Below are 72,089 nucleotides of genomic sequence, written 5' to 3' on the forward strand. Positions count from 1 at the left end.
ACTTGTATAGCACTTATACTAAGATACTCATAATTATTTCCTTTAAGCCATTATGTACATGATATTTCCAGAAATTACAATGCTGGAGTTCAGTCAATTGCTAAAGAAAAAAAACAAAACAAAACAACTCTCAGGACAGAACACAATTATTTTTACAGTAAGTAGAAATTTTCCTTGTGCAATCATTCTGGAAGTCAGGAAATATCAGCTGTTGTGTGATATGATATCTTTATTGTAAGCATAATACTCAACCAATGTTTTTCGTTACCAATACAGAGTCAGGTTACAGGCAACTATGTAAGGGTTTCCATAAAGAACATACAGAAAATGGACTCTGATAATAAATACAAATATGCAAATGTATTCTTATGCAAGTACATATTTCTTACATGAGCTCATGTGTACTCAGTGGACTCTTGGTTTAGCATATATTGATGTATCTATAGGAGATTCACGATTGTCGGTCCCTTCCTCTGTCCTCTCTGTGTCCTGCTGAAATATTAATGAATTTCACAATTTCCTGATATCTACAGTCATTTGATACCCTGCCACTTAAAAAAAAATCCATAAGCAGTCACAAATACACTTTGAACTATCAACTTGCTGTTGTTGAAAGAAATACGGTGTTGGCATTTTAAGAGTGTTGTAAGCCTTGTTTTTAGAAGATGGCACTGACAACTTTTCTTCCCTAGTACTGGTTTCCTCCACCAGCAAGCTCAGAGTTGGCATGTAACTTTGGTTACTGTTGTCATGGGTAGAACATCGCCTGCGGGCAATCAGAGGCACGATCTCAACTGCTGCTCCTCCAAGCCTTTGCTTATCTCTAGAAAAGATCCACTGGAGAAGGCTTTCTCATTTTTCTAGCTCTGCTGCAGGTATTCTTGATCTATGACACATTTAATAGTAACCATCTGGACTACATGGCTAGCTTCAGCACTTTTAATAGAAAGATTTTTTTCTAACCCATTCCCACTAGACTTGGGGAAAATCATGAATATAAGATGGGATACTGGCAGTTGTGGTGCCCTTCTACTAGCTACAGCTGGAATGTTTAATTGTGGTATGAGGATACTTGGAATAAGTTGTTAAAGTAAAAACAGTGCTTGTCCCTACTGCAGTTGGTGAGTCTCCTAATAGTAGCAAACAGAATTCATGTTTATGACTAGGAGCTACTTCTTTCAACAGGGTTCAGCAACAGGTTACACAGGTGAGCAGCAGCTACCTACTCCCAGCTACAGTTTTCTCTCTCAACTGGCAATCCACAAAAATATTCCTCAGACATTGGCTACAGCCATTTGTGCAACAGTTACAGAACTTCGGAGCAAGTTCTAAACAACATTTGGGTGCCCAAGTCACGCTCTGAAAAAGATAAAAATAATGTAGATAGAACTTGCTGTTAGACACTGAAGAATTCTTCTTTGTCTACAATATTTGCTGAATGTGAAGGGGATAGTTTGCTGTCTGTCATGCTTCCTAAAAAGAGTTGCCAAGTCTGTCTTCAGATTTGCTCCTACTTAAAAAAATTCCCACATAATTTACTTTCTCTTAAATAATGAAGAAGGAAATAAAGCCGCCAAGACGTTTCATTGTTTGAAGACAGTTGGTCCAATTTGGGACCTGCACTTACTTTGGGGTAATAATGACAATAACATTCCATGGAAATGTATAGATTTAATTAACTAGCTAATTGATTCATAGAGTGTCTGTGCAGGACGGATGACGATGAAATAGCATGTAGCTTTTCTCCTTACTGATTGAAATAATCAATATAATTTCTCTGTCTTGCAATAACTTTAAAGGAGAGCTTTATCCTGTTCATTTTTTACCTCCTAACAAAACCAGCTGTCACGTTAGGAAAACAAAAAGGTGGTGTTTTTCCACAGAAAGTCACAGAAGGAGTGAACTGCACACAGATTGTTTCGGAGCACCTGAGAGCGGAGAGGTGCTGCAGCTGCTGCTGAAGTGTGTGGAAGGGCTCTCTCCGCTCTGTGCATCGGGAACAGGACACTTTGCTGCCCTTTTACTGAAGGGTGATGATTATTCTGGGTCTGCTCGCAGCACCATGGACCCATCATAACATGGACCATCCAGGATAGCAGCCAAATGTTATCGGCAGGAAAACAGGCTGTAGGGGAGAGTAGAACCTCCTAGAAGGTCTCACGGTGTAAGCACTAAAAAATAAAAAGCGCCAGATAGCGTTTCTTATATAGCACATCTTAACAAGGCAGACATAAGTGGAGAGCCGAATGTTGCCTGCTGGTGTCCTTTCCCCCGGCACCCTGGGAAGAGGTGCTCTCTGGTGGACAGAGGGAAAAGCTGGTCTGCGAAACATGCTGCTGTGCCCTCGGTGAGCTAGACCCAGCTCAGAAGCGGGCTGGAGGCTGAGGAGAAGAAAAGAGCGCCTTTCCTCTGTGACAGCCCGCCGGGAGAGTGGGGCTGAGGGAGGAAGGCTGACCCAAAAGCATCCAAAGCGCCAGAACGGGGACCTGTGGATGTCCCTTGCAGCCGGCTCCCGGGCGGGCGCGGACACCGGGCTCCCCTAGGACATGTCCGCGGGAGCGCCCGGGGCCGAGCGGGGCTGAGCGGGGCCGAGAGGGGCAGAGCGGGGCAGAGCGGGGCCGAGAGGGGCTGCCGCCGACCCCCGGGCGCTCTGTCACTCAGGGCATCGCCGTCCCCGCACGGCAGCCTCTGCGGGAGCGGCGGGAAGCTCCGCCTCCGCCCGATCGGCAACAGCCTGATAAAGGCAGGTGCGGGAGAGCAGCGGGACCCCAGCTCGAAGCATCTGCTTGTGCACGGAGCCCCTGACCCGGCCTTTGCCGCCCCGGCAAGGCGGCTCTCGGTCCGGGACAGGAGGGGACCCCGCCGGCCGCAGCCGTCGGGCGCGTCCCTGCCAAGGGACAAGGACCTCGCCCCCAGGGACCTCCGAAGAGGCGGGATCTCTCCGGGAAGGGGAAGCAGGATTTTGTTGTGTGGCTTGAAGATGAGGCAGGTATCTGGAGTGGCGCTCCTCCTGGGGCTGATGGCTCTCCCAGCGGCGCTGGGACAGAGAAGTTCGGAAAGCCCTAAATATAGCAACCAAAGCTTTGCCATCGTCTCTTTCAAATGGGATCACGTCAAGGAGCCGTATATCATTGCACTCTGGATACTTGTGGCCAGCTTGGCCAAAATCGGTGAGTCTGGAGTTACATATTAATATGTGTCCTCTCCCTTTCCCTTCCCCCTTGCCCTTCTCCCACCCAACAGGGTGTCTTCAGTAAATGAAGAAAGCTTATCATAGGTCCGCTGACCCGTTTTCAGGGGGTTTATTGTACTCTGTCCTGATTTCATAATACTGCCCTACACGGCGCTTTGCAGGGTGATTTTCACCAGCCTCGAGGGGTTACCTAGTTCATTTTCACCGCCCACGACTGTGGCTTCTGCATCTGACTCCTTGTAAACTCTTGCAATTCCTTGAGACCTTGCATTCCTCTTGCTCCCATGAAAAACTTTTTTGCGAAAGTGAAACAGAAATCTGCCCTTATTGCTTACACAATATCTATTAGGGTTTATGATATGCTTTTCTCCTGATTATGATTGTTAGCTCTATCAGCTGGTAACATCAAATATAAGCACTGCAAATCGCACATATGAATTTAGCATTCTCTCCTTTGAAGTGCATTGCTGAATGAGTGAAAGAACATAGTTTAGAGAGAAATCTGACATGTATTATCAGACCATCTGATGTAACTGAAATAAAGATAAGCTTTAGAGCACCCAGAATTTTCTTCAAGAAATTGGAAAAAGTGAAAAGCCAGTATTTAGCCTAACTTCAGTGTTGTTTAAATGAATTTATATGAATGCTCCAACTCTTGTGTTCTGAACTTTGTGACTTTTCCAAAAGCAATCTTGTATCAATAAAAGTCACGGTTTAATTGGAATGTATTTTACTTGATTGATGCTATTACTTTCAGACCTTTTTGCCTTTGGATCTAAAAGCAAACATCCAGTTTGGCTGACACTGTAAATGACAGTTTCATTTAAAATAAATATTTTCTATTATCAGTCCCATCTCAGAAGGTTAGCTGAAAATCCTACTGAAGACTTTCATGAACTTGCACTGTTAACACTAATTTAGTATACCAGAATCACATTCCATGGATTTTTCATGCTACAGAGAATGAAAGATGCAAAAAGGTATATTTAGGTGTATTCTGTCTAACACATAAGACAAGCATGGTAAGACCTGGATGGAAAATGCTGCCTCTAAACCCAGAAAAAAAGCACTTTAAGAAGGAGTAGTATGTTATAAGTTGGGGTGATATTGGACATCATTTTCCAGGAATAGGAAATGGCTATTGGAATAGCCATCATGGCTTTTACTTGATTAACCACAGCTATATAACTAAATACCTTTATCTGTACCTGTTTGACTACGCTATGCCAATAGTTTGTCTGTAGACAGTTGCTGCATCGTCTAGATTACATAAAAGACAATTATGTTTTAATTGACTTTTATTGATGAGTTATAGCAATTAGAAAGCTGGGAAAACCATATACAGGAAACAACTGTCAACACTGAGTACCTATAAAATTCTGCTGAAGTAATAAACAGGCTGCTTGTTTTGAACCTTCTTTTTGAAATACTGTTCTAAGTAAGTATAGTTAGTAAGGCCTTGTGCTATTTAGGCTTTGCTGTTCTGTACATGTGGCACAGTTGTATGGTGTAATATTAGTGGTGCCCAGCCATATCAGTTTTTGTCCAAAGTCACTGAACCCAAGAACAGGACAGTTAGATTGTACTATATTAAAATTGCAATGGCCTGGATTCAGATTAGTTGAGATTAATATGAGCCATTTTACCATGAAGTCCTTGATATAAACTCTTGATAAAGCACTTAGTGTCAAGAGCTGAGTGATGCTGATTCTGTTTTTAAATTCTTTGTACTTCTTTCACAGCTGCACAGAGCACATCACTTATTAGTAGATCCTACCTATCATCAGCCCCATCACTTTTCTTCCCCAAAGCTCTCAATCTTTGTTTTTTTCTCCCTTCACATATAATGTATTTTTGATTCTATACTACTCTGGACATGGTTTCTGAAGATGCAATGGATAACTGCTGTATTCCCCTGAGAGCACATGAATGTGTCTGCTCTCCCCACCAGTCACAAATATCACACAAAAACTCACTGTTCAACAGCTTCTTAATGAAGAAATCATGAAGGTGTTCATGTAAGTCTGTGAGAAAGGGAATTGAAAAAAATTGCTTTTCAGCCTTCTGTCTGCCTTGGTGTGTCAAGGGTTCTGGAAAGTAGGACAGAAATCTATGAGAAGATTTTGAATTGCAAAAGTCCTATGCTGGATCAGAGAAGGTTTGCATATTCAAAAAGTAGACAGAAAAGAACCAAGAAAGAAAATATAGAACATCTGTCCTTGGGTTTCTTTACTACCTGAAGCAGGTCAATTGTAGTGGAGTGAAAGTGCTGGTTTTGCTGTGAGTTTTTCAGCAGGGGAGGAGCTGTTCTTACACATGCAAGCTCACTTCTCCATGGCTACAGGGATTGGGAGAGTTATTTTACTGATGGATGATAGACAACTGGGTCAGCAGAAAGTGTTCTAGGAATTGCAGTTGATACCTGGGGATAAAGGTGTATGAGAATACTTTGCTTTCTTTTGAATTAGAATAGTGTTAGTGGTTTTGTGTTCATTTGGGTTTTTGTTGTTTTGGGTTTTTTTAGATTTGTTTTGTTTCAATTGTGTGGAAGTTTGGTTTTTTTTTTGTGAAAAACAAGTTTCAGTTAATGATATTATATGACTGGGGGAAACATTTTTGTATTTTTGCAGATTATCTGGGGCTTGATGTTCATGGTGTGTACAAGGTGTCCTGCAACGTAAACTATTTTATGTTAAATCTCATAAGTATCCCAAATACAAGTAGATGTGCCTAGTGTTTTGGACTTTTGGAGAAGGGAACTGCTCTTTTAGTTTTAGTTTAGTCTAGTTATTGGTTAACTCTAAATATTGCTACAAATGAGACTGGAAAACAGCCTTCATACTATTGGCTTTCATGCATTATAGAAAATAAAAAATTTGTGCCTTCCATTAAACTTCTGATGCATCTTGGTCTACTGTTTTACATAATCTAATTGATTTGATTTGATTTGACCGTCTTCATTTTAAATATTCCCACTCTTCATTCTTCCACTTCAAGTGGAACATTCTTAAGGTTCACAATGTTCTACTTTGGCTAATGATCTTTATTTCCTCTTTTGATAGGCTGTCCTATCACTGCAGAGGAGTATCCTTGTGGGATAGGGCCAATAAACTAGTTTCATTTATAAATCTAAGCCAGAAAATCCTCTTATCTACATGAAGAAGGTACACGAGGTACAACTGAGAGCCCTCCTAGTGGACTTCACGTGTCCACTTCCTGGTATCTCAGTGCTCCAGATGAAATAAGCAGTACCACTGAAAAAGAATAACCTCTAAATGCATACACGTGTGTATTTATAGCTACAGACAGTACAGACATTTCCTTGCTGTAGCCCTGCAGGTAAAGGATGTACCATTTTTAAACAACATTCTTACACAATATACTTCTGGTTTTAGATGAAAGACGCTTGTATGCTGACCAGACTCTCATGTTCTTTCTAAGTTCACTTGGCCATGTGTTCTTCTTCTTCACATGTCTGTCACAGATAACATCTTGAAAATAAACTTTGAATAAATAGATGCATAGAAGACACAATATTTTGGCAGGAAAGTCTCTACAGAAAGAGGTAGGCACAGGTGGAAAATCAGAAAACTTTGGAAACGAGAGTAGGAGTAATGAGCTCACAAGCTAAAAATGGCTAAGAAAAGAAATTTTTTAGCACTGAACATTGTGCACAGTTTTTTCTTGAGGGTATTTCTCAGGCCATGTCACTGAAAAAAAAAAAAAAAAGAAAGTATGCTTTCTACTTGGGGGATGCCTAGTACATGATGCTATACTTGTTCAAAGTTCTAGGAAAGAGAGATTGAATTTATATCTTTATTGGAGGCCATGCTGGGGAAATTGTGAAATTCCTTCTTGCAGTTAAAATCCTTTTCTGTACTGTAACATTTTTATAACATTTTTTCAACATTTTTACAGAAGAATAGGTATGTGTCTCAAAGTGGAAAAAAAAAAAAAAAAGCCCTACAAAGCAGCCTTTCTGCCTGTCTGGCCCCCTGGATTTTCTCAGGGTGTGCAGATAAGCAACTGGAAGAAATGGTGGGAGAGTAACTATGAACAGGAATGAGGAAGGGTGCACAGCCTTTTCATTATCTGAGTCAAACCTCTTGCCAACTCTTTTTGTTGGTATAGGTTATGCTGAGAATGTCACAAAAGCTTTTTTTAATTTATTTTTTTTTAAATTTCTGTGTACTTGTACACAAATTCTAAAGGCTTTTATATATGAAATTAAAAAGTGGGAGTGAAATCTGAATCCAGGGCAGCTGGTAAATCTGTCTTCAGGAATGCCACAATGCTCTGGAGGAGGGGGGAGAAATGACTCAAACAAACACTTAGGAGAAGGCTGGTGAAGTGTCAGATGGACTTGTTGAGTCCATCAGCTCTTGAGACTCCAGGAGGACACGAGCTGCAGAGCACAACACATCTCTAAGCTTAGAGATATGGGTCTCCACAAACGCTCTGGTTTCTGCACGCCTGAGCTCCTTCACATTGTCTCAAACTACCCTGAGAAAGGAGCTCTTTAGACTATTTTGTTAACACAAACAATTGCTGTGGAGAATTTTAAGCATGTTAGGGATGGGCTAGGGAAGGAACTGTGAAATGCAGGTCTAACCGCCCATCTAATTTAGACTCCTGCGGCAATATTTTCTTTGAAGAAATCAATAACCCTCCCTCCAAAGCAAACTGTCAAAACAAAAGCCCATTTGACTCCCAAAGTTTCTCCTCCTGGCACTCTAGCTACTGGAAAGTGTCAGTTACATAGAGAAAGTGATTTAGGGTATTGTTTTAATAAAATAAAAAATGTGAGACTAGCTCTTCTGTTGGCAATTCTTCAGTAAATGACATGGTTGGAAGAAAGGTTGAAGGATGATTTGCAGGACTTTACTGGGCATATTTAACTGAAAATGGAGTCAAAGATTGAAAGGTGACGATATCACCAGATCCTGCAAAATTTAAGCTACTAGCCTCCTCATGATTGTAGATCTTGTTCAAAGCTACTTTCATTAGCAAGTGATAATATGGAAAAAGTCTTTACATTGTGACTTAAGAAGTCTGGACTTGGCTATCTTCCCCCATATCTTGACAAAGATAAGAAGGGGAAAATGCTTCTTTTACCTTTATACTGAAGTCAGTAGAAGCTGAAACTGGTTAGCACACTTATAACAGAAGCACATGCATTTCCTCCCCAGATATGCATATAAACTATAAAATTGTGCTGGCAACTGTTACATACTTATGGTGTCTTCATTTCTGTAAGACGCTGTATTTCCTTTTTGCAAAGTGCTGCTTAGAATACCTTCAAGCTAGGAATGTTAATTACCGTAAAATCTGTCTTTTAAAGAATTACCTTTTGTATCCAATGTTTTATAAGTTTTTATAATATTTCCAAAACAGACTACTAGCTTTGCATTTCCAATGGTAGGAACAACTGTGTGAGCCATATTTCTATTAAATTTATAATCTGAAAGTGACTGTCTATTCCCGCATTTTATTTCCGTGTTACTCTTGTGCCTTACTCATCCTTTTCCTGTGCATCCTGTCTCCCTGTAACACACAGCTGTCTTCTTCCCCCTCCCCCTCCAAGTCTTGCAAGTCTCAAGTCTTAATTATTTAGAGCAGGGAAGAAGATATCAGGATAGTATAATTTGACAAGATTCAGATTACATCCCCTGGCGAATAGCAAATGTACAATGGCAACTTGTGTGAATTACGTAAGAAAACAATGGCATTTTGAGAATGGCCCTGAATTGAATACAGTTCAGGCATGCATACCTAAGGAAGGATCTCTGCCATCAATTACTTCCAGGCACCTGTGTGCAAAGTGCTCGGCGTTCTCTGCAGAACAATGGAATCCTTTTAATACTGTAGTCTTAGGATTGTTGAAAACATTGATTTACTGTCTTCAGAGCTCAAGCCACTTATTACTAAGAATGATCTAAACCCTCGAAGTGACTGTAAACATGTGGTATTGCAGCAGACCACAGCCCCACAAGAAACAAGAGCAAGCAGCAAACCCTTCCAGGTGCATAGAGGTTCTTCAAGTGAAAGGCTCTCAGGTTTATTTTTGTGGACCTTTGCTGTGTGAGAGATGTGTTGAGGCAGGGAAGCTGGTACTGGAAATCCTGAGTTATTACTTTGTTTGACACGTACAACCAGAAGCCTGTCAAAAACCAGTACTTTTACTGCAAGTTTGCTTTAAGAAATACTTGGACTCCAACTAAAAGAGTTCTTCCCCCACTATTTACCAGAGTTTTAACTGCTCTGAATTAAAGGGGTGGTGGATTACTTAGTTCTTCTGTATCTTTCATATGGCTTGCTCTATCCCAAGATGAAATGTTGAATCCAGAGTTATAGAAGAATATTTTTTATCTGAGTATTTTTTCTTTCAGGAAAATGTCTTTGATTTTTCTCTTCTCTGCAGCAGTGCAGTTAAACTAATGGCCTGAAGAACTAGAGTCTTTAATTGTTATTTAGTTTGTTGACAAGTGGCAACCATTTAAAACTGGAGACCATTGAAACAGCCTTGGTAAACCACAGAACATGGTGGATTGGTTGTGTTGCAATATTTTGTTTCCATTTGTAAAGCAATTTGCAGAGTGTTTACCCCTGTGGAAGGAGTGACTTGATACCAATTGGCTGCTATGTAAAGCACTGTAAAGTCATAAATACTGAAACTACAAGCTGACTAGGAAGAGCTGACCAAGATGGAATGCAAGACACCAAGTGGAAACACTTTTAATTAAGGCACGAATATTTAATGTTCATTCATGGAAGAAGAAAACTGGAAGGAAGGTATTATGAAAGGCCTGCACAATAAGAGGGGTTTTAAGTAGTTGGATTGAGAGAGTTTTCTCCTTCCATTAACTGAAAATAGAAGCAGTAACTCTGGATTCACTAAAATGTACTGAGGAGAGTTGTTCTGTTTTATCTAATGAAAGAAAAAATGGCTTGCTTTTTGTCAAAGCCAAATGTTGAAATAGCAGTAGTCACACACCAGGAAAGAAAATTTCAGTGTAGATAGTAGACTAATTTTCAAAAATATGTTGGTTATGATCCTTTCTGCTTCAATTGCAGTTTTTTAAAAATGGGGAAGAAATGTTTAAACTAGAAGCTTTGTGGATTCAGCCGTTCATTCAGTTTCATAAGTTGAGCTTTGAGGAAAATATTAAATATTAAGAAACCAGTAAATGTCTTTAGACAGTGAGACTTCACGCTTAAAATGTCCCAGGTGCAAACAGATTGTAAACTGATAGAGAGACTTGCTAGCTCCTTTATTAAAATTAATATTATTACATTGGCTTGGTAATGTAATAATATTCCAGGGACTAGGTTATACCAGTTAGTATAAGATGGCTTTATGTTAATATTATGTTAATGTTAGTATTAATACTCTAACAGTTGTACTGGAGGTAGAGTTGTTATGTGATCATACATAAAATTAATATAGGTCTAGTATGGAGATAATTGCAATTCTACTCCAGTGAAATACCAAAACAGGTGAATATCTACATGTAGATTTTCAGACTTTGGCAGCTTGGACATATGCTTAGGAAATTCACTTAATAAATGCTACTTTGTGGTTTAAGTGATCAAAATATTCATTCCAGATTGACTGAAGCAGTCTGTGAATGCTTGCTCTTCTGTCTATGCAGTCTAGAGTTTAAAGTGCTCTAAGATCTGGTTTGAATTAAATATCCAAATTTTCTGCTGAAATATTTCTAGCCCTAAGCTATTCCATCCTATATTTCATTCTGGGAATGAATTCAGGGCAGTAGTGAGCAGTGAACTGGGGAAAACCGTTGGATACTCGGTGTCCTGTAGTGTTCACATAATCATGAAATAACAGTATCACAGGCTTGTTGAGGTTGGAAGGTGCAACATCTGGTCCTGTGCTCCAGCTCACCCAGGGTGACCTACAGCTCATTGCCCATGATCATGTCCAGGCAACTTTTGGTTGTTTTCAAGGATGAAGACTCCACAACCCTTCTGGGCAACCTGTGCCAGTGTTTGGCCACCCTCACGCCTCTGCCAAACTGCTCTCCAGCTTGGTGCCCCCTGCATATGCTGGTGTGGGGGTTATTCCTCATCAGCTGCAGGACTCTGCACTTCTCTTTGTCAAACTTTACAAGGTTTCTGTCAGCTCATTTCTCCAGCCTGTCAAGGTCCCTCTAGATAGCAGCTCTACCCTCTGGCCTATCAGTCACTCCTCCCAAATTTGTGCCAAATTGTTGAGGGTTCTCTCTGCCCCATCATTCAGATGATTAATGAAGATGTTAAACAGGACTGGGCTCAGCACTGACCCCCGGGGTTCACCTCTAGTTACCAGCCCCCAGCTATACTTTGCACCACTGATCACCGCCCTCAAGGTCTGCCCATTCATCCAGCTTTCAATCCACCCAATTGTCTGCCAATGTCCCCTACAGCAGCAGCCTGAGGCTGTTCTGGGAGGCAGTGTCAAAAGCCTTATTGATGGCTCATTAGAAACTCGTCAGACACTGCTCTCCCCTCATCTTCCAAGTGCATCACTTCATTGTTATCAGGTTAGTCAAGCACTTTCATGTCGTGACTCCTCCTGAGAAATTTCTTGTCCTTCATGTGTCTTTTTACAGAGTTAGTTGCTTTTATCAATTATATCTGCAGAGCCCTGGATTAGCAGTGGTCATACATGAATGGACCTTTATCTACATTCTACCTGGTCAAAGAAAGCAACATTTCTGTATGCAATTGGTACACTTTGGTTAGCTGGTACAAAATTGCACACTACAGAGGAGAGAACAATACAAGGTGGCCATATAGTGGGCAAAATGGTTGTGCCATGATGAATTAAATAAAGTAATGACCAGGTACCTGCATAAAGTTTTTCTCTGAGCTAGGTACTCTCTTATCAGAGTGACTTCAATTTTCTGTCATGAATGGCTTTCACTCGTATGTCACTTACCCTTCTGCCTTCTCTTACCTGATACAGTGGGAATTTCATCTCTTATTTTAGCCAAAGTTTCCTCCAGGATGAACTGATATTCTAATGAATAGTATCACTTGATAGGAACATGCAGTAAGACCTGTTAACTGGTAGTACCAAGCTCAAGCAGAAGCAAATGAGTCAGCAGGAACATGTGTAAACTTGGAGATGGTGTTTGTAGTGGACCCTATTTCTTACAAATCCCTCTCCTGTGCACAAGCTCTACACCAGAAAAGCACACCTCTGTGGTTCTCCTCCGTACCAAGCAGCTATTACTTCTGCCTCTTCCACTTACAACACTGGCAATTTGCAACCTTGTCGCAGTTTGTCCATTTTTAATGGGCTTTTCTCAAGAAGACTGCCTTTGCCCTGCTAAAAAAAGAACCCTGAAGTTACTGCCATGATGATTTTCTATTCCTTCCCAATATGATACTCATTTGGCTAACTTAATTTCACAAAAGACTGAAAACTGACTCTGGATAGGAGGTTATTTCAATTATTGAACTAGTATTTTGTCAAGAAACATTATTGAATTGTAGCTAAAGTTATTTTGAACTCAGTTACTTGCTCAGATCAGCTGTTGTGAATGATCATTAGTGGAGAACGGTGTATTTTTTTTTTTTCTAAGTAGAATTACTGATTAAATGCTGTATTTGTTCTCATGTTTCTCCCTTGTTTCACTTGCTACCATAGAAGCCATGCAGAAAAGTGATCGCAAATAACTTTATAGGCAAAAAACTAACTGAAGTTGCATGCACAGTCTTTCTGGTGTAATGAGCTGAGAAAGATAGTCTACATCTAAAAAAATGAGCACTTTTGAACTGAGCAGTGCCCTGAACAACAATGAAAAAAGTATCAACAATGATAAAAGGTATGAGAAGAAGGGCAGGATGGAAGTCACAGATGAGGGTGCTGTTACAGAAGCATAAAAACACTGGAATTAGATTGTGAAAGAACAAGAAAAGAGCAGAAAGAATCTCCATATTTACATTCAAAGCCTAACAAGCACATAAATGTATTAATTATTTTCTCAATTTCTGTTGCTTTGTTATTGTAAAGATAAGCATTTGACTGCCATTAAAGGTTTCCTGTTAAAATATCTTCTAATCACTAAAAAGATTTTGCCATAAACTACTGCCTGACAGATTCTATCAAGATGTCTGTTAATCACAATATCAGGAGTTAGCAATGTAAGATTTGTGGCACTTTGCTCTATAGAGCTTCAAGAAGATTGTATTGGCTCTTGGGCAATCTGTCCTTAGGAGGACTCATCCAGTAGCTCTCCATGTTATCCTGTGAAGAACAGTGTATCTGCCATACAGGCAGCATTTCTTAGACAAGAGAAATAGGCAACATCAATATTTTCAGCTCAGGGTCATGCTAAGTATTCCTTCAAATGAGGGAGCCACCCTTCTACCTGTTCCCAGAGATTCTGTAAATCTTCTGGGCTATTTGAAGTTGGGCTTGCCAATTGCTGCATGGAGCAAAGTCTTATGATTGAAGGCAAGAATAAAAGATAGTAGTTCACTCTGGCCAGATATCTAAGTGGTTGTGTAGCATCTATAACAGAGACTGAAACATGTACCAGTGAAAACTTACATTGCTTATGCAGTAGAAGTGTCTGGAAAAGGAAGGCTGGTTTTGTTATTTTCTCCTTGACAAAATTTAGGAAAAAAGTCAACACTCCTCCAAAATTTTAGTTAGAAATAAAGTACATAGCAAGTTCAGAAACTTCAAAAAAAATTTTTTTTCACTATGATAAATAAAGCACTGAAGTCAGTGAAAAATAAAATTTTGTAATTCACCTTCCCTGCCCCCTGTTCAAGTTAATTCAATTTTCAGGCATTCTCTGATCTGAGGGTGAGGTTATTACAATTTACATGAACTTAAAAAAAAAGGACTGTCACATTTACCATGGGCTTAGGGAGAGAAGTAATTCCTTAGTACATAATACATTAATCTTATTTGAACCTTATGTTCCCTAGCGTTTCAGTAAACAGAAGAACATCTTCTTTTCATGTCTTGAATACTTGTACTGAAGAAAACAGTAATTAAGGGAAAAGCAAATTTTTTTTAAACCAAAATTATTACTTTTGTGCACTTAATAAAGCATCTTAATTCTTCAGCCTTTCTTAAGGAATACAGCACAGCTGACCTTACCAAAAACCATAATTTCTAAGGCATGTTCACTTGAATAGTGCTGTTTGGTGTTTGAAAGTATGAGGATGTAAAAACAGCAGGAGGAAGTATGAAGTTTCCTTCTGTTTGTTGTGATTTATGAGTAAAGATTAAAAGCATTCCAAGATAAACCTGCCACTGCAAGTGGAAATTCAGCTTGTGTGTGGCTACTGAAGTGCTTGTGTCAGGAAAGACCTATGCAAATGTAAAGGAGAATGCTTACATTTTCCTTTTGCTGCCTGGTGTAGCACATGTTGTCTGTTGCATTTTGGAGGACCCCAGTGTGTTGAAAGTCAGTAGAATCTTGTCGATATGCCCTCATGTGATAAATACTTTCTGATTACAGGGAGGCTAAGAAGTACTACTGCCAATGGTAAGGTTTCTGCTGTAGTGCCTAAAACACAGAATCTAGGATGTGCTTCTATACCCCTCAAGGAATTTTCTGGGGATGGTGGGAGGATTCCCACTCTGGGTTGGGTTGTGAGGTAGAGGGGGATCAGGGTATTGTATTTCCAGGGGTTTTCTGTGAGGGGTGAACAATAATGTGTGAATCAGTCACCTTTTTTCTTGTACTGCTCTGGCATTGGTATTGCTCCTTGTTTTATTTTATTGTTGCCTCCTGGACTGCATGAAAAGCAACATGGCCAGCAGGTCAAAGTGGGGTGATTCTCCCTCTGCCCCTCTGTTGGAACAGGTCCAGAGGAGGCCACCCAGATGATCAGTGGGTTGGAGCACCTCTCCTATTAAGACAAGCTGAGAGCATTCAGGTTGTTCAGTTGGAGAAGGCTCTGGGGAGACCACGTTGTTGTCTTTCAGTACTTAAAGGGTGCCTATAACAAAGACAAGGATGGACTTTTTGGCATAGGGCTAATGGTTGTGAACTAAAAGATTCAGGCTATAGAGAAGGAAGAAATTTTTTTTTGTGATGGAAGTGGTGAAACACTGGAGCAGGTTGCCCAGAGGCAATAAATGTCCACTCTCTGGAAATACTCAAAGCCAGGTTGGATGGATCTTTCATCGACCTGGTCTAGTTGAAGATGTCCCTGCTCATTGCAGGGGTATTGGAGTAGATGATCTTCAAAGGTTTCTTCAAACCCTAACTACTTTAGGATTCAACTGAACTTTAATTCACCTTCTACTACCAGCTATATGTGTTAATAAAAGTAAAAAAGAGGCACTACTGTGGGTAGTTTAGTAATATTTGATTAATACTGAATTCTTATTGCTCCCAAAGTTTTTGCACAGATATTTTTAAGAATATATGCAAAATATTTTTCCCATGTTGGAAGGGATCTGACTATATAATACACATTCTTGAACAAAGAAAAGAATCTTATGTTGATACGACTATATACTTTATATCTTACAATGGAACCATGCTTAGTCTATGTATGTGGCATTCTGGGGTGTTTTTTACTTAGGAAGGGATTTGTGTCTGGTTTCTACCTTTCTTTTTTCTTGAAATAAACAGTCATCTTAAGTACCCAAAATGTTTGAGTTGTGAGTTGGACTTCAAATACAGCTTTAACCAGTTGTTTTGTTCCCTTCCTTTTTGTTTCTCCATTGTGGAAAATAATGTTAAACTCCTTGTGAACTTCTTTTCACACATTATCCTTTCTCATTTTGCCTGTGCATGCATTACAAAACACAAATGCAAACTGGAAAAAACAGCAGTCTTATCACCTTGCTGCTGAAGGCATTTCAAAACATCACAGCTATTTTCCATGAGCTACATTTTGCAGTATAAGGACACTAATTAAACTACAATTCTTCCTGCTGCTACCATCGTGTACATCACCTCTCAAATGAGATAATGAAGGTATGAGAGTTAATGTGTTACTTAACTGGAGAAGCTGTAGGGACAAAAATCAAAAGTCATGCTAAAGCACATTGAATGATAGCAGTATCTCAGAGCCATTTGCAGGAAAAAATTAGAGTGATATAAACTAAAATGCACCTTGCTCTTAAGACTAAGAAAAAATAAATCACATATCTGGATTTCTGAGCAAATTTACTTTCTTATGGGCAGAAATGAGTGCATTCAGTAAAAAAGCATGTCACATCTTCTGTTTTCTGTTGCCTAACCCAGAAACTTACAGGCTTGATTGGTGAAAATGCTATTTTCTTAACAGATAGAATACTCTGTAACTATTGTAACATGAGAATTGTTGCCTCTTTCTTTCCCACATACCACCTTGCTCAGTTCTTTACCATATTCTTTCTGACTAGAACTAGTAATGTTAAAAGAGCTATTGTGTAATGAAGTAAATTCCATAATGTATTCTCCATAATAGTATATGGAGAAACAGGTAAGTGACAAGTAATGTCTAGAGCATTCTTAAAGACAAAAGTTTTTACTTGCTTCTCCATTTTCTGACAAAACTCTGGGATCATAAACCACTCACTGAGATGCTTCCACAGCTCTATAAAATTAGAGAATCATGGAATCATAGGATGGTTTTGAAGGAACCTTAAAGATCATCTTCTCCCAATTCTCCTGCATGGGCAAGAACATCCTCCCTAGGCCAGGTTACCCACAGCCTCATCCAACCTGGTCTTGAACACCTCTAGGGATCAGAAGTCCACAACCTTTCTGGAAACTTGTTCCAGTGCCTCACCACCCTTACAACAAGGAATTTCCTTCTAGTCCCCACCCTCCTTCAGCTTCAGCCTCAGCCTCATTTTCCCCTTGTCTTTTTACCATGTGTCCATGGGAAAAGTTCCTCTCCAGCCTTCTCGCAGTCCCCCTTTAGGTACTGGATGGTGCTATAAGGTCTCCCTGGAGCCTTCTCTTCTCCAGGCTGAACAATTCCAACTCTCACATTCTGTCTTCATAGCAGAGGTTCTCCAGCCCTATGATCAACTTAGTTGCCTCTGCTGGACCTGTTCCAACAGGTCCATGCCTTTGCTTTGCTGGGGACCTCAGAGCTGGATGCAAAACTCCAGGTGGAGTCTCACCACAGCAGTGAAGGGGCAGAATGTTCTCCCTTGCCCTGTTGCTCACACTGATTTGGATGCAGCCTGGGATACAAGTGGATTTCCAAGATGAGCACATACTGCTGAATTGTGTTGGGCTTGGGAAGAGACTTCATCTGTTATCATTCTGGACACTTTATGTCAATACGGAGTGTTTCTCTTAAAAGTATTTCTAACTTTTTGGTTAAAAATCTCACCTCAAAAATCTGAGATGACCAAATTTCTAGCACATATAAACAATATATTTAAGTTTCTGAAATTATGCATAAGAGCTGTAGTCCACCATGAAACTCTTCTCTTATCAAGCTGGGGACTGTCTCCTCCAACATATGACTGGCAAAACTTGGAAGCTTTTCAGGGGGTGCATTTACTTTCAATGGAAACTAGCCTGACATTCTTTGTTAATTCTCTCAAATTGAATTTATTTTCAGTTTTAGAGCAAGAGCTACTTGACATATCTGTGTTTGTTTGGGCTTATTTATTTGTCTGTGGGCGTTGCTAATGAATTTGAACACCCTAAATGCTTATTTAATTTACTGCTGTAATCAGGAATTCTTCCACTATAATTCCATGGTATTCCACTTGCATTAATTGAAGTCTTACCGGGGTGGAATGTAAGGGGCAGGAATCAAGTCAGTCTGACAGTGCCTGAAAAAAAGTGCTTTCCTACCCCATGACTTGGAGCACCCTTCATAGCTATTTGCCCTAGCCCTTAGGGTTTAATTATGTCCCTCATGCCTTTCCTAGCAGCAACAATCCTTACTTGCTGAAAGCAGTACAGGGGGAACTACCATATAAGGATGTTTTCAAAGTTTCAGGTTACTATTTGTATTCATTAAATTATTTCTTCCTCATCTTTTTCTTCATGTACAGTAGACCTCCACCAGGGAGAACTAGTTCTGGTTTTTTTTTAAGGCTTTGGTAATTCCTTACACAATTTATCATACAACAGAACAACTGCTTCTATATATTACTAGTAACCCATTTCCATGCAGTTTTTTTATCTGTTTGAGCAGATGCCAAAACATTCCCATGAGGATGTCTTTGTTTCAATTAATTTATCATATTAAAATGGAGGTTAAAAGGAAAAAAAAATTTCTAAAATTCATAGTGTGAAACTCAGTTCTTGGCATTTCTTTATTTAACCCATGTTACTGGAAAATAGTTTGGTATTTTAAAAATAAAAAAATGCTTTCACTATCCATTGATAACTTTCAGTGAATCTTTGAAGACAATTTTAAAGCTGGAGCAGTTGCAATATATTGCAACTTAATTTTAATACCTTTACATAGCAAGTGAAGCAGTTTTATGATTCTTTTACTGTCCTGTTTTATATCCTCTACTATACTTCAAGGTGTTTCTAATGTGTACTTTGCTCTCATTTTGAAATATTATTTTTGACTGTTCCCATTTTTCTTTCAGTGCCGTTCAGTTCCATAAGGGCCAATGCTACCACACTTGCACTGCAGTGGGACTGCTCCTTCAAAAAAGAACTATTTGGCATAATTATGATAAACTGTGCCTGACTGTTTAAACTTCATTATGTTCTAAGTGCTTATAGAGGTAATAGTTGCTTACTCACACACTTCTTTGAATTTGACTTGAGGCTATCTTATTATGTTATGACCTATCAGCCAGGAACCTTGACCTGTATGTTGGTTACATTTTTAATTGCTAACATATTTTGTTAATTGTTCACCTACAGAGAACAGCTACCTCAAATCTCCTCCTTAATGAGCTCATTACAATGCTGTATGCTTTGTAAATGGTGACCATTACTTGTGTGACAAATAAAGAAAGCTTTCTTGAGCTGGATTAAACCAAACTCAAACCAGTCCTTCCATATGAAGGACTTTTATGCCTTGATTAGAAAAATATGTCCAAGATTAAGTATAAATAATATTAATAGGCATGCTCATCTAGTGTATTTTAAGGCAGTATCAAGATCCAATACCAAAAGTGGCTTTTACTACCTCTTGAACAATATATGTATATTACATTTCTGAGTTTCTTCAGATATAAAATAACTCCAAGTTTTTTTCAATAAATCTCATTTTTTTTCCTAGATTGGGAAAAAACATAAGGTACTGATTAATAAAATAATTTCATGTTTGTCTAAGGATTATTGATAGAACAAATTCTTAAAATCAGTTAAGAGATTTTTGCCTGTTTTATATAAAAAATTCAAAATGGCAACATTGATACTCAACACTTGTTTTGTCGTAGCAAGGTCCACAGAACAGAATCCAAAGGACTATAAAATATGCTGTCAGTCCAGCGAGCAGGAAAGAAAGAACTGAGCACACTTTGCTGATAAAGATTAGAAAGGCAAATATAGATAATAATGATCAGCTTCAGTTCTGATGAGTCTGCCCAAACACTTCCTGGACAGACTAGAAATGCAGTTCCCTAATGCCTGGAATCCTTGCTTCAACCGAACCACTCTTAGAACACAATGGAAGATTTTTTTTTTCCTTTGATTTAAGCCTAAATTAATCTGCAAATAAGACAGGGTAAAATAGTTTCTGTGTGGATAAAGAAGAGATGAGATAAAAGTATGAAACTATAAGAGGATTATTTTTCAGTCACAGGAAACTAGAGTTTAGTTTTTGGACTGGTATTATGCAGGGCTTTGGTTTTACTCTTTTTTGTTATTTACCACTGCACAGGGCTGGGCCTTCCTACTGAAGGTTTCTGATGACACATTTCTGCAGGCATTATCAGCATTCATGTAGATTTGGCTATTGTACAAGGAAAAACATATAATCCTGAGTACTAGGAGAAGAGATGTAATACAGTAATACCAAGGGCAGTTTCACTCACAGGAATTGACATGAGAATGGGAAGGGGAAGAGAGGTACATCTGAACAAAGTGAATACAGGGTGACTGTGAGTCACCAGTGTGATGAAGAATCCAGCATGTAGCTGAACTATAGACTGTGATAGGAAATTATTAATGCTGTTGGACCCACTTCTACTATGACTCATGCAGAATGCAGTCTGTATTTCTGATGCTTCTGAATCCACAAAGGTGAACTGAGTGAAATAGAGCTGAAGACTGAAAAGAAATAGTTTACTTTAATAAACCAGAGACAAGCAACAAAAAGACGGTATATTTTTCTCTCTGCTTATACACTAGGAAATGAAAGAATTAATATTAGGGCAAACCAGCTGTCCCCTAAACTAAGACAACAGCCATTTAAGAAAATCAATATCACTCCCACAAAGGAAAATGGACATTAAACATCTATGAACAAGTTCAGGCCAGAAATCAGAATGAAGTCTCTAATTGTGATGAGGGCTAGTGGTGTACCTTCACATAGACTTAGCTGGAGCAATAATCCTCTGAAATGAAAATAATTAACTATGGTTGTGTGATTATGAAGGCCTGGATAAATAGCCAAATAGCCCTTCTAGTGCTTATAGTCCTTGATAAGAATTCCCAGTTATTCTAACACAGGCTACATAAGCAGCTGTAATTTGTTGAAAGGTGTGCCTGTGGCTATACAGGCAAGAAGTGCTGTCAGCTAAAGTAGGAAACTCAGGAAATGAAGTCATGAAAGACAAAGAGATCCAGTACAACTGAGGCCAATGAAGGATGCAAAACTGCTGCATCTGTGAAAATAATAAAAATTACAAGGAGAGAGCAGAAAGTATAAAGAAATCAAGTATAGCATGTGCAGGAGGTTTATTGGGGAACTAGTAAGTGGGCATGACTGCTGAGAAGTAAAGGGAGCCATAATGAAAGGTAAGAGAATTATAAACAAGTAAAACTTCATTAAACAGGAAATCATATCAAAAGCCCTCTCTTAGTAAAGAGTGAAGTAAGTAGAGATTAGATTTACCAGCAAAACTTCTGGAGAAATTTGAGATTAAAGTGGTAGATGTATAAATAAATTTTTCCAATAAACAGAAGACAACAGTAGTATTGAAGAGAACTACTTATAGAAACCCCCCACATGATTAAAAAGGGAAACACAGTCATTATTTATTGTTAAGCAATTGTATAAACCATTGCAATGGGGAAGTTTGCTAAGGATTTTGTGCTGTCCATTTTATAAGAAAAATTCACTGTTAGACTGGACTGGGTGATGTGCAGACTGGGACGGACATATACTGCCCTCAGTATCATGAGAGGACCACAGCACACACCACAGGAAACCAATTAAGATCAGTGATTATATGAGGCTCTTGGTAAATCAAGAGTGAGAAGTAATTATTAAACAGTGACTGCTCAGCTTCTTTTTAGATGTCAGGGCTCCTACTTACACATCTTAATGGGAAACAATCCTAATCTAATCTAATCTAATCTAATCTAATCTAATCTAATCTAATCTAATCTAATCTAATCTAATCTAATCTAATCTAATCTAATCTAATCTAATCTACATTAGTCTTTTAAAGGATTTCATAGATTGAAAAAACACAAACAGGGGAAAAATAATAGAAAATATACAATTGTCTTTGTTCCAGCATCTACACACAGTTCCTACACCATGAATGCTGCAGTCTCTTGCAGGGGTTTATATGTATAGGCCGTACATATTTCTACAGCTCTGCTGCTTCTTTCTTGGTATGGAAGATGCAGCTGGTTAATCTGAGCTGTAACCCTGCAACTGAAGTGTGGGGCTATGGAGGAAGAGAGTGCCCAGGGATCCATGCCTTTTTGGCATGGGAAAGCAAAATGATCCTTTTTTGAAAATGCATGCTCTGAATTATATTTTAGAGGGTTTGGACATATCTTAGGTAGACCAACATAATAGCAATGGATCAGGGCTTTCCAGAGTCTTTTGAACTACATTACTGACCACCTACAGCTGGTACAATTTAGGTCACAAACTGGTATTTGACTATACTTTGAGCTATTATACAGGCAAGATAAAGCAGATTTTTTTCCCAGGTATGCTATAGGAATGGTTTTTTTTTGTTTTTTTTTTTTTGTTTTTTTTTTTTTTGTATTAAATAATAACATGTATCTGCAGAGGGCACCACTGAAAAAATTGCAAAAAAGGTAGGACTAAGCAGTTTTTTAATTGAATTCCATTATAATGCTAAGGAGAACGTGGACAGGTAGATAAGGTAAGATACAAAAATTTCATGCTTGCCAGTCATCAGCTACTGGAAGATGTTTAGTAGAGAGAGTCCCCTTTGGGCAGAATATTCTTCTGTGTAATTTATTATGCCTTCTCTTTAGAAGTTTCTTTGTTGTGCTATTAAAAAAATCTGATTGTGTGCAGCCTTGGAGATACTGTTATTTGCATCTCTGAAAAGTAAAAAAGCACAGAAGAGCTCGCAGTGTTTTGCTCTCACTTTGGTCAATGGCAAGGGTTTCCACCAGCTACAGAGATTCAAGTCTTGGAGCTCCAATTAGAAGCACCCATGGCTTGATGAAGCATGATAACTTCAACTTTATAAGCAAAAATTAAAAAGTCAGAACTGGAAAAGAGACTGAAAAGGTAGTGTCAGTGCATATTTGAACCACTAGTGAAAATGCACATGGGAGACCTCACGCCTGCCACTAACCCTGATAGGAGGAGCTTAGAAATGTTTGTAGATTCGTATCTATGTTTTCACGGAAACTATGGAAATTATAAGGCTGATCATATTTTAATTTTCTAAATTATTTTATGAGTCTTTGGATTTTATCCAAAAATACATGGAAAAAAATCAGCAGAGAATTACCATCATTATTATAGGTCAATTCTTGATTTCTCTGGATGACACGTGGACTGTGCACGTGCAGTAGGTTTTGTGCTTGACTGGAACAGTAATACTAGCTGCAAAAATAATATCACTGTTTTCAGAGACTTGATTTTACACTATCACAGTTAATGGAAATTTAGTGATTAATTTGAAATAGTGTTGAAATGACTGCATAAATCCTGAAATTTAGAAGTATTTTAAATAGGTAGTTTAAGATTTTTGATTTTACAGTGCTGTATTTTCAAAATATTGTAAATCTATCTTGAATTGTTAGTTTCATCTGGAAATCCTGCAAAAAATCTAGATCTAAGGTATTAAAATATTTCCTTTGATAAGGAAAAACCAGTATTGATTAAAAATAGGTTTTGTTAGAGATAATTTAAAAAAAAAGAAAGCCCTACTTCAGAAATTTTTTTTAGTTGTCTACAAATATTACAACTTGAAAATTAATTGTAAAATATCTCTATTTTATTATTTTTAAATTCTTTTTTCTTTCTTTGAACCAGTCTTTCTGTCTTCATTTCTATGAGTGACAAAAAGGTTATTCTGTTGAATCACATCTTCCAAAGCAGTCACAGATGGCCTTAGAAAGCAAGAGATAATTCACTGAATGCTGTAAATTCCACCAAAGGATTTAATCTAAGTTACTGTATTTATAAAAGGCCATAAATCCCAACTTACTTCTTAAAGTATGTTTAATTCTTTGAGTCAAAAGAAAGTGGTTCCAGCCACCACATCATAGATTGCTAATTTGTTTTGTCTTTCTCATCAGATAGCTTAAATACCACAGTCCCTTTTCCTGGATCTCAAAGGAAACATCTGAAAAAAATCACAGGATGTTTATACTGTGCAACTGTTTCTTAATTCTGTAGAAAGCTTTTAATTTGGTGATGCTCAGCTTGAATTTAACACAGTTTAGCCAGCAGCCAGTCCAACCTGCTCTCAAACCAGGTTGATGGCTCTGATGATTGTTTCCATGTTTAGCATGTAATGGAAGAGAGGCATATGTTTAACTTTTTCTTTAATATTGTATCTAGACTTGGGTAGAAGAATTCCAAATGCTAAATGTTAAAATGTTGAATGTTAAAATTTATAGATCACAAAATTGCCCTGTGCACAGTTATTTCTTTTATGCTGTGAATTGTCTATAGGTGTTCTTCCTTTACCCTTCCCCTCTCCTCATTAAAATGTATTAATGTACTTTTCCTTATTAACAGCAGTGAAAGTAGACAATTTAATTTCTGGGTCCATCACAGAGTAATTTATCTGAGCAGCATGCTATCCTCCTTCCTCATAGCTGAAATTTCTTTCACATCAGAATCAAACTGAACTCCTCATCCATTGAGAGTTTACAAACCTTGCTGGATTGCATTTTGCTCCTCAGTCAGGTGAAACACCTCGTCATGCTAAACATTTAGGTGTAATTAAAGCTTCCAGTTCGACTTTGTCATGGGGATACAATTCATTTTGTGGGATAGTGTTTGGATCTCTTTTAGACAAGTAAAGGCAAACTTTATGAAATGGAAGTGTTATCATTATGTGAGCTAGTAATACTCCCAGAATATATTGGAGACATTGCTTCAGAATAATGAATTACAAAAATAAACATTAAGGGGTGAATTTGGAATTAAACTATCTCTATCAAATTCCACAAATGTAATAACTACTCATAATGTACGATCTTGATCAAATAAGTTTTATACACATAGCCAGAAAAAAAGAAATCTCTGTAGGTGCAAATATGAGTTCAAACATTAATCTAAGTTCCAATTGCATCTCAGTCCAAAGCTATTTTACTGAATTTCGTCAGTTGTGGTATTTTCCTTTTACACATTTCTGTGCTTGTAGACATATTTCTGTTAATCATATAGCATACTATCTACCTGAAGAGTTAGCCAGGAAGTTCTCTTAAAGCAAATACAGTCAGGTTTTCAGATTGTGCTTGGGTTGGGCCAAATACAAAAATTAAGAGGTTTTCCAAAAGAAGCTCCATTCATGCAATAACTTTCCTGTCCATGGCCTGCATCCTTAAACTAACAGAGTAGAAGAATTTATTGCTGATAATATTAAAATCTGGTACAGATAACCAGTGGGTTGGAGTTAAAGAGGACAGAGATAGACAGATAAGACAGAGCTGATTCACTGGGAAAATGTGACTTTTAGGAGGAGACAATGTTATAACGAAAATCAGATTGACTTCCCAGCATTCAAAGCTGGTTTTGGTTGCAAAGGGGGGAATTCTACAGAATATGAAATTTTAGCTGGGCATTGTTTTTTTTTTTCTAAATACCTGGTTTTGAAATGTCTTCACAGGTTCATTTAAAATTTTTAACTTTAACTTCTTGTTGTCATGCCTTATCTGCTAATGTAAGAGTAGGAAAAACAGACTTTGGTTAGTAAGACTAGCTCAGCAACATTCATTTTCAGGGATAAGGAGATAATCCCCTTTTCTGTGATAAATTAGTTGATAATTCACTGGCTGGAAATTCAAGGAATCAAGAATGACTAGTAGGAAAGACTTTTGAGAAGCTAAATGCCACAATTTGTACACATGGAGTAGTAGCTAGTTTATTTTTCTTCATTTAATTTCCTCTCTCTTCTTCTTTTTTTAATGCAAGCCCAAGGGATTTTATAACAAAGAGAGGAAACTAACAGAAAAAACAGAGTGTTTGTTTCTGTGAAGTGTTATTAATTTCTTGATTACATGACACTGATGACATAGAAAGCTGGCATGGTATAGTCAGCTTCACTGAATTCAGTTCGCTTTCATGTCCGATTGCTTTTGTATTAATCCTACTTTTTAGCTGTGTTCTAAAATGTTTTCAAGTCTTTTCTGCAAACAGTCAGGAACTTCTACAGTCACGCTCGTTATTAGCATAGGGAGGCTGTGGTCACTTTTCCTTTCATGTTTTCTGTTCTGATGAGACCATGAAGGTTCTATAGCTTAAGGAACCGCATTATTGTGGGGCTGCTGTAATGATGGATGGTGCCTGTGCAGATGCAGCCAAGGCAAAAGCCGACAGTTCAGGAGTGGGGACCTTAAAACACTCTAAAAGGTAACTAGTAAATGTTTGACAAGGACAAATACTTGGATGGGAAGAAAAACAATAGTCTTTCAGTAAAGTAACCTGGTCTAAGATCTCTGCATGGTCACAGGATTCTTCCACTGTGACTTAAGAGTCTGGAATAATGATGTGCTCTTTCTTGTCCAAGCTAGTTCTGAGCTAAATTGCGTTAGCATTGTAACAGCTTCAACACAGATGATGTTCAAAACCAGGAGAAGCTTGGTGGTTTTTATGGAAATTTTCTTCCTGAACTGTAACTCACATTTTCAACACAAAGCTATATAAGTAAAACCACATTTAATGGGTCAGTTTCACAAAGTACCAGGGTTCAGGCCATCTGGGACCTATCATTACTTAAGATAAACTGAAGGACAAGCTTACAGAAATCCCAAGAATGTCAATTAAACCACCTGTCCTTACTTACTATCAAACACTTCAGCCTCTATTTCCTATTTTATGTTCCATCCCTCTTTGTAGACTTGACTTCTCTCTGTTCTTCTCTCTGCTTTTTTATTTTCTTTTATCTGACCCCTAACAAATGCACTATAAATATATGTTGCCATATGTATTTGCAGTCCTAGTTATGTTTCTGTCATCTTGAACAGTCTGTTTTCTCTGTTTGGTTGTGCCATCTCTCTGTCTCTTTAGATTTCCTCATGGCACTCAGTAATTTTCCCTCCTTTTAATTACTGGCTAGTTTAACAGTTTGACCACACCATATCATTACATGTTTTACTGTGATAGATACCATATACTGTTTGTCTTGATTAACAGATTTTACAGACTATTGTAACATACAAATTTTATGACACCTTTAAAAAAGAAAGCAGCCTGTTGCATAACCATTTTCCACAAATACGTATTTGAAGGAACTGCCAAAGTCACCATTCCTTCAGAAAGGCTCTGAGTTATGAGAAATCCATATTAGGGACATCTTGAAGAAAAGGATCAAAAGGGATCTCCCATTCTTCATTCTGCAGGCTACATTATCAGAATATTCTTTATAAATTTAAATAAGTAAATATGAAATTTGAAGGAGTTGCCTTGAAACTAGTTCCTCTTTCAGCATCCCTATCACATCATCCAATGAGCCTGTTAATAAACTGATAATTTTTTAAGACAATCATTAGAAGGCTGGATGTGTATTTTACATATAGTAATAAACCATAATGTAATACATTTCCAGGACTTTCCCACTGCTTTTCAGCCTTGCATTTACTGCTTTGCACAGAACATCAGCTTTCCCTAAACAGATCTTGTTGTAAGAGAAGATAATCCAATGAAGGATATAAATGTCATGGAATATTGGCTTCATATAAGTTAAAATAAGCTGGATAAAATCTGAAGATCAGCTGGTTTTTTTTATTCTATGTCTGTATCCCAAGCATTCCATGCACACTTTTGGGTCTAATCGCAATGAAAGCAAAATGCTTGTGTGGAATCAAAATTGCCACCTAGCAACAGTTGTTGCTCAAATTATTTCTCCATTTAATTTCTGACTCACTGTTTTCATATTTCCTTGCAGTTTTCCACTTGTCCCACAAAGTCACTCGGGTGGTTCCAGAAAGTGCTCTGCTGATTGTCCTTGGTCTTTTCCTCGGTGGCATTGTATGGGCAGCAGATCACATTGCCTCCTTCTCCCTGACACCAACTGTATTTTTCTTCTATTTGCTGCCCCCCATTGTTTTGGACGCTGGATATTTTATGCCAAATAGATTGTTCTTCGGAAATCTTGGCTCCATCCTTTTGTATGCTGTCATTGGGACAGTCTGGAATGCTGCCACAACTGGTTTATCTCTCTATGGTGTCTATCTGACAGGAATAATGGGTAAGTTTGATCTGCGAAGACACAATTATGAATGTCACTATATATACTGTTAGATGGGTGATAAGTTACAATTTAACAACTCTTTCCAGAAGAAAAATTCAATTTTAATGGGAGCAGTTTGTAATATCTTTATCAAATTTAAGAATGACCTGAAAAATCTTCCCTAAGGAAAGTATAAAAGCTACTTGAATCCGTGTCTCTTCTATTCTCCTGTTCTAAATGTGTGCATACACTCTCAGGATAAAGCTCAGGATTCTTTCTGCTAATGGACATCTGGAGAAAAAAACACACTAAAGGGCTTGTTTCTTTCTGCTGTAATAAAAACTTTAAAAAGTTACTCTGAAATGGAAGTGTCTTCCTGAAGTTAGCTTTAGTATTACATATTATATTTAGTGTTATTTCATAATAAATGTTATTACTATATTTAATGTTATGAATGCAATTAAGTGTCATTTATAATAAGTGTTATCCAATATTATGTGGCTACTGAGTGGGTATATATGCATGACCCATCCACATATCACTTTTGCATTTTCTGAGTCTGGAAATTGTAACTGGAGATCTAGAAGTTTTACAGAATGAAGTAGCAGATGTCTTACAAAAAAAAAAAAAACCAACAAAAAACTGAGACATTTTAAAGGGAGCAGTCCAAAGAGGCTTGAAAGGGTGGCTGACATACAATTTCCTAGACTAGAAATCGAAAAAGTAAGGGTTTCCTATTGATTGTGCTGTTCCCAGAGAAACTGTGGGTGTCCCATCCCTGGCAGTGTTCAAGGCTGGGCTGGACAGGGCTCTGAGCAACCTGGCCTAGTGGAAGGTGTCCCAGGTGGTGGAACTGGAGGGTGTAAAAAGTCCCTTCCAGCACGAAGCATTCTATGATTCTAAGACACACTTTGTCTTAGTTACACTGCAATGTAAGGACACAGGGCTGTTGGGAGAGGCACAGAACAACAGTACTTGATCTCTACAGACTTCCATGTAAGACTCATGTGATTGCAGATGTTTGTAATATAGACAGCCATGATAGATACATTTTAGATATTTACCTTGTTATAGCTCCTATTTTAGAAGCAACAATATTTTCTTTAGAATATACAAAGGTGACAGCTCAGATGCAAAAATCTTTGACTTTTTAGGTAGATAAGAGGTTTATTTTGCTTTAAGCAAAATATTTCATCCACAATACCGCATTTATAATTAAAATCAGGTTTTCAGGAAGAAAATATATGACAGGAATATTGCTACTGCAGACTGGAAAAGGATTTATTCATTTAAATATCCAAGATGCTAGGAACAATTTAAAAAATATGACAAAAATGCTTTCTTAAAATCCTGTTCTGGGAAATGTAATATATGATAATTACTTAAAAAATATGTTGCTATAAGTCATTAAAGGGAAAGGATTGATTTTCTTACAACATGTGAAATGGAAAAGTTGACTGTTTTCCAAAAGAATTTCATTTTAGATGAAAAATTCATCTAAATTATTCTTCTCCTTCCCATCTGTAAACAACTCTTAACTAACTGCAAAATCTGGATTTGATGATTACATGTTCTGCTTCATCAGTATGCAAATCTTTTAGTGACAGTGTATGCTAGAACTCTGAGTTTACAGCTACACGGGAGAATGAGCCCCTACCACAGGTCACAGCCAAAGCTCTACAAGAGAAATATAGGGATGTTAATAAAGGTGAACAATAAACTGACATGTCTAGTGAACCTTAATGTTTAGAAAGAGCATTATTGGTGTACTATGGGGACCTGTCTTTGCCATGAAGACCTACTAGAGTTCTAATTTCAGCTATGAAAAAGGCCAGACAAGGCTGTCCCTGATTCAAACTATGTCATTCTCCAGCAAAGCTGAGTAGGAGTCTAAAATATCTACATGACACAGACTTAACTAATCCACTAAATCTATTGTGTTGACCTCCAAGAGGTCAGCAAGATCTAACCACGACACTTTGTGAAAAACCTTGCTGTTGTTACTTGCTGAAGATAGGAGAATGCTGAGTTACTAAACTTTTAGAAGAGTTCATAGTACCTTCTGGTTGAAATTCTACGGCATATTTTTGTTTCTATCCCACTTGTTCTGAGATTTAAGTCAATAATACTAAAAGTAGTATCATTAAAATGTAGAAATGTAAATCCACTACAGACTAAGATGAACTAAAACCAACTGACTTCTAGCTTTGCCATTCAATGGGCCTGTAGTACTGTCCATCAATACTGGAGTGCATAATCCAAACTGGATTGCATGGATTTCCAACATAAATAAACATAAAACCATCTCTTCATTGGCATTCAATACCCTTGCAGATATTACAATTTGCAGAAGGAAGATGGAGAAGGTGATAAAGAAATCCTTCTTAAGAACTGAAATAAAAAGATTACCACATTAAAACTGTTAACCATCAGTCATATCAGTCTACTTCTACAGAATAGGAAGAATTATGTAATACTAGATCTTCCAGGCTGATTGCAGTGAACTGCTCACCGTCTGCTGGAGAACTAACACTTTCAGTATTGTGATGGTGACTAATGCTTGGAACAGTTCTTCCTGTACAATCTAGGTCATAGCTGCAAATGCTGAGTGTGCCTAAAAGTCTTAAATTGGGCCCAGTGAGCTTATCTTGGTCATGTGTCATCGATGAGCTGGAGGAATCCATGGTCGTGTACGAATTGAAAATAACTGCTGTTGTTACTCTAAATGAAAGTCTGATTTAGAAACTCTAGGCCTCTTGACAGTGCTTTGTAGAAACTATAGATGTGTCCTAATCTCCCCATAAATATTTGCTTACTAGATTTGCAAGTCTTCAAAGAATGTACCAATGATTATAATTGGTAACACATAAAAAAGATAAGCAATCTCAGTGAGCCAATTTATTTTCAAACCTTACGTTCTATTATACCCTGGTATTTGATGGTAATTGTCATTGGGCTTGTTCCTTCCTTAGCCTGCCTGAGAAGGACAGCCTTTGGTGGAACCATTGCTCAGATTTAGGTTCAAGGCTGTTCTCAGAATTTTTAGCACAGACTTAAGGTCACTGCCTCAATTCCACTTGCACATTAAAACTGCTCAGTCCTTGTTCACAGCCCAATTATGTCCAAGTGTGAACAAGACTATTTATCTTCTTGAAAAAATAAGGGAGTTATACATCTGTGCAAGCTATGAATTTCAAGGCCATTCCAAGATCCCTACAAACTGTATGAAACCTTGTAGATATTCTGACTAGCAGATAGCAGCTAAGAGAATCTATACATCTGCGGCTCCCCCAGAGTATTGTGCATTGTCACATATAACAGGGTATTGTCTACTCATTTCTCTGACTAAAGTAAATCTTGAGTAAATAAGCCTATGCTATTTTGTACCAAAACTATTTAGGGTCTGGTTTATGTATCAATTACATGCTAAGCACAAACCATTTTTAATTTGAAAAATTACCTTTCAGAGTTCTTTCTAGAGGGATGGCCATGTTGTTCTGGAGGTGCCTTACAGGCACTACTGGTCTTGTGGCTACACCTACTGACTGTGATTGTCTGACTCATGCTTCAAAACCACTTCATTAGATGAATTTCATATTTACTTGTAGAAATCATGCCTGATATTTTTGGGCATGGGTCTCTGCATTGTGTTTTAATGAATGAATTCTCAACCTGTTCTTTCTTTGCTCTTCTTCATATAATTTTTGGCACCATCACTTCTTATAGAACCTTGCTTCCTCTTCCATCCATTAATGAACACAAAGGGAATGTTACTGTTCGGAAATCTTTTCCCCAGAAAAAATGACTGGGTTACCACTCTTGATTTCATGAAGAGGGTAGATTTTGCAAGGTATTTAGGAAGCTGAATGATTTTTGTGGCTCTGCCTTTTCTGCTACTTTTAAAATGACAGTGAATTCTTGTCTTGTTCTGTTTGCAGAACTGAACAAAATAACCTTAATAACTAAGAGAAAGTTAAAAAAAATATACTGGGTTACACTGTCAACAGAGTTTTGTAGTTTCAAAACTTTTGAAATCATTGCCAAAATTCCTAAGGGGCTACAACACAAACATGTTGAGGTACATTTTGGTCCTTCATCTATTTTTATGGTCCATTTGCAGACAATTTAACAGCCTCATGAATTCTAATTTGGGAACAAGTGGCTTAACCACAACTATCAGTGGGTAAGGAGGCCACAGTTGGTGTTCAACTGTACTGAGTGCTGTTACACATCACTGTAGCAGTTCTTAGAGACCAAAAGTCAAATTTGACCTGTGACATGAAATATTTTGAGAACATTTACTTCAGAAGTGCTGGTATGGTCCTCTTAACATCTTGTGAGTCTCAGTTATCCTGGGATAATTTAGTTAAGTTAGACAAACCATGCCACACAGAAATAGAAAGCCAGTTTAGATCTGAAACTGACTTGCCACAAGGACAGGTCAGTACTGGTCCTGCTCCCAGAAACAACTTTGATCCACGTGGGTCAATGCTGAATCCAACAAAATTGTAGGATACAACATGACTCAGAGCAGAACTTTTAAAGTAGTCACTGTAACATGCTTTCCAGTTGGATACCTTGACATCTCTATTTTCCTGTACTTGGCATGATCTATAATATCCCAGTTTGTCATTACTATTGATTATACAGAGATGATTCTGCTTATAATTTGTTTGCTTTGTTTTTGAAGGTCAGCTACACTCTGGGCTGCTGGACTTCCTCCTCTTTGGCAGTTTAATTGCTGCTGTGGATCCTGTAGCTGTTCTGGCGGTGTTTGAAGAAGTCCACGTCAATGAAGTTCTATTCATCATTGTTTTTGGAGAATCACTTCTGAACGATGCTGTAACTGTGGTAAGTAAATTACATATCCCAAAGTCAACCCAACTCAAAGGGATTTCTTCTGAAGTGTGTTTTCCCCTTTTAAGAAATACTGTATTTTCTGTGTGTATCTACTCATGGGCTATTGTAGTGCAGCTCATAGTGTTTTCTGTCTTGCTTACAAACACCAGATGTTTGAGCATGAAAGCTATTTGGAGCTGGTAAGTGACATAAAATTCACAGTCCTGGGAAGGACACTTCAAATTAAGCTTCAGAGGTGCATATTCTATTTGCCTTTTCTGTTTAGGCAGGGCTTTCATGACGTAATGAAATTAGTTCCATGGATTTTAATCCTTCCTTTGCTGTTATTTTTAATGCACATACATTTTTTTTTCTCCATATTTGTGTTATGCCCATAATTTATATGGATACCTCAGCCAGTGAGAGAGAATACTCTTCAAAGTGTTTATGCCTGCTCCCTCAGTTTTACTTCGATTGGATGTTTATCAAGCAGAAATATAACAAAGAGCCAATTTTGAAAAGAAATTGTGTGACATTTTAGAAAGTTTCTGGTTTGTTTTTTTTTTTTGCAAACATTTTATAAATTTAGAAAGTCTCTAATAGACTTAAAAGTATCTCAGATTTCTACTGATATTTTTATTTTGATTTAAACACCTTTACTTTTCACACAATTTTTTTCTCCCAGAATAAAGCTGTCAATAGTTTTGTACTACAGAGCTAGTGTTCAGGGACCAGAAAGTCCTAAGGCAGAAAGATGCTATGAACCAAGTTGCTCAGCAGCTTCAGTTCACTTTTGGATCATTTCCTATTCCTGCCCTTGCCTATCTGCAAGGAAGGGTAAAACATGTTCACGAGGCTCAGAGCCTTAATGTTTTGCAGCCAAGGGAGCAAAGCACTCCAAGGTCATTGGCAGCAGCCTCATTGTTCACATGAGTTTGAAAACAACAGTATGGCTTCCAGAAAAACCTAATTGCCCTTGGATATCAGTACCATTAAAACTTCTGGGGTAGTGCCAGAAACAAATATTAAAATAAACCTCTGATGAACTCAATATCAACATCACTGGCTTTCTGAAGGAAAGCAGTTTTTATTACTGTGAAATGAACAAAACCAGTCTACAAATAAAAGAAAGTTTGATTGTTCACTGATGAAAAAACAGAAGAGCAAGTATGATCCAGAGCTAGAAAGCACAGCCTATGAAGAAATTTGAAACAGTGGAGTTACTACCTTGAAAAAGGAAAGACTAGAAGATAGAAGAAATTGGATGGTATAGCATTTTTTAAACATAAATATGTAAAAGACTACTGTTTAAAAACAAAAAAAGTAACCTGCATACTGTGAATATGATCAGAATTATCAAGTTTAGCTGTAACAAGGAAAGCTGAGAAAGCCATAGTAAAGTCTTCCCTCATCACTGGAAGAACCAAGAGCAGATTAAATCGGCATGTCTCAAAAATTATGCTCATATTAACCTCCTTAGATTATGGTATGGATAAGGTGAATTCTTTATTTTCAGCTCAATCACTGTTAGTCAATTGTTTTAAAAGTTTTAGCACAATTATTAAATTCTCTTGCATGTTCAACTTATATATGTTCAACATTCAGTATGTTATTATTAGCATCTTATTATTGTCTTATTTAGTATCTTATTTTTCTTATACACGTGAGTAAATCAATCTTTCAAATACCTGGATTTTACAGAGAGAAATGTTTTAGAAAACACATATATATGTAACAATGATTCTTATACACAGGGGACTTATTGAAGTGAGAAATGTAATGATATGAGGTGCTTATATTTGCTGTTGGTGTTGTTTTTTGGTTTTTTTTTTTGAGTGGGTTTTTTTGTTTGTTTGGGGTTTTTTTGTTTTTTTTGTTTCTTCTTGTCCCACTGCATTTCTTTTATTTTGAGAAAATATAAAATTCTCCCTCCAGACAGAATTTCCCTTAGTCAAACACAATTTCAGACTTCATAACATTGAAGCCCCATAGGAGATTACTTTAATAGGCTCAATTCAGGGGCAATTATTAAATTAGTCTACTTTTCTTTCCAGGTGCTGTACAACGTGTTTGACTCTTTTGTTGCAATAGGTGCAGCGAATGTGACGGGGATTGAATGTCTCAAAGGCATAGGTGCGTAGAAGTGAATTCTGTATCACACAATTGATGTATATCTACAGTATTTTAAACAAAATATTACTATTATCCTATTGGCAACTGTTATTTTTCAGTCCTTTCCACTGTTACTCATATTCACACACTTGTATGGCATAGGCAAATGTCTTAAGAAAATAAATAAATAAATATTCCTGGATATTCAGGAAACTTAATCAGATCTGTTTTCTTTTGAGAAGACTCAACAGATGTGGAGTTCATTTCTTGAGACCACCAAATCTGACAGCTATATATTTTTTTAAATTTAATAGCATTTCCTTAATTTTAGCCTATGCTTTCCCGCATTCCAGGAAAGTCAAGATTGCATACAGGTGCTGCCACTCCTTATCACTGATCACCGTTGAGTAATGTTTGCCAGTAACTACGAAGAAATTTTGCCTGAAAATTTAGTCACTATTTCCCATTCCAAGAATTGCATGAAACTAAATTATCTTATGAATGAATGTTTTAATAATAACTTTGTCATATTCTATAATATGCTCTGGTAGCAGCCTTTGTTTACAGAACATGGGGAAAAAACAGTACAAAGAAATGCAGTGGTTTGAATAAAAGTAAAATGGTGAGGCTTAACAGAAGTAGCCTTGTATTTCTACAGAGTGCTACATTCATGTACCATGTGCTCAAAAGCCTTGAGCCAATAAATGAATTTGACACGTCCTCCAAATTTTTCTGTGATTACTGGCCATTTGCCATCCTCTCTCTGTAAGAGAACAAGCTCAAACCACCATACTTCTACGGTTTTAAGCTGTGTTAGGTGTTTTGTTTTTCAGTGTCATTCTTTGTGGTGAGCCTCGGTGGGACACTGGTTGGCGTTTTCTTTGCATTCCTGCTCTCATTGGTCAGTCGTTTCACCAAGCACGTGAGGATCATTGAACCTGGATTTGTGTTTATCATTTCCTACCTGTCCTACCTCACAGCAGAGATGCTTTCTCTTTCTGCCATCTTAGCGTAAGTCTCTTTTTATTACTGCCTATGAAGGGGATGAGAAGGGAATATGGATTTCAAAAACATTGAAAGGAAAACCTAAATTATATGGGACAACTATTGAATATGACACTCATTAAGTTTATGCTGGATAATACTATGTTCACACTGCACTAGATTATAGTTTGCAAATACTGTCATTCAGCCTTGAAAAGGAATGCAAGTTTCCCAGTACCTGCTGAGCAACATGAGAACTCCTTTGCTAAATACAGATATGATTCTTTCATCTCTGTTATTAATAATACTTCAAACTTAAGAGTTGTCCATTTATGCTGACATCTTTCCCTATAATTTGAAACTAAAGCAATATTTTTCTAAGGCAGTGTGTGAATGTCATTATTCTCTGTCCTCTCTCTCTGTCTTGGCTGGCCAGTAAGGTTTGCCTAAATGTTGCCTATTCTGGTTTGAGTACCTCTGTGATCTTTCTTCTCTTAGTATCCACTGATTCCTGGCATACCCTTCCTTCTCAGTTCTGCTTGTCATGTTTGTAGATGATACAGTAAGTGCATTGAAGGTCTGAAAATCTTTCTGCAAACAGATCATTAGTTTAAGATTATGCCTAATGTAAACAAGGCTTAAAATTTTGCTTTGAAAGCAGTATGGTAATCTGAAGAGAATGACAGTCTGTTGTGTCCTAATGAAACGCTGTCTTCAGGCCACTTGAGGTCACACCAGCATGTATGTTTGAGACATGCTTTTTACCTAGGTTAGACTCCACAAGCACTTGTGAGTGTATCTTAGGAATTAATGCCGAGTTTTTATCACTATGTGATAGACAGATGGAAATAATATTAAATGTTGCAACAGGTATTTTCTGAACAATTGCTTCTTTTTCTAGGATAACCTTCTGTGGCATCTGCTGTCAGAAATATGTCAAGGCTAACATATCTGAACAGTCTTCTACAACTGTAAGATATACTATGAAAATGATGGCCAGTGGAGCAGAAACTATTATCTTCATGTTCCTGGGCATTTCAGCTGTGGATCCAGATATCTGGACTTGGAATACGGCTTTTATTCTGTTGACTCTGGTCTTCATCTCGGTATATAGAGTTATTGGTAAGGTGGTGACCTTCCTGTTCGTGCACCATACTGCTGATGTAATCACATATGCTTTTAGCCCTCTCCCTAAAAAAATATTTGGAGTTCTAGGTTTGTTCCTTTTAAAACATACAATTTATCTTAGTCAAATTTATTGTTTGGTTTGGGTTAGAGTAGTAGAGTAAGCTCTACAGTAAGTTCCGTCATGTGCTGAAAATATAGCAGGACTTCATTTTTGATGATGTGTGAGGATATGAGTAGCCCACCAGTCAACACAAATCATTCAGTGGCTAACCTTTGTTGACCCAGCAAATGGTATTGGCAAAATCTCCCAGTAAAATGGACTTTGTTCTTTAACTTGCAGCCTGACAAAAGATGTGACTCTTGTCAGCTGTATCTTTCCTTCAGCTCTTTCAATTTGGCACTAAAGAGATTGTCTTAAGCTAATGTTATGGTTGACTTCAGCTTTTAGGCACACAGTGATATCAGACCATACATAGCCACACTGCAGGTTCTCTGGCTTAAGAAATAATTCTCAGGGACTGATGAAAAACTTGAGTAAATAAGGCTGGGGCAGGTAGGGATTACCTACTGTCGATTTACTGGGTTTATATAAGTTTGCAAACATTTCAAAATACCAACGATGATTTGCCCAGCTATGTAGTTCTGCTGCAGTTTTGTTAAAATTGCAACAAAGGTCTAGAATGAAGTACTTGTTGAGAGTAACACACATGGCAATTTGGTGTATGTACTTACACCTGGGAATAAATTAAACCAGCTTATTTGCTTGTTTGTCTTGACTTAAATTCAAATGAAAGGTCACACATCTATCTAGCTGGCAATTTTCCTGGATTCTGTGTTCTTATTCTGTCTAGAACTCCTGAGCTGAATGAAGTGCCTAGCTCCTTGCCCTCCTTTTCTAGTTTGCAAGCATTGTTCATTTAGCTGCCTCTCAGTAACTGCTAATGTGCCTGAGGTGTTTAAGAGTTTTCCATGCCTTGCTTTTGACACTTTTTGTATTCCTCGAATGGGTGGTTAATAATACTGTAATAGATGTGATGATATGTAAATAGTAAATATTCAGCAATAACAATAAGCACCCACTAAAGTAATTGATCTTAGATATCAACAAATTACTAAATACCTGATGATATTGGGTCTTACATAATTGCAGTTCTCATTCCCTGGAGAACTCAGATTTGTTGCATTTCCAAGGTCCCCTCCTCCAGAGGCCCTCCTTCCAGTGACAAGACACTTCTCTTGGCACAAGTTCAAAGTTCTCTAAAAAGAGACAAATCTGTTTTGCACTGGTTAACAGCCCTGGCCTGCTGCAGTGGGACACACATGCCGTGCCAGTCACAGGAGGGGTGAAGCTGTTTTCCCTCTGTATGGTGCAAGTTCTGGGATGCACTGAGACAGTTAGAGCCTTAGAGTCTCCTGCAGCAGGAAGCATCTCATCCATAGGTCTGAAGACAGTGTTAGCATAACTAAACAACCCTTCATAAGACAATGACTTAAATGTAATTTTCAGTGATTTGCAAAGGGTACCACACTTACTCCCTAAATCAGTGCTGTTTTAACCCATTTCTGTTAACTGACCCTGTGCATATCACCGGTTACAGTGCTAGAAAATCTATTCTTAACAAATTTCCAAGGTCAGCACATGGCAGTGTGACACTTTCCCTGGAGTGCCTCTACCAGAGGGTAGCACTCTCAGAAGAGCTCCTGGCTCACAGTAGCAGCTTCACCTAATTCCTTTGGCTCGGTGTAAAGAGAAGGCACCAAGTGGGCAACACAGTGATAAGAGGGGGAAGTAGATGTTCTGGATTGTTACAAAGGCAGTCTGGTGGCACCATTTCTGTTACATCCATCTGGGATACTGATGTTCCATAATGGTATTTCTAGAAACACTGACATTTGTTTTTTACAGGTGTCATTATACAGACATGGATTCTTAACCGCTACAGAACTGTCCAGCTGGAGATAATAGACCAGGTGGTGATGTCCTATGGTGGACTGCGAGGAGCAGTTGCTTTTGCTCTTGTTGCACTTCTGGATAAGGATAAAGTGAAAGACAGAAACCTGTTTGTCAGCACAACTATAATTGTTGTGTTTTTTACTGTTATATTCCAGGTAATTTAACTTCTTAGTCATGTTTCTTGCAAGGAGAAGGAGTCCCCAAAAAGTACTGAATGCTTGAAGCAGTTCTCAGCTGAAGGTTGCATATTGTTTCACTGAACTGAAAGCATAATTGAATTTGTAATTTTAGTAACAAAGATCCTATTTTATGTTTTCATGTGGGACCACATGGGGCAAAACACAATTTCCTCTGTGCTAAAAATTGTTCAGTCTTAGCTGCTTGGTATTAATAGTGCCAAGTTAATATCTGATTAAACATCCTTCACCTCATATGAATAACTATAGGGAGCAGTGCTTTTAATGGGAGATACAGTCATTAAGCTGATCTACCTGAGCTTCAGTCCTTGTTTTAAAATATAGCAGCAAGCAGTGAGACAAGAAAGTATTTAAGGTCCAAACAAAATAACACTTTTTGGATGAAAAACCGGTAATTTAAATGAAAATATGTCAGTAGATAGCAGCTTGCAATATTTTCTGAAGTGTATTACAGAAAGTTTAGTTGTGCTCCCAAACTCCTGACTTGTGGTGAAATACCACATCCAGTGGCATAGGAAACACTTCTACTCTTCCACTACTATATTCTTCCTATAGGTGATATAATTTTTCACTGTTGTCTTTTCTAACATTTGTAATTGGAGTTGAGGGTACTGCATTATTTTATCTTCTAGAAGGAAGAGAAATCAACTGAGAAAGTATGAGAATCACCAAGTAACACACAAATGTGCTTTATTTCTGTTTAACCAGCTGGAGGAAAGTCTTAAGAAGACTTCCAAGTATTTATTGTCATGTTTCAATCCTTAGGGACTGACTATCAAACCTTTGGTACAGTGGCTGAAAGTGAAGAAAACTGAACACAGAGAACCAAAACTGAATGAGAAACTTCATGGCAGAGTAAGATATTTTTAAAAAACCTTATGGTGTCTTTTGGATTTTTACAGAACACCTTCAGAGAAAACAAAATTTTTACTGAAAATGTCTTTTTTTGTAAGGGAGTGGGCTATCACATTTCAAGAGCAAAATCCTTCAAACATTTCAAAAGTTGTTATAAGTTGCTGTTTCTCTTTGGTTCGAGTCCTGTGAGAGGATATTCACATGAAAGTTCTGGTCTTTCACTTGGAAATTCAATGGGGCTGGGATTACTGAGGAAACAGCACACATGGAATATGCTTCTTTCTCTTCATCTAAAAGCGGAGAATGATTGTTGATTGCTAGGGCAAAGCATGTCCAAATAAATTTATTTTTCCTCCTCAAAAGCTGTTAATTTTTAGAAAAGGTATGAATGCAGGCTTTGTAGCTTGCATATTACATGGAAAGATAGTCTGCTGCCCAGAACAGAATAATTATATACTGAAATTCCAGATTAATGACAACAGTCTCTGGATTTCTTTACCCTTTTAAAATATTTTGAAACACAAACTCTTCCAATTCACTTTCACAACACATGATAAAGTTTTCATTCAGTAAAAGAAAACATAACTTTTCAATATAAATAGAGGTTAAAGGATGGAGGACTATAAGACATCACAGAATAATCAAGGTTGGAAGAGATGTTCAAGAACATCCTGTTCAATCCATCAACACTTCACCATCATAACCACCCGTAAATCATATGCTCAGGTGCCACATCCAGACAGCTCTTGAACTCTTCCAGAGATGGCAACTCCACCACCTCTCTGGGCAACTTATTCTGGTGCTTACCACACTTTCAGTGAAAACTTTTTTTTCTGAAATCTAATCTGGGCCTCCCCTGTCACAACTGAGGACTGTTTCCACTTGTCCTTTCACTTGAGACACAGCAGAAGAGGCCAACACACACATGCCTACACCCTCCTTCCAGGCAGTTGCAGAGATTGATAAGGTCTCCCCTGAGCCTCCTTTTCCTCAGGTGTAACAACCTCAGCTCCCCCAGCTGCTCCTCACAGGATGTGCTCCAGACCCTCCCCCAGCTTCGTAGCTTTTCTCTGTACATGCTCCAGCATCTCAATGTCCTTTTTGAAGTGAGGGGCCCAGAACAGGACACAGGACTATAGATACAGCCTCACCAGTGCCAAATCAGCAGTGCTGTTTCAAACCTAGCACCTGTATATCCTGCAGTAATCATTCCAATGTTCAGAGTGAAATGTTTATAACCATGCATAGAAAAAGGCCAAATTGTACATGCAGCTGCCTTGGTTTGCATCAAGAGTTGTAAGCTTCCAGATTTCTATCAACCATCTAATATACTCGGTATGAAATTTTGCCCTAGATATTAAAAGAATGGTGCCTACTTCTACTCTGAGGGGAGTATGAACTCCTGAAACATCTAAAAAGAATCACTGGGGAAATTGTTCAACTGAAATCATCACTTACACTAATAGTGGCAGATGCACTTTATAGGGCAGAAATGGAGATGGTAAAACAAGTCCATAAAAGTTTTAAAATTGAATGTTAAAATGGGGGTTTAAATACCTTCTCATTTGAGACCCTTGTCATTCAAGAACACCTAGTGAATTTGTAAAGAACTGGTTAGAAAGTTCAGGACCTTTGAAGAAAAGCTTATAGTAGTTAGTACTTCTGTAAATGGGAAAAAAAACCAAAACCAGCCATAAAATTATGCTGCATAGTCACCTGGTCTACCTTGAAATAAATTGAACTATTTTCTAATTACATTTTTTATTTCTGTAAAGATATTAATTTCACTCTCACTTTCCTAGGCCTTTGATCACATTCTTTCTGCTATAGAAGACATTTCTGGACAAATAGGGCATCATTATCTGAGAGACAAGTAAGTAATAACCAATTTAGAATCATGAAATACTGATAGGAAATATTATCTGTACATATATATAACTTTTTAAGCCTGTGAGCTTAGGGAAAGCAAGGATGCTAAATGCAGTTAAAGAGGTTACATACTGAAAATACTGGAAATACAACAAATGTCAAAACAATATATTTTTGTCCCCTTAAAACTAGAATCTCTCCTTTCTCTTCCACAGTTAAGATTATGCCTTTGCAGATGCCTCAGTTCAAATACAGGGTCATTCTCTCAAGATTAGAGAACTGAGTATTTGCAGAAGTTTTCACCTAGAATGTCAATGCTGATTTATCTTTGTAATACTACATTTCATGAACACTATTTATGTGTGGAGGCACCAAAAATCCTCAGCTACAACTATGCTAGCTGTTTATCCTATCTCTACGAGGATGTGTTCAACACCTCTGAAAGTTATGGCAGAGGGTGCTCTGAAATTGCTCTGACAGTTTCAGCCTATTAGTCTAAAACCAATAATGAACCATCCCCTCTGTTTATACTTGATTCATCTTGAGAGAAGCAGAATTACTCAGCTGAAAGATTCAACGTTTCCTTTAAAGTACATGTGAAGAGTTACCCTTGTGATGGACACACTTCCATGCCTAGATGCATAAATGTGGAAAAAAGGACATTAAATCTGGACATCCTTAAGAGTGTTATTTCAAGTTAGGCCATTGTCTCCCTGGAGTCAGGTCATTTAATAGGTGCCAACAGCTACAGTTTTGACCTGCTAACCTCTTGCTGACTCAACATGCAAATTCCAATCCAAAAGCCAGTGGTTGTGTTAACTTTCTGCAGAGTACACCTCTAATGCTTTCTGAGAGCTGAGTCTGTTAGCTTAGGTTTAGCATTATCATACAAAACAATACAATTCCTAGGCTGAAGCTACCTTGTACTGCAGCTCAAGCTGAATTGCTCACCTGCATCCAGTTATAGAGACTTACCTCCTTCCTTTCCTTTTGCTCTTCATTCATGTATACAGTGAAGAATTTTCCTGAGGCACTCCAGACAGAACATCTTCTTTTTTTTGGTCTAAGTTTGTAGTTTACTTTTTGGGAATAAATTTCAGTAGGCTATATATAATATAGGCAAATACATCTCCAGTTTAGATAAAGTGCCTCAAAGACAGAGCTATATTTTTAAAGTGGCAGATTAGCATGTGACTTCTTGCACGTCAGAAAGTAATCCCTGTGAGCAAGAACAGAAGAAATAGCTTAATGTAGATTCATGGCTGAGTATGTGGTTTGACGACTAATGTATTTTGAATGAGACCATCTCAAGCCCGCCTTTTGTACTCTGTGTACATGAAAATTGCTGCTTCCATAAAGAAATGGCAACCCCTAGCATCCTCACTGATGGGTGCATGTGTGGCAGCCTGAATTAGAGCTTGCTGGTCAGATGTTCTGGCCAGAGAAGAGGAATAATTATCAATTATGTGAATAATATTTAACACAGAAAGGTTTAAGCAATCAGAATCAAAAGCTGTAAACTCAAAACAGCCTTTGGACGAGATGGATAGAGTCATTCTCAGCAGTAGTCTCCAACGCTGCCTCATGCCCTTTAGACGAAGTGTTGAGGAAGCCAGAAGAAAGTACAACAGCCTTTAATCTTTTAGACTCTTAAGCATGACAGGGCAGATACGCTACAATCAGAAAATCTTGGAAGAGTAAATAATTGAAAATACACATGGCTACTATCCCCAGAGCAGAGTACATCAGTGGCATGAATAAAGCCCTCTGGCAGAGCTTTTGGAAGGGCACTGTTATTATGAATTGGTTTTCTGGTCTGGCTGGCCTACAATAAAACTGGGGAAAAGCAGATTGCTTTCCCAACAAGGGAAGAAAATTAAACATAATCAGAAGTGCAAAAATAAGGTAGAATGATCTCCCAAAGTATAAAATATGTTACTGACTCTGAAATGGGATACTGTAATCATAGCACTCTTGTAGTAGTGTTGGGTAAGTGAACTGATTAAATGCTCTGTGACAGTTGCATAAACCTGTAGCAGGCTTTTCCTTGACTTTCTTTACATGCTAATTCTAACTGAAAAGCTTCAAGACTCAAATCCCTCACATTCCACTGTTCATCCTTTTTTTCAAAGTGTTTAGCTCAAAAAATATAATTTATGCTAAATTAAAAATGCTTTGAAACTAAAATTGCTTGTTGCCATTAACACAGTTTGTTTAAATTATCAGGTGGTCCAATTTTGATAGGAAATTCCTCAGAAAAATACTGATGAGAAGGTCTGCTCAAAAATCAAGAGACCAAATCCTTAATGTTTTCCATGAGCTCAACTTGAAGGATGCAATTAGCTATGTGGCTGAGGTACTTATGAACACTTGTTGACATATTATAGCATCATTAGAAATTTGATCTTTAAAATTTATATTATAACTTAAAGTTGATATATTGCAGGAGATGCCTAAAGGAAAACTATTTCCATCTCAGATCTGCTTTTTTTTTTTTTTTTAATTTTTTTTAATGTGTTTTGAGTGTCGGTACTGCTGGTTCAAGAAGCTGTAGTTCTCAAAATATTGTGCCTGATCACCAAATACTAGTATATTGTACTTACTTGACTGTACTTTTTCTGTTGCATTTTACTGACTATCTTTGTTTCTATATTCATTACATGAAAAAATACTGTAATTCTGGAGGGGTGTTGTCTTTCTAAATGTGTCAACAGGTTCTGGCTCCTGCAGGATAGTGGTTCTATGTGATGACAAATCTGATTTCAAGAAGCTCACATCCAAATGATTTGCATAAGTGGCCAAAGTATGGGTCTGCTAATCTCAATCTGCCAGGTCATTATAACATGCACAAAAAACCCCCAAAAACTAAAGGGTAACTTTAATTCAATGGAAACATCACCCCCATGTCAATAGTTAGGGTTAAATATACTACAAATATCAATTGCAATCAAAGAATTGTGAAGTTAGGGAAACTTAAGACTTGCAACAGGAGAAATTTTTAAAGGTGGTTTGAAGGAAGTTTCTGATCTTCTGCAGAAGTACTCCAGCAATGTTGCCTGATCGTGTAAGAATTCCTAATCTTCTTCAGGATGAAATTAGTCACCTTACTTCAAACAGCCACAAATACTCAGTATTGATGTAGTATAAAGGATAGTTTTAAATGAAATATTTTTAATAGTGGTCTTTGAAATTATAATCTACCCATGCCCATGATCTCCAATTGAATTAATTTGCATGGTTAGCTGATATATATCAGTTAATTTCTTTAATTTAAATAAAAATTATTAGTATGACTCATACTACTATTACTATTGCTAAACTTTTTTTTTTTTTGAGACTGAATTCAGAAAACATGATGAAATTCAGAAATTATGGTAGTATGGAAGATGGAGAATAATTCACACGATAAGCAAATTCTTCCTTTTGAGATTTTGTATATTATCTATTTGGTTTTTAAACCATCGGAGCTCAAGAACTAATTTTCTTTCTTGTGATACTTTCTAGGTCACACCTCAGAGGAAGAAAGTTGGATAATGACTTTGAGGTGGATGACCATGAAACTCATGCTCAGATTCATTGCTGAATCTGTTCAGTAGATTTGTTACAGTGTTTCTTCTCTTTAATAGCTGCAAAGGGCTTTATAGATCACTAATACATGCAGATTTAGGATCAGAATTTTTTTGATGTCTTTGATCCCATACAGTAAAGACAGATTACTAAAAGTTAGGTTAATAAATTTTTGGGAGATGAAACATAAGGGAACTGCTCTTTGTTGCATTAGTCCAAATGCTATTTCTGTATATTGTTTCTTGCACATAAATTCTATTGGGAAAATGTCTACCGAGCTTATAATAATAGAAAAAGAATTGAAAGTTCTCCAAGTTCTACAGAAGTTTTGCAACATATTTTCTTCCAGCAGAAATGAATTATGAGTTGTGAATCCTAAAGTCATTTCACCTTTGTCACTTTAATATTTTCTTCAATGATACATTGCTTTAACAACATTCTCTTCACTTTTCAAATATATCTTTGAACTAAATATCTATGAATTACAAGCTGACATTGAAATTGAAGCCATTTCTCCCAGGACAAGTAAAGACCTGTCTCCCCCAGCTGTCAATCTCTTCTGACTTGCAAGAAACTGAGCAATTTAAAAAATTATTTTATATCTTTTTCTTTGTTCAACTCTGCTGCTATGCTGCATCTATATAATAAATAGGAGTTGAGAGAGTTCAGTCTCAATCTAAGTAAATTCCTTACAGTTGAGAGGGGAGAACCTAAACCAAGAAAAATTAAAATAATCCAGAGCAACTGAAGGGAAGTGACTTAAAATACTAATGGTTTGTAACTTGTTCTGGCTAAAATTCCTTCACTGACAATATGGTACGATGCATGTATGAAACATTAAACTTGATTTGTAAAGGAAGTTAGATTCACTTGAAAATGAATGGGACAATGTTCTCCCAGAGTTCAATTTTATTAACCTCAAATTTTCTGCCTGCAGAGGCCACAGTGTATTTCATACAGTTGGAGAAATGTAGATTAAATCTCTGTTCTGCAAGGGAGATGATTTTTCTTGATTATTACTGTTTAAAATTTAGACACCTGCCATGTGATTTCTCTCTGCTGTGACTCAAAACCATAGATGGTTTCAGCTTGTGTAACCAATGTCACACAACATATACTTTTTAGCTAAGCAAGAGATTACTTAAGGTGTAGGGGAAAGTATGAAGAGATAAAACTGAACTTTTCCAGCAGTTCACTTCTGTGACACTAGTTTTAAAACTCAAAGAAAATCTCATCTCTTCAGTATCTCTTGTCATGCCATAACCTCTTTCTAATAGTCTTGTAGACTTCTGTCACCACTTAATATTTGTTGATTCCAGTCTGGTAGAGAACAGAAAACTTAGTGTTCTGTATTTGGTATTGTATGGTGTTGCGCTGATACATGAACATCTGTATGTATATCTCTATGCTCTTGGATTGCAACATTGTACAAAGTAAAACTGCAAATCTATTGAGGCACAGGAAATCACTCACCCCTTCAAAATCAATTTCTAACAGTGGAATAGATTTTCTCATTGCTTTGTTTGTTGGGAAAATGTCACTCAACGCAAAGAAACCATAAGACCAAAAAATGGTTTTTATTTGATACCTAGATACAACTCCTCCCATACTTCTTGTGCCATTTGCATAAATACAGTCTCACAAATTATTTGTATTTTGATACATATTTTGTCCTAGGTTTTTACAGCTGTAATATGTCTTGTTTCTTTCCATGACCAGGGAGAACGTAGAGGTTCGCTGGCATTTATACGTTCTCCAAGTACAGACAACATGGTAAATGTGGATTTCAGCACTCCACTCCCAGGCACAGTGGAAAGTTCTGTCTCTTATTTATTGTAAGTAATGTGGATTGACAGAGTGGTATATGAGAGGAAATTGAAACACTGCTAAAAAAATTGAAAAATGCAAATTACAGGGGCTTCAGTCACTACTTTTTTGAACTTAAATATTTTCAGCCACAGAAAATGGGTATATATGGATTTATAATGTTATATTTTACACAGTTTTTTTTCAGTAAACTCTGGTAAGATGAAGCAGACACCCACATTAGAGTTGTTTCATTTGCCTTTGGTTTTCCAGCTGTTATATACAGGGCTAGATGTTATTTCTGTGTTCGCTCCAGAAAAAGTAAGGGGAGAGGCGAGGAAGAAAATTGCCCCTTCCTTAACTTTTTGATGAATCTGTCACTGAACAGATGATGTGTCATGTAAACTGTGAAATTTACACATTTGCTACATCCCCCTGAAAGACAGTGATCTTTTCACATTTCCCATTAGGCGTTTACTCACTTATTGTCATTTAGTCAGTCCTTACTTTTCCTTTTTTTTTTTTAACTTCATCTTCTTTTCTCCTTTTTATTCCTCGTCTTCCTGTTTTTTCTTCCTCTTCAGCAATCACTGATTTTAAAAACCGCTATTTGTGGTTTTCTTCAGGAGAGAAAAAGCTGGACCAGTTTGCCTTGACATGCAAGCTTTAGAGCAGAGAAGGAAAAGTATTCGGGACACGGAAGATACCCTCGCTCATCACACCCTACAACAGTACCTGTATAAACCCAGGCAGGAGGTGAGAGCAACAGGCTAGCATTGGATGGTTTTAAAATCTAAACCTAAGAGGAAATAGGAACCAAACCTTGTGAGTGAAATTCAGGAGAGAACCCACTGCAAAATCCGCACCCTTGAGGAAGATAGGCTCTTTGTGTGATTTCTCATGTAACAACATGGCTTTTAAAAAGAACTAGTGCATTTGAAATCACTGGGGCCAGTGGAATGCAGAACTGTGTCCAGCAAAGGTTCTGATCAGGATTAAATTAAGTGTATCAACTGAAGTGATTCAGACACTTATAGGGAGAGGCTTACTTTGAATGACAGTCCAATCTTACACACTTAAAATTCCTGGACTTGTTTCATGAAGAAAAAAGAAAAATGGGAGTTTCATTAATGCCTTCAGACTAGTCTTTAGTTCATTCTTATGGAGTTGTTTACATTTTTGTGACACTGATTGAATGCATTGATTCAGGGCTTTCATCTGTATTTCTAAGTAAATGAATATTGTCTTCCCTTCCTGGCCACAGCACAAACACCTGTACAGTCGACATGAGATCATGCACAGTGAAGATGACAAACAAGACAAGGAGATTTTCCATAGGACAATGAGGAAGCGCTTAGAATCTTTCAAGAGTACCAAACTAGGAATAAACCATTCCAAGAAGTTCAATAAAATCCACAAACGAGATCGGGGCCAAAAAAGGGTAAAAATACTTTCACCAGGACCCAGATGTAGCCATCTATTATACAAACTAATGGGTGGGAAGGGTAGGGAGGACTCTGAAAGGTCCTATGTCCTGCATTTATCTCTGTCCTATAGAATTTCATTAATTTAGAGGACCTAAGCAAGAAGAGATTAAATTAGGAGGTAACTCAAGGGGCTTCTTCTCACATTCTGCACTTCTCTATGCTTTGGGACTCTTCTTCTGGGTGAGAGATTCCTGATCACTTGAAAAACAACAGACCCTGAATCATGCTACTACACTGTGGAGAGATTTTGCAGGATAGAGGTAACAGGATAGCTCTATAGCATGGAGCATTCAACCAAAATTGTGTGAAACTGAGAGGGAACACACAGCAAAAAAGGGCTAAAGTTTCCTTTCTTTTACCCTATCTGTACACAGTTCAAGTGTAGGTGGGAAATTAGTGGCAACCATATTGAGTCTCAGACAAATATTACAGTGATTTCAGGGTTATTCTGCTGGACTCATCATTTCAAAGGGTGTCACTGTCATTGCTATCTGATGACATTAGCATTTTTGGTCACTTTTTGCTTTCTTTTCAGAGAAATAGCAGTGTCATACCAAATGGAAACATTCCTTCAGAAAATCCAGTACAAGATTTTACTTTGAAGGAAAAAGGTAAAAAGACTCTCAGACTGTTTTCATTAACTGAATTTTACCAGCTACGTTGCCAGTAAAGCATCACTAAAAGATTTTGTGATATGCCATAGCAAATTTGATAGTAAAAAGGGACTTCTAGTCATAATTCATAACTTGGAGTGGTGATCTATACCATGCTTAAATGCAGTGTTTGGAAGTTGGTTTTTTAGGAATCTGGATGACAAACAAAATTTTAGTTGGCCTTTTTCCCACATTTTAAAAATATCACGTTTATATTCTGTAAACAAAACAATACAGTGGCTACAATATAAATGAACTTTCAGCTTCTGTTTGGATAAGGTAGACAGATCTGCTAACTTTTTTTTCATCACAACAGGATGTCTGCCTAAGACACCAGCCATATAAAATTCAGTAGCTGAGATTGCATTCTTATCTGAGTTAAAGTCCACTGTTTTATAAGGGTCTGAATCAGAGCTGAGGCTATGTAAGCATGATATAAGTCAAGGAGGGTGTAGCTTTGGAAGGAACACACAGTCAGAGTTGTTCCAGCACTGCTCCACCCTTCATGAATGGATCTATCACATGGGTCAGGCTTGGAAGTGTAACTGGAAGCTGACCAGCCTGGGACTATCTCTAGCAAAAGCTGGTTTTGCACTTGAAGTCCCAAATTCTTTCCTGTCTTAGCCATATTTTTGGCATTGGTGTCAGGCATGACAAGATGGGATGGGTGCTAACATGTTTGTTATACGATTTTAAAATGTGTCACTTCAAAACTGAAATGTGGTAAAAAGCCCCTGAACTAACTTTGATTTGTGTTCTTCCCTCTGTAACTTCTTGATCCCACAGACAACTCAAGTAAAATAGAGAGGGAATTATCTTTTGTCAGTAGCTCCAAGCGAATATATTTTTCCTTATGTATCTTCTTTGAATAATTTACTGAGTGTTGTTTTTGTTTGACTGAGAGGGTCAGCATGGATTGGCTCCCCAAGTGTAATATTCTAGAACTACTTTGCTTGGGAAGAGCTTTCCAAATACTCTTAAGTAGGTCATTCAATATTGTCTTATTAAAGAACTCTGCATAGAGGTGTCATCATCTACTTAAAACCAAAAAAGTTTAACTAGAAGACAGTCTTAACAAGTGGTTTAGCAGCTAGTGCAAAACTTATTCTACTGCAGCAAAAGCAGCAATGACCTCACTGGGTTTGACACTAGTCATTATACTAATGCTGGCCTGTGTCAAGTGATGAGAATCCTTGTTAAAGGTGTATTTTTGATAACCATGACAGCATCAAACCAGTAGGAAATAGCATTTTCTAACAGAACTGATACAAATCTCTAATGAAATTGCACTTTCTCTTTTTTTTTTTTTCCCCCCTAGATTTGGAATTTTCTGAATCAGAAGAAAATAATGATTATGAGACTTTGCATCTAGGCAAAGGAGTTGATTTCCTGGCTAATGTGACGAAACAAAATTTCACAGATACTCCTGCTGGTAAAAATATCTATTATCTACAAAGGTTTATTTTCCCTCAAATATAACAAAATGTACTAGAAATACTGATGAGTTAGCCTGTTTTTTTTTTCTTTGTTTGATTTTGTGATTTTATGTGTTCAATCTCAAAATACATTTTCTTAGTATTAATTTAACATAAAGATTTTTTGAATCTGGAGGTATGGAGAGTATCACATTTGAAACAGACAGTAGTTGTGAACATGACTACCTAAACCAGTTTTAAAGCCACTAATTATTTCTGGCAGCAGAAAATGTGATTTTAGAATTGTCTTAACTCACAAGACCAGTCAATACTAGTCCTCTGGAATTGTTTTTCCTCTTGCATTGGAACTTCGTTGTGATAAATTTTGTTCTTATTTCAGGCAAGATTTCTCCTTTTATATTGACAATCACATCAGATCCTTACAGGCTTATAGAAGTCACTGAAAAGGGCAGATTTGCAGCATTTCTGGAGCACTAAATGTCCTTGATTTCCAGCCCTGAAAGACTCCAAAATACCAGATTGGAAGCTTATAACAATATATAACAGAAACCATATCATATGACTTATGGAGTTATAAAATTCAGTATTTCTCTTCAGCACTTCTGTATTTAAATTTTTTCAGCATGACACTTTTTGCTTCATGTGTAATTAATGCCTACAGAAGAAAAAGGCTTGTGTCCATACTCTTGTGGCAGACAACCTTAACTGCACTTTATGCATGACACTGTTTGATGACAAGTTCTGTTTGAGTATGTATAAAGAGGCCTAGAAATGAGTGCATGGCAAGATGCAAAATGCTTATGTAAAAGCTCGTCAAACTTGGTAACTGTATGAACAGGCTCCTATATCTTACTTTTGACTGTTTCATGGCTTACCATAGCTGCCTCACACTCATCTGTTTATGGAGTGGTGAAGTTGGGGTTTTATTCACTTTTTTTTTTTATTTTATTTTTATGGATTTGATTTGAATTTTCTGCAGTTATTTTATGTTGTGGCTTTTTTTTTTTCCCTGTTTAACACTTGTGGACTGATTATTTCTTTGATTTAATTTTTTGTCTCAATATGTCCCTAATATAATTGCATTTTTGATGTGACAACTAATTTTTCTCTTTAATTGAAATCCAATATATGTCTAGCAATAACCAAGGTATATGTGTGTGTGTAATGGTCCGTGTACTGACTTAGTCACATCCATACCCCAGAGCATTATCAGCCCATTATTTCCAACAACCCTTCTCCTTTTATATAAAGCATCTTGCTGTATTATCAAGAAATTATTTTGTTTACTTTTATTTGTCACCCGTGAATTTTTTTTTTTAGGAATTGATAACCCAGTATTTTCAGCTGATGATGATCAAAGCATCTACATGAAGTTCTCACCATGGTTATCTAGTGAAGACACTGTGGTACCATCACAAAGGGCCCGAGTGCAGCTTCCATATTCTCCAGACAACTTCAGACGTCTCACTCCAATCCGGCTCAGCAATAAATCAACAGATTCCTTCCTGCTAGCAGATGGCCCAGAGGACCGACCCAGATCTTTTCTCCCAGAATCAACACATATGTAATATTTTAAAAGATATTACGGCCTTTATTTTTTTACCAGACTTCCTATCGCTCCTGACAAGTAAACTTATTTTTCTGTTTTTTCTTCTTTCAGAAAATCTCTTTCTTTCCTGATTTCTCTGTACAACTAAACTTCTTTTATTTCCCTCCAACTTAATTAACAAAACTTCTATTTTCCTTCTGCAGAAGAGCTGTTCAACTATTTGGGGTCCAATGTCTCACTACTTTTGCAGCAGATAAGGGTCCTTCTCTTTGTTTTCACTTGAATATTTTAAATGTCAAGAAAATAGTATTCCAAGTACCAGAATACTGGACATACAATTTCAAGAGGCTTCACGTTTCCTGGTTAGTCAGTCCTAGATGATAAAGCTGGTACCTGAATCCCCTAAAAGGAATAAAATTTTTTGACTCTGTTGCTAAGAAGCCTTGAGTCATGTGTGAACATTTGTCCAGATTATTTATCCAGTGTCCAGGAAGCAAAAATGCCCCACTGCTACAATACAACTATTCAGTGACACTACTGATGTACCATTAAATTACATAAGAAAGAGGTTTAAAATGAATCATGTTTACTAAAATGCATCAGAGTCTACTTGTGGGGATAATTATGCAATAGAATTGTGGAGAAGCAGAATTCCATTTAGAGCTTTATCCTTAAACGGTGAATTTATCTTAATCCACACCTTATTCTGAAACTACAAAAAGGCTTAGCTTTCTGGTGCAGCAAATAACTTGTTATTTCTAATGTGTTAGAGGCTTAAAATTAAATTGATTCTGGATTTAAATTAATATCTCAGCTGCCCTTTAACTTCTGCTGTGTGGAAATTTTCCACACCCTAAAATCAGACCTTATTTTTGTAATCAAGTCAGGCTTCAAATGAGGTGGGTCAGGTCCACAGTTCAGATATAATAATTGAATAAGACACAGGGCACTGCAGGGAATGTGCACTGACAAAAGTCAGTGTCATCGTGAATACACTTTTGCGGAATCCATGGTCACAAATATATGTCTTAGTGTCCCCTGTGCGTCAACAAAAAAAGTAAGTTGAAAGTATTCTGTAGCTGGTTGATGAAACATTGCTGAGACAAACACCTCAGGCTAAGAGAGAACACTGCTAATTTTGACATAAGAAGAATTTCACTTGAAAACAAATAGAAAAGGAAGTTCCATTTTTCTTTTGTTCTGGCTTCTGTCCCTTCAGAAGATGTGCTAGTTCAAGGGTAATTAGAGGAAGCACATAATTTTCATTACTGGAGTAACCTGTAGATCTGTGTTTGGTTTCAGTACTCAGTTTCTTAATAATACATCTTTGTTTATTTATTTAAATGTTTTAAAATAAAGACTGGATTAAGCACTGTGAATTACAGTCCAACATCCTGATAAAAAGTGTGAACAATGAGCAGCATTCCAAAAGGAAAACTTCACCTTAACACTTACCCACATTGAAATTCTCTTCACTCTTTTCCCCACTAAGAACATTGTCACAAAATAGTGACATATGACCTGCAGAACATTTTCTTGCTAGCTTTTGTTCTTTTTCTCCATTTAATTGCTTTATTTATAATTCACTTTATTAGGAAGTAGTATGTGTAAGTTCATTTGTAGGTATCTTTGATATGTCAAAATCACTGGATTTTTGACTGCTATGTTTCTTAATAAGTGTTTTGCAAAGTTAGATTTCCCAACCTACTAAGCATACACCTTCATTACTGTCTGAAACAGTCCTCTGAATGATCTCCTTAACAAAATTCTCCCAATAAGAGAATGATACTAAAATTTAAATTAAAATGTTTTAAATAACAATGGAAACTGGAAGCCAAGAGTGGAAATATTCTCTACATACCCAATGTATACAGGAAACTGATTATAGGTTCTGGTCAATAAGAGATTGACTCCCTGAAGTCAAACCCTCTGCTATTTGATTGAAAGAGTACAATTTGTTCCAAAAATTTCGGAAATATTTCCTTGCTGAGCATCAGGATTGTTTCAAGATGAAAATACACCTTAGTGGCCAGATGACAGCTCAGTCTCCTATCTGAAACAGGCAGTTGTTCACCCCAAACACTGAGCTAAGTTTTGCCTGACATTCAGCAAGGATAAGAAGTTTAATTAACTCACTTCAAGTTGTCCAAGACAGAATTGGATACAGAGTAGAGTTCTTCAGGAAAAAAAAAATCTGAAACCACTCACTTTCATAAGATTTCCATAAAAATAGCCAAAAGCAAAGCCCAGTAGCCAGCATACTAACAGATAAAGTGTGCACAAATCGAGAACAAATGTTTCTATTTAATTGTGCTCTCTAGGTGATATGGACCATGATGTTGAAATGACAGAATACTCCTCTTCAGATGATCAACTAAACCAAAATGGAAATGTTTCAGTGAATCCTCTCCACTTCTTCCCCTCTTGTCTTCAAATGCCTTGGACACAAAACTATTCTTCATTGGAAAACAGAGGGAATATATCTCTTTCTGCTGTCTCTGAGTACATTGCTTCATGTGACCCAAATGTACCTGATCTCTTCTGGGAATCGGGTACAGATATGAATAACAAAGAGACAGTAAACTCAGGTTATTGTTCTGAAGTTAGCTTCAAGTCAGAGAATTCACAAGAAGAAAATACTCTGCTTATGTTTGAAGGGCTGGAAGACTCTTACATAAAGGAGCCCCAAGAGAAGAAAATGTTGCTTGACATAGAAGGGAACTACAGGTCTGCTGCAGCCAGACGTGTACAAAGCCGACGTTCTTTCCACAGGCCAAAACCTCTGCATCACCCTAAGCTTCAGAAGCTGGCATCTCTTCCAGCATCTTGCCATGTCCCTCCACATTCCTTGGAACAGGAGGAAACACAGTTGTGAGCCAGGACTTAATTGAAAGAAGAAGATGAACAAAGGGCTTTTGTAAAAATAGAGAGCAACCTATTGGTTCATAGGATGTGCTCTAGGATGGCTTCAGGTGGAAAGGGAATGGGGTACTGTGATGTCAGAAACACTGGAGCTTTTCTGCTGCACTTACATTTTTAAGTTCTTATTCATAATGAAAGGGTGCATAGTGAGGGGGAATTATGACTCCTTGATATTTTGTCATGTAGACTGTTACAAATAATCTATTATTTTTGGAGGGCTAAACCAAGAATCTTTTCAAATGGTAAATCCTTGGTGTTTTTTTACATGGAGATGGTTTATTATGCCATTATGCCATAAATACATTTAAAGGAATAGGCAGCATTTGCTGCTTCAGTAGTGGAATTAAGTATTTACGCTCTATGAAGTTAAAGTAGGAGAAGCCAATGGTTAGCCTCTTCCCTGCTAAGTATACTATGATTGAAATGGATCAGTGCCTTTTATAAGTGCAAGCTAAAGAAAAATATGTTCCTGCTCTTGAATATTTGTGTCACTGAATAATTGTGGAATGTTGGCTCTCGTGTAAAACTTCCCAGGGAGAGGAAAGTCCTGGAATCTTGAAATTTAATCAAGTACTCCAGGAGGGCCATTTCCTTCCTTCACCTTCACTCCCTCAACTCAGTAGGACAGGAATGAAAGAAGATCCAGAATTAGCTCAGAATTTTAATTTGCACCGTCACAAGCAATTCATTTCATATTCTTAATTAAGCTGCTCTATTTTAAATAGCCTCAGACTGAAGTGTAAATATTTGTCATTTTTACTGCTGCTTTGGAAGACACCTTCCAAATACTGTTAGATTATCCTGTTAATTTATGTATCACTTTCAATAGCTGATCAGGATAGTGGTCTCTCAGATGGCGTTCTGCATTTTGCCACATGGTTTAAGTGCCACAAAGACTCAGGATGTTGATGGTTTAAAGTATTGTACAGAGGCAGTTTGACTACTGTGCATGTATATACCTACTTGTATTAGGAATGTCCTTTTTTTGTCTGTGGTTTTCTGTCAAATGATAGTTATGATTGCACTAGACACTTACTGCATATGAATTAGATCTACATCACCTTGAAGACAGCTGGAGACATCAGTGAAAGCCAACTCAGATGAAGACTAAATGAAAGTGAAAACTCTGAGAACCTCTCATAGACGTGTAATACTACATGCCTGTGTATAGTCCTCTGGCCATTTTGCCTTAGATGATTCCAGTCCCGAAATTTTGGCTTGAAATCTTCAGTGGTATAAATTGTAAAGGTTCTAGGACATTAATAGGAGAGTTCTTAGCCACTTCCGTGATTCTAATATGTTCCTACTTTCTATTTGATATCAGTGTAAACCATTTGCAAATGAGCTGTCACCTTCAGGGAAGTATTTGAATTAAGACTGAATCCTGGACAGAGGCTTTATGTGGTAAATTGTACTTTATCTATAGGAATTAATGATTGTTTCACTCTACCTACCCAGATTCTGAACAGGGTTTGAGATAATTCTGTGTCAGATATCAAAATTGATATTTACCCAGACACCCAAGAAGAGTGGAGTAATGTGTGAAAACTCATGCCCACATCTTTTTTTTATCTTTGTCCTGTATGCTAAAACTGTATGTTAGGCTGGTGCAAATAGTAGAGATGTGATGGAAAATATCATATATAAACCTAGACAGATACAAAATGTTCATCTCTAGAGACTAGATTCAGAGAAGGTGGCTCTTTTGGTATCAACCCACAAGCAGCTGCCTATTTGGCTGTCATCTTGGGCAGTGATTCAAATCAGTGTCCCTAACTGGAAAGTTTCATCACTCAGAGCTAGTCTTGTTAAAATTCAATAATGTAAATACAGTGTTTTGTGAAACCGAGTACATGCGAGCATACTATTTTGATGAAGTAGAGCATATTCATACTGTTCTAGATATTATAATTAGAACAAATATTTTAGTAATTGGCATAGATATGTAACAGGACCATGACTGATCCTAAATGTTAGTACAGGTAAAGTGCAATGTGCCAAAATCTACCCTTCTGTCTCACAGCATAATGTTGAAGTACCAACACCAAAATTTGCAACATGCTCATCAGGTGTGGGCTCTGAAATAAAACTTTAATTTCTTATTGGTGTCATACAGAGATCATTTCTGTGCTGCAGTCAGGAAGAGAACCACACTGTGGACTGTTTTCTGCATGCTTGTTAGACCATTACCAATCTCTTTTTGTACAGGCTACCTCAAGGAAACATTAATAAATTGTCATCAGCAGATGGGAGTTTTCACCACATAAATGTTGCACAGACAAGAGTAAGCAATTTTGAAAACCACAGGATATGTTTTTATTGTTTTTGTAAGCTTTTACGCTAAAGAAAAGAGAATCTACAGACACCACCATATTTACAAACACAGCAATCTCTGAAAAGTAAGCAGGACCTTGTATGTTTTTGAGGGGCTATGTGCTGTAGTATTATAAAACAGAGAGGAACATCACACCATTTCAAACAACAGAAATGGAAAGACTCTATACAAAGGTTTTACTCATCTGTTTAAAAGGCCTTAGGCATTTTCTATATGTTGTATTACTACAGCTGAACAAATGAAGGATAAAATGGGCCATTTTGATAGTGAAGAGACATTTCCCTGGAATATCTTGCATAATTCCTGAATCTCTTAAGTCCCTGGAAGACGTTTTCTAGTATAATTGATTCTACAGCAAGGTTTTGTTTGTTGTAATTTCTCAGTTCGAAATGTGATGAAAAAACTTTCACGTCCCCAGTTACCACATTTGAGAATGTATTCATAGCTATAAAATAGTGGATTATAGTTCCTTTCTTTATCAAGGGAAATTGCTCCCAGTGTCTACCAGGGTAAATACAAAAAAGCAGGTTATAACAATTGATACTTTTTTCTTTTGTCATACTTTTTTTTTTTTATGCATTTTATGTCTCACTGTACATTCACATTTCCCAAAATATGTGTACCTGTGGGTGAAAGTGTTTGGTTACTTCTTCAGCATGATTTAATCAGTCAAGCACCACTAATTTCTACCACAGCAATATAAATTCAGAGCAGCTGAGGATATGGCTGTAAGTATCAGCTATTTTTTTGCCCTTGTTTATTAGATTGGAATGATCAGTTGTTCACTTGTTCACTTCTGGTGAGGCCAGTACAGTTCTTACTTCCCTGAAAACTCTGTCTCTAAATTTTTTTTGGACATGCTCTGTCAGAAAAAGGAAAGCTGGGCATTCCATGGTTGCTATTTATTGAACAAGTAACTATGGCCTACCTTGTTGCAAAAAGATGAAATGAAGAAATATTTGATGTTCCATCCACATATTTTGCTCCATTGTTCTTTTTAACTGTTTATTATGTTGCACTATGATCTAGCATTGTTAAACCCAGAAGCGTTGCCTGCATTGAGATGAATTCTGTCTCTCTTATCTGTGAATCTACTTATTGAAATATACGAAATTATGTTTTACAAATACATGGTCTAGTCAGAGATTTATGTAACAAAGGTTGCAAAATAATCATGTGCCTTAAATTGTCACTCTTTGAAGTGCTGTTGTTTGAAGATACTTGTGTGTACCTTCCAAAAGGTGTCAACTTACTTCATATATTTTTAAACAAGTCAAGTTGTTCTGCTAATGTCTTTATAGAACTGTTTTAATAGTATGTCATCATGAGAAGTTTGGCAATAAATTGTATCACTTTGGTGGAATCACACAGTTTTGGCAAGTGATTTAGAGAATCATTTATTTATTACACTTCAGAAGACTTTGCACTCAAGACTTCTCAGAAGTATGTATTTCTGCTCCCAAATCAAAGCTATAAAAGACAATAGAATGCTGCTGATAATTCATGTTGTTTATAAACCACAAATCATTAAAAGCAGCAAAACTGGTAGATCTCCTGAGGCTCATTCAGACAACTATAACACTTTTTGTATAGTTCTAGCTCTACTGTAGTCAATGACAGAATTCCAATTGACTTTTTAAGCCAGTATTTCCATCCATGAAGCAGGAACGCACATATTTTGTCAAGTTATATATAAAGATATAACAATTATTTATCATTTAAATTTTACATAAATGGCATATGGCATCTCACTATTATTACTATTATTACCTCACTATTATAATGCACCAGGATTGGGGCAATTCAACATCATAGAAACAAAGTCTCAGAAAGTGATTTCACCAGTTTAATCAAAGTTTCAGGAAAGCTAAGTGATAAAGACAAAACCCTACTGGCTCTAGAAGTTATTTATAGTTTATTTTAAAGTGTGATCCTCCAAGCATTATCAACAAGGGAAGAGGCTTTTCAGACCCATTGCTGAATACTGCAGTACTTTCAGGAAGTATAAGTGTGCATGCATAAAAGGGATCCTGGAAGGCAGTGTAGCTGTATTCATGACTGAAAACAGAAATGAAGAAAGTCTGAAGCAGAAGGATCAGTTTAGTGCTGCTAAGGTGTGAGTAGCTAAGGATGGGAAAAAAACATATGTGGGCTAAGTATGTGCATGTTAATGCTCACTATAGAAACAATGAAAACTGAAATTGGTAAAACTGACCTCAAAGGAAGATAATGTAGAGGGGTGCAAAACACACCTATATGATCTGCCTAATGACCAATGCTTTATTCCTACCCACACCTATATATTTTCAAAGGATAACTATAATGCACAATTTTAGCTGACATCTTAGTACTAACATTTCCTTCAGTGTAAAAGCAGTAGAAATGCCAAATAATGTATTCACAAATAATCCTGGATCTACAACCCCGAGATGTGAGAAAAAAAAAATCACAGAAGTTTTAACAAAGACATAAAACTCACGCATCCAGTGACTGTAGTAAGGTACCAAGAAACAACATAGTGATTGCACAACTTGCAATCATCATATACTTGCTGTCTCAGAACATTACTGCATAGAGTAGAGAGAGTTTCACCCAGGAAGTAGAAATGGATTTTCATAAGAAGACAGGCTAGAATGCAGTGACCAACTGAAGAGCATGACCAGATGAGCAGACTGACCGGCAACTTGTTCACATGCAACCAGTCTCCTAAATACCATTATCTCTCTATCTCCTCACTGTTGTTCACCCTCAAAACACCTTAATCTCCCCCTTTCCCTGTCTTTGCTTCCTATTCAAAGCATCTTATGCAATGTCTTGCAGAATCCCAAGATGTATCCCAAGGGCAGTAACCCTCCTTGGTCTGGAAGGTGACAGAGAGACCCCATCCACCTGACTGACCTCGATGGCTTTCACCACACAGTGAGGCTGATTGTCCTCCTGTGTCAGCCCTGGAAGAAGCCAGATCAGAGTGCCCCAGTTTCTCTTATTTGGTTGTAAGGGTTTCCTAACCATCACTGTCTCTCTGTGCTCCTTTGTGTATGTGAAGGTGAACTTTGTGTTTCATAATCTAACAGTTTCATTGTAGATTCTGGAGGGGGCGGGGGGTTGGGGGGGTGGGTTCTAAAAGGAAAAATATTCTCTATTTTTATTTTACAACACACGATTTAAAATCTGCCACTTGCTCAGGTTTTGTGTGTGATAGGAAGTATTTTTTGAGTTGCTGGGATTATCAAGATAGAGTTACCTGTACCAAACCCATCTCTGCTAAAAATTGGTGGATTCTATCCGTCACCTGACGTGCATAAAGAATAACAGCATCATTACAAAATGCCAATTGTAATTTAGTCAATTAGCCTTTTCAGATAAAAGTTTCAGTAATACTATTTATAACATCACTCCAACAAACTCCTACGTCTTTCACATGTTTAAAAGCTAGCTCAAACTGACAGGTAATATACAACCCTAAATTTAATCCACTGAACACTGCCTATATTTCTTAAGATAATTAAGCTATTCAGACATTCAGAATCATAGAATCATTTAGATTAGAAAAAAGCCTTAAGATCAATGAGTCCAACTGTTAATCTAACACCTCCAAGTGCACCACTAATGTGTCATGGGGTGACTTTATGATGCTGGTATCCCAAATTACCTCGTTGATGTTACATATTAAGTTCTGCACCTTTAAGACTGGCTCTGAGAGTGAAGTGATGGGGAAGAAGAAGCTGCAGTTTGTGTTGAGAAAGAGCCCTCACTCCCCTGCATCCTGCTCCTGGACTGTGTTGTCTGCGGCAGGGACAGACAACAGCACAGAGCTCTCCTTGGCTGTTTGTTTTTTAGCTAGCTGAGGCAAGGAGTTCCCTGGACTGTTTTTTCCTTGGATCTGTTCAACCTGCTCTGGACTGAAAACCCAGACAAACCCTGGGAGCTCATGCCTGCGGTCCATCGAGGCCTGGGTCTCGGCACTTTCCAGCACCAGAGGGACTGATAAGAACCTGAGAGAGCTGAGCTACACCCCACGACAAGGACTTTTCTGGATGTGCCATCTCTCTGAACAGCAAGAAGTTTCATTGTTTAATATTATTCAATTTTTTGTTAAATAAACAGGTTTTTTCCACTTTTCTCTAAGAAAATCTTTTCCCGATACAGCTGGGGGAGGGGCCACTTGAATTTGCTTCCTAGAGGGACCCCATTCGGAGGTTTTCTCCCCAATTTGTCCTAAACCAGGACATAAGCCGTGATCCTAATCACACGTCCAGGTCTTTTAAATGCCTCCGTGGACGGTGTCTCAAACAGCTCCCTGGGCAGTCCTTTTCAGTGCTTGTCAACTCTTCCCCAATGAAGAAATTTTTCCTGTTACTCAATCTAAACCTCCAATCTGCAGCTTCTTGTTTCTTGAGGCAACTTGTTTTTTCTAGTCCTATGACTGAGGAATGAGGCCACAATGCTGACCTAAAAAATGCTTGTGACATAGATATGTTGAAGAGCATCAAATGTAGGATGATTGTAAAGTCTCATGCCATAAGGCAGGTATGTCTGCTGTAGAAACATATTTTACAGGACAAATAGAACACCCAAAGGTGTCAATGGAAGATCTGTGTTAGATTCATCATTGGAGAGATTGCTGAACCACGTGGGACAGGTAACCTTTCTGGAGCATTGTAAAATAGATTTTTTTGGCTGCATTAGCATATGAATGGTCTAACAAGAGATGTAAGTGTGCTGAGGAAACAGCTGAAGTGAAACAGCCTTTATTACACAACAGTAAGCAAAATATTGAGAATATACATAATGATTACCATATGGATACAAAAACAGACCTAATTTGGACAGTAGATAATCCATTTTTCCAGTGCTGCAAGTCTTTTTACTGTTCTTAATCAATTTTTTACATTGCATAATTCCTTATTGTTTTGGAACAAATATACCTTTTTAAGAAACTCTAATTCTTATACAAATCATTAGGGGACAACCTTGTGCTGTGAATGTTTTATTTCTTTAACAGGCTTGCAGTGTAAAAAATTTAGACATGTTTTTAAATGGCAATTTTGAAATTACCAGAAACTGGTTTTGCTTATGATTTTGCTTAATGTTATAACGATGCACATGAAATAGTCAGGAGTACAGAGATAGTTTAACCTATGATATATTTTCCCATGCAAACACTGCCCTTCTAGACAAATAATTTCATAAGGTGGAAAAGGAAGAGGTGGCTGTCTTCCCTTCTCTTCTCTTTTCTTACCCTCCCCTATACCTTGATACATTTAGCTAATATCTTCAAGAATTTCCAAATCATCTGGTGATTCCCACCTGAAGAGAAATCTGAATGAATTTGTCCTTTTGTGCTGGATCTGGATACACTCTGGACAGGCCTAGAAGAAAAGAAAATCTATTATGAAGGAAGGTAATGGTACTTTCAGTATACATTTGGTAAATATCTGAAGAGACAAGCAGTTACTTCTCTGGGAGCAACTGAGTGTGACAAATAGACCTTTTTTGCTAGATTTGACTCAGATTCCTAATACCTATAGCTGTTAGCAACACTACCAGTTTGCAGGAATGGAATAATGAGTTTGAATAGCCAGTGACCAGCAGATGAGATGTTGTGACAGTTTGTAGTAACCTTTGTACAGCAGGGTCAGAAAAAGAAAATAAAGAAGACTGGGACTGAACACTCAGAACTACTTCGTGCAAAATTATCAACTTAAATACCTGTCATGAGAGAATACAAGTTCTTGTCTACATTTCTTCCATACCTAATGAGGAAATAGTGGCACATTTCAAGCAATCACCTGACCCACCGGAGCTCTGAGTCTACTTCATGTTACATTTATTTTCAAACATCCTTGAATGGTAAATAAGAAGCATTTATGCATTAAGAAAATACCTACATCTAAATCATGTAAAGAAATGAATACTTAAAACTTTTCTGCAAATAATGAATATAGTTCCACATCCTCATTGTTAGTATTTTCTTTTGCTTTATTGGAGTTTTTAGTTAGGCTCACTTTTAATGATAATAAATATGTATTGAGCAATTGAGAGGGCTAGACAGCAACATTGCACAAGCACAGAGGACAGCATGTGACAGGTGTTAGCAATCCATGGACAGATAATTTCAGAGAAACATTTTTTGAGTAGCTTTATGAGTTTATGTTTTTGCCTTGCAAATAATTAGAATTTCACTACAGGAGACTATATGAAAAAAACTAGATTACAAAAATTAGATTACAAAATCAGATTAGATTAGACTAGATTAGGTTACGGGATCACTAGCCTGGAAGAGACTTTCAAAATCATTGAGTCCAACACATGCCTTAACATCTTAACTAGACCATGGCACCAAGTGTCACATCCAACCTTTTTTTAATCACATCCAGGGATGGTGACTCCACCACCTCCCTGGGCAAACCATTCCAGTACTTTAATACCCTTTCCATAAAATCTTTTTCCTAATATCCAACCTATATTTGCCTTGACACAGCTTGAGACTGTGTCCTCTCGCTCTGTCAGTTGCTGCCTGGTGAAAGAGACTCACCTCACCTGACTGCAACCACCTTTCATGCAGTTGTAGAGAGTGATAAGGTCACCTCTGAGTCTCCTTTTCTCCAGGTTAAACAACCCCAGCTCCCTCAGTCGTTCCTCACATGGATTGTGCTCCAAGCCCCTCACCAGCCTCGTTGCCTCCTCTGGACACACTCAAGCATCTCAAGGTCCTTCCTAAACTGAGGGGCCCAGAACTGGACACAGAACTCCAGGTGTGGCTTCACCAGTACCGAGTACAGGGGAAGAATGACCTCCCTGCTCCTGCTGGCCACACCATTCCTGATACAGGCCAGGAGCCATTGACCTTCTTGGCCACCAGGTCACACTTCTGGCTCATGTTCAGCCAGCTGTCACCAGCACCCCCAGGTCCCTTTCTGCCTGGGCACTGCCCAGCCACACCGTCCCCAGCCTATAACACTGCACAGGGTTATTGTGGCCAAAATGCAGAACTTGGGACTTGGATTTATTAAACTTTATCCCACTCTGCCCATCCATCCAACTGTTTCAGGTCTCTCTGCAGAGCTCTCCTACCTTCCAACAGATCAACACACACTACCAGTTTAGTGTCATCCATAAATTTACTAATGGAAGACTCAATATCTGCATCCATGTCACCAATAAAGATATTGAACAGAACAGGCCCCAGCACAGACTCCTGAGGAGCACCACTGGTGACTGCCACCAGCTGGATGCAGCACCGTTCACCACCACTCCCTGGGCACAGCCACCCAGCCAGTTCTGAACCCAGCAAAGAGTACTTCTATCCAAACCGTGGGAATAAATTAGATCACGTTAGGTTAGATTAGAAGCATTACTAGACCTGCTCACCGATAGAGACGAACTCTTTAATAAAAAGAGCTTTACAGGCAGCCTGGGCTGTATCCCGGGACCGGCCGCCGGGCCAGAGAGGCGCTATTGTGTCCCGGGCGGATTGGGCTGGGCTCCGGGAGCGGGGCCAGGAGCGGGATAGGGCTGTTCCGGAGCCCATGCCTGTTCCCGGCGCTCCGGGCTGCTCCGGCCGGCCCGAGGGTGAGGGCTTCCCTCAGCTCGGGGCTCCGGCCGGCCCGAGGGTGAGGGCTTCCCTCAGCTCGGGGCTCCGGCCGTGCCCGAGGGTGAGGGCTTCCCTCAGCTCGGGGCTCCGGCCGGCCCCGGCCCCTCCCGCCGTGCGCCCCGCGGCTCTCGGGCCTCGCAGCGCCCGGCCCGGCCCGGCCCTCGCTTCTGACCGCAGCCTGCTCGGGCTCCTGCGGCTGCCCCTCGCCGGTTCCGCCAGAAAGGCGCTGCAAGAGTTGCGATTAACAAATTTTAGGAAACAGTCTTGTCCTAGCTGGCAGTTTCAGACCTACGAGGCTCTGAGAGAAAAAAGGATGGCAGGGCTCCCAGGGCCCCTGTATTCCGTAGCAGTTTCCCCAGCCAGCCTTCTCCAGGGGGTTTCCGAAGATCACCGTCTGTTTAAGCCGCGATCCCTAGAGTCCTGAACACAGTTGTGTTCACACCCAATTGCTAGGCTTTCTCGAGGTCTTCTTTCACCGGCATGGACATAACCTCACTGCCAGCTACAGTTTCATGTGACATCTTTAGGAAGCCGTTTGCACTATGGTATGATGACTTTTTGTTTGGGGGAAAAAAAAAAATAAAAAAATAAGGGCCTTTCTCTCATGCTCCAGAAAGAATGGAGAAATGGACTCAAATTATAATATTCAAGTAGAGCCACATGCTATGATTATGATACCACTTACATGTACAAACAATATGACCTCCGATGTTTATGCTGCCATCACTATAGAAAACAAAGTTCTCTTCATACCATAAGCTCCTGAAAGGTATACTTTGGGCAATTAGCATCCTGTGTTCTACAAAAAACATTGCTCACCAACTGTAATTAATAGCTTTTTCTCCCCTTAGAATGATAAAATCAGAGTGGAAAAGATCTTTAAGACCGAGTCCAGCCATAAACCTAATACTACCAAGTCCTCCACTAAAACATGTCCCAAGACATATCCCCATGTCACCATACCCATGGATCTTGGAAATACCTCCAGAGACAGCCACGCCACCACTGACTTCTCTGAGGAGCATGGACTTGTCAATCCATTCAGTGAGGAATTTTTTCCTAATATCCAATCTAAACCTCCCCTGGTGCAACTTGATGTTCTTCCCTGACATCCTATAATTTCTTATTTGGAAAAAGAGCCCTACACCTGCCTTGCTCAATAGTTATAGAGAGTGATTAAGATCTTCCCTGAGCTTCCTTTTCTTCAGACTGAACAATCCCAGCTCCCTCGCCCACTCATCAGATTTGATCACAAGACCTTTAAACAATTTCACTGCACTTTTTCGGACACCCTTCCTCAAGTTTGACATACAGATTCAAGGCTGTTAGTTCTTACGTTTAAACTGTGAAAATCAAGAAATCAGAGCATGCCATATCTTCATTTTTCTATATTCTATAACGTGGTTATTTTAATTTTAATATTTCTTCCCCTTTGGCAGATTACCTGTTCTTTACATTTCATGCCCAGAGGTTTCAGTCGAATCAGAGCTACCTCTTTTGAAGCTGCAGACCACACGCCTTCAACTAGTATAAATAATGTATTTTTAAGCAGCAGACCAGGGTGTTAATAATTTACTAAGCTGTCAGCAGAACACCACAGGTCCTTTTGACACACAAGACTTTCCTGCACTACAAGAACTCCTTCTCTGCCCAGAGCTTTTGCATTCCATGGCTCATTTTAAACTCTCCTTGCCTTGATAATAATGAAGTTTATTGATCACAGTGCTTCATTCTTCATTCTGAAGTGATGCAGTTATGAGATAATCACTTTCCTCCCATCTTTTACACCACTTTTTCTTTTGGATTTTTTCAGTTTTTATAACCTCTTTCCAGGTAATAAGGGATCCTACGTATGTGATTGCTTTCATTCAAATAAATCTTTTATTTTTAGTGTCTTCTAGTTACTTGGAAAGTAACTATAGAATATGCTTTTAAAAACAATCTGTAAGTTTGAACTGTTAAATTACAACTGAGCTTTAAAATTTAGTGTATACAGATTAACTCAAAGGACAAACCAAAAACTGCAAGCATTTGTAGATTTTTGTATTGTGAAACAAATATGTCCAGTGACTGACAAACAAATGGGTATGATCTGAAAAACCTGAAACATTTTGTGCCTTGAAGTAATCTTAGGTGATAAGTACTGAGCAGCGAAAGCGTGAAAGACCAAACAGAGGATCTATATTGTGAAAAATCAGATTTATGGAATAAGATACCAAACTAGGAACTGTAAGAAATAATTATATATTATTCATTCACAAACTTGGTGTGGAGAGGGAGTATTTAATTTTAGTATAATATAATTTCATGTGCTGATTTGCAATAGGCTTTTTTAAAACTCTCAGACATTTACTTCTTACATGATAACGTACCTGTGGCTCCTGAATGTTAACCTTCAATCCTGGCTTTGCCAACAGGTTTGAATTTGTTGCCAAATTCTTAAAAAAAACCCTGTAAACAGGATGAATAGTCTAAAAGAAAATTTTAATTTCCTTCTCTAAAAAGTAAAACTTCATAGACTAATTTGATGTATATTTTTAGAATGAGGCTATATTGTGATGCAAATCTGTTTCTGTTCCTTATCATTGACACATGAAGAGGATGTTGTGTGTCTGGTACTTTTTATGTCATAAAAGAGTAAGAATTTTGATGAAGAGTGAAGTTTAGCTGTCCCTTACAAAGTGAAAATTTGATACATGTAGATGTAACATGTTACATAGTTTAAACAGTTTAAAAGAGCAGTTACCTTTGTCACTTAAATGTGCAAGGGAAGAAACCATTCTTATGTGCAAATAGTGTTTGTTGAGACTAGAGGAATACTAACAGAATTTTAGAATAAGTAAATTTTCAGTGGTGGATTACAGATGTGATGTGGATTTATTTTCTATGTTCTAACATCAAGGTTCTAGCTAAAAAAAAAAAAGTAAAATGAATTTGATTAACTTTGGTGCCTTCACATAAAAAGAAATGTAACTGATGTATAGACAAGTTGCTCAGATTGTAGACTGGATAACAGGTTTATAATTTCTCAGCTGAAAATTTGTCATATTTTGATATTATAAAGTCCAACTTGCCACCTTGTGCCTTAATAATATTCATTGTTGTAAAGTGGACAAAATCACAGGCTTAGTGATAGTGAAAACTGTTATCTTCCATTTTCTGATTGGTATATTGCTCTTGGATCATGGAATGATCATTCTCACCTGAGGCCATCTTTAATGCTCATGGGTATCAAAGGTCTCAAGAGTGAATTCCTGTACATCTGCACCTGATTGGTGCATGTGCATTTCAAGTGCATTTGCATTTCAAGGACAAACTGATTCTTCTATCCTTCCTGTTCCCCTTAATTTTCCCCTGCCCTTTCTCTTTCATGCTCCCCTTTCTCCATCCCTTTGCCTTTAGCCTTCCCATACCTTTATCCATCCCCGAATGGATCTGTTAGCTCCTGGGCAGGCAGTAGAACAGCTGTTTGCTGTGTTGTTGTTGCTTTCTTGTTTTTGCTTGTATGTGGTGTATTTTTGTTTGTTTGTTTTGAGTTTTTTTGTAACTGAGAAAGTTATTGCAGCATGCATCATGAAGCAGTAGAAGAGCATTTTGGAGTATTTAGAAGCAGTTACTCTAATCTAGTGGAGGGGTGTGTGACTGGCAATGAGGAATGTTTCCTAGGAGCATTTAGTGTTTATAAAATTACATAAAGAAGGGTGGTGTAAGCCGAAAGATATGTCAAGTGAAATTCAGAGTGACATGGATGTCAGTGCTTTGCATTGTCTTGACAAAGTACCATTTATGCAATCACTTTTTGCATTGAAATTGTGATGAAGTCTCAAGATGCATCACCAAACCCAAGCTCCAAAGACAAAGCTGTCAAAGCATAAAGTATGTTGAATGTGAATGTAAGTGCAGTCAGGGAAGTGATAGCAGATATGTGTGCCCATTAAAAAGATCTTGAGACAACAAAAAGTGTTTTGATGCAGGTGATGATTTTATGATTATGGTAAGTAATTAAGAGATTCAGGTAGCATTTGGTAAATCCTGCATTTTGTATCCAGGTTTCCATTCTCCTATGAGGGAATAAATATGAGTAAACATTCACATTCTTCAAGAGTAACTTGGTCCCTGTGTGTAAGATATGAGGGAAGGGGCAACATGACATCCTTCCTTCTGCCTTTTTCCCTTAGCTTTAGAACTGAGTGCATTCAACAGGCTGCTTCTCACTATCAAAAAAGAAAATGGAGATTTTCACACTTCACTTATAGCCACTGTGTTTTATTATTTAGGGAAATTTGCATTTGGCTTAACAAACAGGTATGACTTAATGAAGCAGAACAATACAACAGTGTTACTTGCATACAGGTTTTTGAGAAAGGCTTTGATTGGGTGACATTTTGGTAAATGAAGATAGCTAATCAACAATATTTTACATGCATTCCAAATTTGGAATACAAGAACAGATGCATTTACAGATGTTTGTCAGAGAAAAGTGCATGCTTTTTTCTCTCTAAAGTTTGTGCATAAAGTATGAAAGCAAAAATAATGCCAGAAAAATGCCTGAAAGGACAAAAAAGTGCTGGTAGTATTGAAAAACATTGCTATTAAAGAGGAAGTTTTAAAGAACAAATTTGTTGATCAGTAAAGTAGTTTGAATTGCTTTGTAGTGCAACTCTATTGCTATATCCCCATAATTCACAAAACATTATATATATATATATATATATATATATATATATGTGTTCAGTGCTTATAACTTGTTGTCACATAAACAGTGATTCAGTGTATATTTTTGCTATACAATATTTGCCATGAGGAAAATTCAGGCTTTTCTTTTATGCATAAGCAAATTTCTACTAAATAAAAATGCAAAGAATATCTGTAGTGCTCTTCTGTGGGGTCACAGGGAAGTTCAGCAGCTTTGACCTTCATCTGGTACACAGTGGGGAAGACAACATTTAGCAAGTTTAACAAATCTGTCTGTCATACCTGTTGAGAAACATTCTAGGTATAGCTATACTCGGTTCAGTGGTTATACTCTGAGAGCCCTCTTCAAAATCAGTTCACCATGGGGAACAAGTTAAAGTTCAGTAGATTGATTAAGAGAGAATTGGAACATTTTGAGCTTTTTTTTTTGAGTTCCATAATGTCTTGCTATGAAGACTGAACTTACCACCTTATTTATCTTATTTGTCTTTGAGCTTTAATCAGTAGGTGAACTAAGTTTAATTCCTACTGCTTTGACACATAGAGACTTCTCAGGGCAGTAAGTGAATCTTATTCAAGTGAATTGTATTTGACAGAGTGTTTTTTCTGCTTTTTGGTGCTAGCAGGTAGAAACAACTAGACATCTGCACAGAATGGAGGCTCTCAAGTGGATTGAAAAAGTCAGGCAATAAAAATCTAATTTTCTCTCTCAAATATTATTTCTGTTTTGTACATTTTCAGAGTTCAAAGTATGTGCTGAAATATCTGTAAAAAGACTTAACTCTAGAAAACTGATCAAACAATTTCTTTTGCCTCAAAGGACCTTTCCTTTGGAAAATATTATCTCAAGATCAAGGCTGGCTTTAAGGTTCAAAAATTACTTTGTTGCTAGAAAAGACACAGAATTAGAATGAACACTGAGATAAACGCAGGCTCTGAAATGCAGCTGATAAGGAGATGGATCCAAGGGGTCAGAAGTATCTGAAGCACTGTGCTTAGAGAAAGGCTAAGTCTATGTAGCAACACTAGCAAGCGTTTCTCTGACTAGTACTTGGTCTATGTTCTATAAAGGTTTTTATTGAAACATGAGGCTGGCATAACCTTGTATGATTATCTCCAATCAGTACGCTTCAATTCTGTGTGGAATTCTTTGGCATGCATGCCAATGAAAGTAAATACAATGTGCCAAAAGGAATTGGGAGGTCTGTGTCTCCTTTTTCTTCCTGCTTCCAGACGAGTGAGCTGGTGGGACAGTGAGCTAAAGAAATTCTTATCTTTTCCCGTGACTCTTTGTGAGGTGGGCACCACTCTCAGGATCACTGTTTGCTCCTCTTTAAGGAAGAGAGATCCTGAAGCTTAGGAGCTGCTTAGAGATGATTGCTTCTTGAACAGGTGCTCTTTATGCTCTGTGTTTCCACACTAATAACACCATCTATCCCTTTATATTTTAAACCAGAAATGCTGAACACAGAAACAGATTCTGGCATACTCTCTATGCTGTAAAATATTCTGGGGGACACAACCCTGGGCCACTCTACTTCATGTGGTCCAGTTTTCTGACTTTAAAACAGGACTTCTAAGACTTACTGGATCATTACAGTGCCAGGCCAAGCTTGCTCTTCTGTGAAATATGTTTCACAAGCTGGGCTGGAGAATTCACTACTTCCAGCCTGACCTGGAAGTGATGAATTCATTACTGGCTGAACAGCAGATCCTGGATGGTCATGAACTGTGGCACAGGGAGGGACTAGTTGGAGGCCTGTCACTAGTGGTATCCACCAGGGTTCTATACTGGGTCCAGTGTTGTTTAACTTGTTCGTCAATTACTTGGGTGAAGGGGCAGATACCTCCTCAGTAAGTTCACTGATGACCCAAAGCTGTGAGGAGTGTCAGACACCCCAGAGGGTTGTGCATCCCTTCAGAGGGACCTTGACAGGCTGGAGAGATGGGCAGAGAGGAACCTTCAGAAATCCAACAAGGGCAAATGCAGTGTCCTGCATCTGGGGAGGAATAACCCTGATCACCAGTACAGGCTGGGGGCCAAACTGCTGGAAAGCAGCTCTGTGGAGAAGGACCTGGGGATTCTGGTGGACAACAAGTTGTCCATGAGCCAGCAGTGAGCCCCTGTGGCCAAGGCAGCCAATGGGATCCTGGGGTGCATTAGGAAGAGCATTGCCAGCAGGTCAAGGAGGTGATCCTTCCCCGCTGCTCAGCCCCAGT

General features: G+C 37.9%; 1 protein-coding gene across 2 annotated transcripts; it reads left to right on the top strand.

Annotated features, from left to right (window-relative positions):
• Window positions 1–2,969: 2,969 nt before the first annotated feature.
• On the top strand, window positions 2,970–55,295 carry SLC9A3 (solute carrier family 9 member A3). 2 transcript variants are annotated; one of them, XM_088054606.1, is made up of 16 exons: window positions 2,970–3,170; window positions 27,600–27,902; window positions 32,575–32,735; window positions 34,778–34,856; window positions 35,669–35,846; window positions 36,721–36,941; window positions 38,854–39,056; window positions 39,864–39,953; window positions 41,756–41,826; window positions 44,049–44,178; window positions 47,109–47,224; window positions 47,822–47,951; window positions 48,460–48,636; window positions 49,218–49,293; window positions 50,654–50,767; window positions 54,642–55,295. In XM_088054606.1, the coding sequence occupies exons 1-16, from the start codon at window positions 2,981–2,983 to the stop codon at window positions 55,193–55,195; spliced, it is 2,793 nt and encodes a 930-aa protein (XP_087910732.1). In that variant the 5' UTR covers window positions 2,970–2,980; the 3' UTR covers window positions 55,196–55,295. The 2 variants fall into 2 exon arrangements, with proteins under 2 accessions (XP_087910732.1, XP_005525283.2); XM_005525226.2 differs by lacking the exon at window positions 54,642–55,295 and adding an exon at window positions 52,092–52,339.
• Window positions 55,296–72,089: the final 16,794 nt, after the last annotated feature.

The sequence above is a fragment of the Pseudopodoces humilis genome, chromosome 1, assembly GCF_049639895.1.
Source record: "Pseudopodoces humilis isolate 2021_Gansu_Grassland_sample_001 chromosome 1, ASM4963989v1, whole genome shotgun sequence".
NCBI classification, from domain to species: domain Eukaryota; kingdom Metazoa; phylum Chordata; class Aves; order Passeriformes; family Paridae; genus Pseudopodoces; species Pseudopodoces humilis.

Bases quoted from the DNA above. Each gene is read 5' to 3' on its own strand.
- SLC9A3 (XM_088054606.1), top strand. From the start codon at position 2,981: ATGAGGCAGGTATCTGGAGTGGCGCTCCTCCTGGGGCTGATGGCTCTC. The intron at 34,857-35,668 runs GTGCGTAGAAGT...TTTGTTTTTCAG, and splicing joins TGAATGTCTCAAAGGCATAG to TGTCATTCTTTGTGGTGAGC. The intron at 49,294-50,653 runs GTAAAAAGACTC...TTTCCCCCCTAG, and splicing joins TTTTACTTTGAAGGAAAAAG to ATTTGGAATTTTCTGAATCA.